Source organism: Adiantum capillus-veneris, chromosome 16 (assembly GCF_014529385.1).
Source record: "Adiantum capillus-veneris isolate H3 chromosome 16, ASM1452938v2, whole genome shotgun sequence".
NCBI lineage: Eukaryota > Viridiplantae > Streptophyta > Polypodiopsida > Polypodiales > Pteridaceae > Adiantum > Adiantum capillus-veneris.
This window is the reverse complement of record NC_140946.1, coordinates 132,167,528-132,239,616: the sequence shown is the minus strand read 5'-3', so window position 1 is coordinate 132,239,616 and position 72,089 is coordinate 132,167,528. Positions and strand designations below refer to the sequence as shown.

At 44.6% G+C, this 72,089-nt stretch overlaps 1 protein-coding gene and 1 pseudogene across 1 annotated transcript; both read left to right on the top strand.

Moving 5' to 3' along the window:
* Window positions 1–30,896: 30,896 nt before the first annotated feature.
* On the top strand, window positions 30,897–33,193 carry LOC147439890 (uncharacterized; annotated as a pseudogene).
* A 2,380-nt stretch (window positions 33,194–35,573) lies between these two features.
* Window positions 35,574–68,908, top strand: LOC147439889 (uncharacterized). The gene is made up of 7 exons (XM_086485611.1): window positions 35,574–38,526; window positions 39,128–39,363; window positions 39,446–40,436; window positions 40,552–41,608; window positions 41,726–42,902; window positions 43,221–43,351; window positions 65,966–68,908. Exons 1-7 carry the CDS (start codon window positions 35,991–35,993, stop codon window positions 68,745–68,747), a joined length of 8,910 nt encoding a protein of 2,969 aa, XP_086341737.1. The 5' UTR covers window positions 35,574–35,990; the 3' UTR covers window positions 68,748–68,908.
* Window positions 68,909–72,089: the final 3,181 nt, after the last annotated feature.

Here is a 72,089-nt window from a genome sequence, read left to right as displayed (position 1 = left end):
AACAAAACCTTAGACACTCCAGAATCAGCACCCTAATGCATTTCAGTCTCCATCATGCTATGTTGTCTATTGACAAAAGTCTGCACAACAACCAACATCTTCATGGCCATCCACTCTCATTAGCAACAATTGTAGCTGACTTTGAACTTTCTCTAAAATCTAGATGCTTTGCCACATGCTACACAGTTGGATCCAACTTCCTTTTCTTGGACAAACTAGACACTTTCCCCAACCTGGCAGGTGTTTGTGTGATTGGTTCAACCTTGGGAAAAGAAATATCACAATCCTTCAAAGATTCCACCAACTCTGGAGTACCCATACACTTTAAATCTTCCTCATGTGTATAGCCTACCTACACAAGACTCCTGTATGCATCTTATTTTTCTAGAAAGGAAGAACAAGTCGCCTACGGAGATGGCACGATGTATGGTCAAGAGTCAAGCTTTGCCACATTTGTCTTGGCTTGAGGCCATCATGTATGCCACTTATATACTCAACAGGTGTCCTACAAAAGCTTTGCAATCTATGACTCCCTATGAAGCATGGCATGAAAGGAAGCCATCTTTGATCAGATGCACGTTTTTGGTTGTTTGGCTTATGCCTTGGTGCCACAAACACAATGAAGAAAATTGGATGATAAGGCTGTCAAATGATTTATTTTTTTATTATAGTATTGAGAGCAAAGGTTACAGGTTGTCCATCTACAAATGAAGCGTATCTTGGTTTCACGTGATGTTCTATTTATAGAAGATTTTGTTCAACCTTTGTTGTCATGAGCTAGAGACAATAAAGTAAGCTCACAAGACATTTATGAATTTTTTTTGCCTCTTTTTAGTGGTGGAAACTTAAATATAAATTCCCATGAGGCAAATGTACAGCATGTGGGGGTTTCTAAAAATGTTATAGGTCAACCAATTTTTGATGTAAATGTACATGATGTACTTGATGAGGAAAGGGCTGAGAATGAGTAGTCTAGAGGTATGCCAAAATGGTTGGTGCATACTTTGTGTGATAATAAATTGGTTGCACCTTTGTCTAGTCATACTCATTTGGGTTCTTGCCATGCATCTTATGCATCAGATTGTTACGCTTTGGTTGTTTCTAGCTTGTGTGATGTAGAGGAAGCTTTGTCTTTTGATGAAGCACAAAGTTCTGAAAATTGGATGGCTGCCATGCAATCTGAATATGATGCACTTATAGAAAATGACACATGGGATTTATGTGATTTACCTCCCGGCAAAAAGGCTATTGGTATGAAGCGGATTTACAAGTTGAAACGTAAGCCGGATGGTGAGATTGATCGTTCTAAGGCTCGACTTGTTGCAAAGGGCTATGCACAACGAAACAACATAGATTATAAAGAGACTTTTGCTCCCACTTGATGTATGAATACTGTGCATTTTTTGTGTGCATTGGAAACTCATTTTGGATGGGATGTACATCGATTAGACATTGTTACTGCTTTCTTGAATGGTGACATATTTGAGAGAGTTTATGTAATGCAACCTCACGGTTTTGTCAATAAAGGACCAGAGGATAAAGTGCAAAAGTAAGAAAGCTTTGTATGGGTTGAAACAGTCTCCCTGTGCTTGGTATGAGAAAGTTGACACTCATTTGGTTATAGTCCAACCAAAAGCACTTTGTATGTAAAGTGTGAGGGTGATCTACTTCTCATTGTCATTCTTTATGTTGATGATTTTCTGATCATTGGACCAAATGAGACACATATTGTTGGATTAAGGCTGATTTGAATGCTACTTTCAAGATGAAAGATTTGGGGTTGTTGCATCATTACTTGGGCATACAATTTAAGTAGTGTGGTGGTGGTATTGCCTTGCATCAGACACGCTACAAAGAGACATTGCTATGTAAGTTCGGACTTGAGGACTGCAAGCCTATTGCCACTCCCATGGAAACAGGTTTGAAGTTAAGTCTTCAGGATGCTGGTGATCCTACTGATGTCACTCTTTGTTGTGATAGCGGCTATGGAGCCATGGTGGTGCAGGTGGAGATGCAGCAGAAGGCGAGAGAGAGAGAGAGAGAGAGAGAGAGAGAGAGAGAGAGAGAGAGGTCAACAAAGCTTAAAATGCTACTAGTATAATTCTATTAATGAAAAGGTTCTTACATAGCTTTGGTAAGGTGATATCAACCACACCTTTTTCCTCATGCAAACTCAACTAATTTGATGGCCTATAGCTGTATGCTTTGAGTCCTGTTCTCACGGGCTAACCAACACGGGCTTGAACCCAACAATCCCCCCCTCAAGCCCGAACTGGACAAGCAACTCATGATACCTCGAGTTTTTGGTGTACTCGTCAACCGTGAGTTTTAGGTTTTCTCACAACCAAAGGATTTCTGGTGTATCCATAACCTGGTGCTAGATCAGTAACCCCCCCTTGAACAGATAGGGTGTAGGTCAAAAAAAGCTAGCTACCAAAAATGGAGTTTTTGGTTCACTGCCAAACCTTGGGTTTTATGGTGTACCCAGTAACCTCATGAGAATGCAACAAAAAAGGGCTGAGAACTGATAAAATTTGGGAGATCTTACCACTTATCTTTGTGGCAGTGTCTATAACCCGTACAATTTATTTATTAATAGGTTCTTACATAGCTTTGGTAAGGTGATATCAACCACACCTTTTTCCTCATGCAAACTCAACTAATTTGATGGCCTATAGTTGTATGCTTTGAGTCCTGTTCTCACGGGCTAACTGACACGGGCTTGAACCCAACACTCTTTACCAAACTTGTATTGGATGCCTTATTTATGTATGCAATACGTGGCCAAATATTCAGTTTGCAATCTCACAGGTCAATAAATTTATGCATAGCCTAGTGTCTAAGCATTGGCAAGTTGTCAAGTGGATCTTTCACTACTTGAGTGGCACTTTACATCTTAGGTTGTTTTATCCCAAGGGGGGATCATTGCCGCTATATTTAAATGCTTTTTGTGGACTTAGATTGGGCTAGTTGTTATGACATGCGAGTGTCCACGAGTGGTTTTTGTTTCATGCTTGACAGTTCATGCATATCATGGTTGAGCAAGAAACAACCTATTGTGGCCACTTCTAGTTGTGAAGTTGAGTACAGGGCAATCTTCACAACTATGGTTGAGTGTGTATGGCTCAGATGCCTTATGCATGATTTAGGTGTTGGATAGGACATTGCCAACATCATCTACACTGACAGTGAGAGAGCATTGGCAGTTGCGAGGAACCTAGTCTTTTATGCTCGCACAAAGCACATTGAGGTGCATTATAGAGACTCTCAGTAAGAGAGATCACCTTGGCTTATGTGCCAGCACATGAAAACCTTGCAAATCTTTTCACAAAGGCATTTGTCTCGTGAGAAGTTTGAAGCTTTCTGCAAAGTTTTACTCTTACTCCCCTTTGTGGAATGATCCTATCCTCAGGGCATTGCACTTTCCTAAACTCTATCTGCCTCACCGCATCACTCCTAGGGGGAATTTGTTACCATACATATGTGGTAGTGATGTGTGTGAACACACTTAGGACCATCAAGGCAATGTTTTTCTACCCGTTGTCGTGCCACTCCACTTCCATGATGGGAAAAAGGGCTAGGGGATGCAAGTTTAGCTTCTTTGAAGTCCATATGTTTATTGAGCAGTGATCAGGGCTTGATAATAGGCAAGGTTTGATGCTAAATGTATGCCAGATGCGGCTTTAAAGGACCAGAACCTATGTTTTTAATGCTAAAAGCGGGTATGTTTGAGGTGATTAAAAAAAATGGGATTTTATGGACTAGAACTGAAGTGCTCAAGGTGCTCTACAGGCCTCTCTTTACGGGTCGTCAATTGGAGCTACGGTGAAGAAGTTATGTCAGTTAGAAGTTGGGATTGATTACAGATCTGTACCGAATTGGGCAACTGTAGATGAGGGATCAGGCATGAAGTGAATGCATGTGCATCAAGTGCTCATTTTGTGGAGCACATTGGTCTTTTCAGATCTACAATCGGAGCTCTGGCTGCCAAGATATTGGCAGTTTAAGTTTCCACGGGGGTCAGTTACGTACCACTTTGGTCGCCTTGGTGAGTGTGCCGACTGGGAGTTTTTGGCTTTTGACCAGGTTCTGGAATGTGTTGCATGTAATAGGGCAATAAGCAGTCAAGGAGCATCTTATCTGGAATGTCATCTCATGCGGTGCATTGATAGCAAGGTATGATGGTAGAATTGTGCTAGGCATTACCGTGGTCGAGATATATACCTAAAGTGGTGATTGGTAGTGCTTGGTTGACAATAATGGAGCTCGACAACAATGTTTTGGTGGATATGTGAACCAAGTTGATAATTATGCCAAATAATTTCTTTAATAATTCCTTGCCAGATATTTATGTTAAAGGTGATGCAGGGAATGTCGAACATAGCTGTGGCAAAGAAGCTCTGGCTTTTTAACCGGATGCAAAAGGGAGGAAATTGTTTAAATGTTGTGCTTAGAAATTCCTTTGGTCGATGTGCATGCCAAATGTGGTGCCCTTTGGAAGGAGTGGCCGGCTGCCTATAAACTCAATGGCCTCCCAAAATAAGTCAATTAAAGGGTTTTAATGGGAAAACAAAAGGAAAAGGAGGAGGCATGGGTGTCGACCAGCGAGCACTGCAGGGTGAGAGGGGAGATGAGCTTGCGACGAGCGCTTCAGTGCTTGGACGGCAACGCTCATGATGACAAAGTCACTCAGCTCACCATGGCGCCCCAATTAGACATCAGTCCCGCAGCTTTTGGTGCTACTCGGTCCTTTAAGTTGCCACATCATCGGAGGTCTTCCCACCCCTTGTCGTCACATGGCGCCGTGACAACCAAAAAGGGGGGTGGCAGATTTAAAGAAAATGGAAAGGGGATTTGGGGGTCATCGAAGGGTAGAAGAGGAGGCAAGGGATTTGAAGAAAGGGGGAAGGAAAACTCTCTCTCTTTGGCTCTCTCTCTCTCCCGACTTAGCAATGGCACAAGCTTTTTCTCATGCTCGACTTTGGAGAAGGAGAGGAAGCAAGCGCTTTCCCTCCCTGTCATCTTAGCAAATCAAATGCATAAGCTTGATCTCTCTCTTTCTCTCTCGGCAAGCATAGGAGAAGAAGGGAAGCTCAATCTCTTTCTATCTCGACAAGCCTAGGAGAAGAAGTGAGAAGGGAGAGGCTCGATCGCTATCAAGCCTTCCCTTGATTCAGCTCGGCTACATTCACTCTTTGTCGACTTGGGAAGCGTTCTTGATATTGGTGCAAAGGAAGAGTAACTTTCTCAAGGGCTTGTAGGGAGTAGGAAGCAAGTAAAGAAGAAGAAGAGGAAGAAGGGATTGGTCGATCTCTCACTCTATCAAATAGGCTATGGACAATGGAAATCTTAGGCTCTCTTCCTATTTGACCTAAGCAGAGGTGCACCAGTTTTCAAGTAATAACGTACATTCTAAGTAGTTAAGCTTCAAGGTGTAACTAGAGTTGAATTTTACTTTCTTGGGCGGATTTTGGGAGGATTAAGTTCTCATCCACTCAGGAATTGATCTTGCAGTGTCGTTAATGGAAACTTTTGTAACCAATTTCACTTTGGGTTAACCATTACCAGCTTAAGGCTTTCATGTCATTTATTTTAAGTTATCAAAGTGTCATTGGAGCTTTTTGTGTGGTGTAGTGCATCTGGTCTATTTTTTTCCACAGCGAGTAGCCCGTGACTCACCTCACAAACCCATTATCCCCAACATCTTTGGTGAAACCGACGCAAATCTGAGCTGGGTGGGAATTTTTTTTAGAGAAAGATGACTACATATCAAGAGGCGGCGATGCAGCAGCAACAGACTGCACAATAGCAATTTAATTTGCATGAGTGGATATGGAAAGCTTGACAAGTAGTAACAAAGAAATTGCAGCAGTTGGAAGGTCGAGATGTTTCAAAAAATTTGCCAAGTTTATGAGAAATCTATGGAGGATAATGGGATTGATGATCATGAAGGAGTTGAAGGTTTTCACTTGATTGTTGTCATGCCAAAGCTTAGGGCTCGAATTGGGAAGATACAAACTACACAAGGACCAAACTGATAGAATTTTAAAAAGGCATTACAGGAGGAGTGTTTCCTTGAAGATTCTCAAAGGGTAACTAAGCAAAGTTTTATGAAGTGGATCCAATAGAAAAACAAGGACTTGCACGAGAACTGTTTTGAGAATTTGAAAAGAAATTTGAGCTGGTATCTATAGGAGCGCAGCGGTCATTGAAACCAGAATGGGTAGAGCTATTTGTCCAAGTCGTTGACCCACGATTTCAAAAGAGCTTGGTGCAGCTACTTGAGGATTCAACAGTTGAATTGGGCTTAACATCTGATTGAAAGCTCATTTCTAAAGCAATCAACATGATTGTAAAGTGGCAGATGAGGATGGATAAGTTGATTGTGGTTGATCCCATTGAAGGGGAGGAGGCAGGAGCACAGCGGAAGAGGAATACGCACACACACACTCACCACCATAGCCACACACACACACACACACACACAAGTTGGAGGGGGAGAGCCAACACGTACTGTGTGCCCCCTTCCTTTCTTCTCTATCTTATGCACTAAGGCACAATACACATTGTACTTAGTGTTAGTGGTTCACACTAGTGTATAGCTGTATACTTAGGGTTAGTAGCAGTTAGTGATGGGCGGTCGGCCACATGGCCATTAAACCTAACATTCTCCCACTTGATGGCCAATGTGGGAGACCATAAGAATGGAAGAGAACCACTCTTCACCCAATGCCCATCAACTCACAACAGTGCTAAAACTGATGGGTAGATAGACTTTTAGTGAGTGCATCCATTGTGTTCTCTGATGTAGGAATCTTCACTAAATCAAGGCTCTTGTTTGCTAGGAATTCACGACTGAAGTGATAACGCACATCAATGAGTTTCGTTCTAGAATGAAATATTGGATTATTAGCCAAGGCAATAACACTCCGACTGTCACAATAAAGAACTGGTGTATACTGCTCCAATCCAAGATCTTTCACTACGCGAGCAAGCCAAATAGCTTCTTTGCATGCCTCACTCAATGCAACATACTCTACCTCTGTGGTAGAAATGGATGTACATTTGAAGAACGGATCTCCAAAAAATAGTAGAACCAGCAAATGTGTAAATCCAACTTGTTGTTGATTTACGACTATTAGCACAACCTGCATAATCATTATCTACAAATTCATGAATGGATGACTCTCCACGACCATAGCGTAATTCTCTATCTGCAGTGCCACTCAAGAATCTGAGAATCGAGTTGACAACATCCCAATGCTTTTTACCAGGGTTAGACATAAATTTGCTTACAACTCCCATTGCATGTGTAATGTTAGGTCTTGTAGCCACCATGGCATACATGAGACTACCACAAGCTGAAGCATAAGGAACCTTAGCCATTGCAGCTTTTTCCTCAGCAGATTTGGGTCAATCGTTCTTGCTAAGTTTCAAATATGCAGGCAATGGAGTACTCAAAGCCTTCCCCTTCTGCATGTTGAAACGATCAAGAACCTTGTGCACATACTCTTTTTGAGAAAGATACAACAACCTCTTCTTACAGTCATGAGTAATGCGCATACCCAAAATGTGATTGGCTTCACCCAAATCTTTCATGCCAAATTGACTTTTTAGCTTGGTTTTCAAGTCAGCAATGTCCTTCTTGGAATGACCAGCAATAAGCATGTCATCTACATAAAGGATAAGCATAATAAGTTGTCCATTTGGTTGTTTTTTCACGTGAAGGCATGGATCCTCATTATTGTGCTTATAGCCTAGGGAACGCATAAATGCATCAAACTTTTAATACCATTGTCTGGATGATTGCTTCAAGCCATAGAGACTTTTCAGAAGCTTACAGACCAAATGTTCCTTGCCCTTTAGAACAAACCCTTCAGGTTGCTGCATATAAATCTCTTCCTCAAGATCACCATGTAAGAAAGTTGTAACGACATCAATTTGATCAAGCTCCATATCTTCAGTAGCAACCAAAGCAAGCAACATTCTCAGTGTGGTCATCTTGACCACTAGAGAAAAGATTTCCTAGAAATCGACACCATATTCTTGCTTGAAACCTTTGGCCACTAAACGAGATTTGTAATTGTCAATCTTCTTCTTGTAAACCCATTTACAAGGCAATGCTTTCCTACCTTTTGGCGATGGAACAAGTTCCCATGTTTTGTTCTTTGCAATATTGGACATCTCCCTCTTCATAGCATGTTCCCATTGAACCTTATCATTGGCTAGCATAGCCTCTTTGTAACAAGAAGGCTCACCTATTTGTCAGCAAAACAAAATCCACGCCTGGAACAAAACGTTCTGGCGGATGTGAGTCTGTTTGAGATCCCTACGGCTAATCAAAACTCGCACTAGCATGTGTAGTAATTGGCTCGAGAGTTGTCTAAACAGGAGGTGATACATCGGAAAACGTCACTTTCCGGAATTCAACCTCTTTCACTAGCTATCTATGCATCTTAGTCTCATTAAAGACAACATCACTGCTACGGATCACACTGATCGACTTTTCGAATCCCATAAACGATAACCAAATTGACCATCTACACCATAGCCAATAAAGATGCATTTCCTCGACTTAGGATCTAGCTTAGCACGCAACTCCTTGGGTACATGTGCATAAGCTTCACAGTCAAATGTGCAAAGTTTTTCATAAGACAATTTATGTCCTGACCATAACTCCAAAGGTACACGAAACTGTAATGAAGCATGTGGTGATCTATTAATCAAGTACATGGCTGTGTATGATGCTTTATCCCAAAACACTTGCGATAAATTAGCATGCGATAGCATAGACATAATTCGATCTTAGATGGTCCTATTAATTCATTCCGCAACACCATTTTGTGCAGGGGTATAAGGAGCTGTAAGCTCACCTTAATCCCCTACTTGAACAGAAGTATGTAAACTCTTTGGAGACATATTCTCCACGATTGTCTGAGCGCAATGCTTTCAACTTATGTTTAGACTGAGTTTCAACACTAGATAAGAACTTCTTGAAACAAGAAAAGGTCTCATCTTTGGACTTCATGGCAAAGACCCAAACATGCCGTGTTACATCGTTAATGAATGTAACATAATAGAACACATCACCATGGGATTTAGAATGCATAGGCCTACATAAATCATTGTGCACAAGCTCTAAGGGTTTTCTTTCTTTGTCAAAAGAATGTGTACGATGTGTCCGTGTTTGCTTTCCATATTGACAGTGCTCACAAAAGGGAAAATCAAAAAATGACAAAGACGGTAAGTAGCCCAAACGATAGAGTCTCTCCATTCCCTTCTTTGACATATGTCCTAACTGGATATGCACAAAGCAACAGTTGGCAGCTCGGTTACTAAAAGAACAGTGTTTTTATCAGATACATAAAGAGGATACAATGAACCAACTTTAGAACCATGGGCTATAATAAGATGACCCTTCGCAACACGCCAAGACCGTTGATGAAAAGTGACTTTGTAACCCAAGTCATCAAGACGTCCGACCAAAATCAAATTACATGTCAAGGCTAGAACATGATGCACATTATGGATGATAAACTTCACCCCATTTGCCATAACCATGGCAATATCACCTACGCCAACAATGTGACAAGAGTAACTGTCACAAAGTGTAACAGAGCCAATGATTTCCTCGTATGTAGTAAACCAATGCCTATGAGGTGTGACATGCAACAAAGCACCCAAATCAAGAACTCGTGTATGAGATACTTCACCACTAACAAGGAGTTCAACTGGCATAGAACTCTGTAATGATAGAGTTTCATGTGCGTCGTAAAAGACATCATTATTTTCAATCAACATATTAATGTCTTGCGCATCACTGTTTCCTCAACTATGTTTCAGTTCTTCAATCTTAACCGAAATCTTTGGTTTCTCCTCTTTATCATCATGATATTTGCCTTTACCTTTTCCCTTCTCTTTGTCACGCTTCCAAGCAAAACAATCCTTTTTTATGTGACCAAACTTACCACAATAATGGCATTGAACATTGCTGTGACCACGAGACTTTGATCTACCCTTTGATGCATCTCTATTGCCCTCTTTCTTGGTCTCACGTTGCGAAGAACAGCCCTTATGTTGCTTATCATCCCTTTGCACATAATGAGCTTCGCCATAATGTGAGCTAGTCATGGTCTTTCGACGCATCTCCTCTGACAAAAGTGCACTAGTAACATCATCGTACTTTAGCGTACCATTAGGAGCAAAGTTACTAACAATTGTGCAAAAGATATCCCAAGAGGGTGGCAACAAACAAAGCAAAAAGACATTTCATCATTAATGGTCATGTGTTGTGCACAAATTTGGGCAAAAAGAGAATCAAAATCATTGATATGGCTGGCAACACTAGTTGACTCTTTCATACAAAGGTTGAAAAGTTTTTGCATCAAGAAAACCTTATTACTAACCGCATCCTTTTCGTAAGTGTCGCATAATTTTTGCCATAAAGCATGAGCAGTCTCACATTCTAACACTGAAAAGTACACCGACTCTCCAATATACATGTCCTATGGCGAGGCCTCATAAGGGATGCTCCAACTACTTGTATCACCAAAGGTATCTGCACATTTGAGAATACCCCAGATCAATGAAAACCTCATGCTATCGACCCTCAACAACGTAGGTTATGCAGCAAAATGTATAGCCAAGTCTCAGAAATGGCTATCTTCCGGACCAAGTCTCAAAAATGGCCGAGACTGCCGTACTAGCCAAAAGATGGCTCCACAAAAGCGTACAATGGCAGTATCCACAAAGACGTACAAGTCTGTCACGAGACTCAAACAAGCATCAAAAGCATGTGCATGCAAATAAACATCCCTGTGGGGAGTCAAACCGCTCTCAAAAGAACTCAAACACTGTCAAAAGTGTCAACATATGCATGTACACATAAACAAATGCTCCCACTGGAACCAGAGTATCGCAAGCACTGAAACCTGTAGCCTATGAGTTGATGCCAATGCCGTAGCCGAAGTTGAGAATGAGGTCTAAAGCACAAAGAAAGCTAACTAAGCCAATGTATGTACCTGTACATGTACCTGTATTTGTAGTTGAATAAGACAATGCCGTCGAATTCCCACTCTATGTGTGTGTATGAGGCCACTCCGAAAGAGGTTACACACTCTGAATCAGCCGTGGGCTCTCGTAGATGGAAGAGACTGCAACAATGGTACATGTTACTGGCTATGGAAGCTCTGCAGCACAAACTACCAAAAGAGGGTTGAAAATTTGAGCTCCTGAACGGTAGCTTAAATGAGGTTTCTGATGGCTTGAATGGCTCCGAAAGGTAAAATTTTAGGACACCTATGAAAACGCTCTCGGAAAGCTGAATTTGCCAATGTTGAAATCGGAACCCTATTTGCTCTCTTAAAAGTGCACACGCGCGTGGAAACGATTTCGAGAATGAAATCGCTCTGATACCAGATGAAGGGGAGGAGCCGAGAGCACAACGGAAGAGGAATACACACTCACACACTCACCACCATAGCCACACACACAGGCTGGAGGGGGAGAGCCAACACGTTCTGTGTGCCCCCTTTCTTTCTTCTCTATCTTATGCACTAAGGCACAATACACATTGTACTTAGTGTTAGTGGCTCACACTAGTGTATAGCTGTACACTTAGGGTTAGCCGTTAGTGATGGACGGTCGACCACATGGCCATTAAACCTAACACCCTTGGAGACAACAGATGAGGGAATTAAGGAGAAGTCAGCCTTTGGGAAACAAAAATTAGAATAGCCAATTCTTGATGAACTGATCAACGGTATACAAAAATTAAATCTAAATTTGAAAGCAATTAAGCTTGAAGGGGTAAGCACCAAGGGTTCCACTTCAGAGCCCAGGCAACGACCTCCACGCAAGGATTGGGATGACGAATGCATGTGGTGTGATAGTAAAGACCGTGAACACAAAGTCTGTGAGGATTTTGATGAAGCTTACAAGAAAAATATGGTCTTTTGGAAAGATAAGAAGATTCATATCAAGGCAATAAGTGAGCAGCTCCACTTGATTTTTGGAAGGGGTGGTATGAAGAAGTTAGTGGAGGAGATACAACATAATGTTGCTATGGTAGAAGCAGCTACACATGGGTTGCAGGTATACAATAATGCAGACAATGAAGGTGCAAGACCTAAAGGTGATTTGTGACCTTATGCTTCGAGGACAACAGAAACAGGCAAGGTGACTCATGGAAAATTATGTCAGGTTGGGAATTGCATTCTCTTTTTGTATATGCATTTATTGCCAAGTCCCAAGCTAATGAATCCATAGTAGAAGAGCAGAAAAAAAGAGATGAAGATATTGTAAAAACATCAAAAAGAGCAACTAGATCTAGCAATAAGCAAGATGAGGGGCCTGCTCCCAAACCTACTCTTGAAGTGGTTATCGAAGAGGCATTGAAAGATAAGAAGTAAGGTAAGCCCAAGGGACCTTCCTATAAACTGAAATCTGACATTGAGTTGGCTACATATCTAAAGAAGGTTTTTGAAGAGCGCATTCTCAATAGCAAGGTGGAGCTCACGTTGGGTGACATCTTGGGAATTGTCAGGCGTGAGTTTCATGAGGAGATTATTGACATCATCAAAAGGAAACGATAGATACCAAGTGAGCATGGACTTAATGCAGTTAAAAGCCAAATGATCCACCACATTGAGTCAGTTTTGGATGCTTATGAAGAGGCATTTGAAGATGAAAAGTCAAAGGATGTGGTGGTTTCAAATCCAATTATATCTGAGGTAAGGCATGTCCATTTTAACGAGACTATGGAGATGAGTAAATTGTGTCTAGGAGTCACTTTTTTAGGACTCATTAGGCCAGAGCAACAACAGAAACCATCGTGAAGCTTGGGGACATTGAAGAGCCAGTCTTAGCACTTGTGGACCATGGGTCAGAAATCAATCTTATGGCAAAGAGCTTGCATCAAAAAGGGAAATGGCCTATTGATGTTGATCACAGTTGGCCGATTCGAGCTACCAATATGCTTCCAAGGGATCTTTGTGGTGCATGTGCAAACTATTGGGGATGTTTGTGATGCACATAACTTTTTTATACAGGAGCATTCATCCTATCCACTCATATTGGGACAACCTTACATTACGGTTGTGCACATGGAAACAAAGGTGTTAGATGATGGCTCGGCCTATGCAAGGATCCGGAGCAGGCATAATCTACTCGCTGATGAAAAGCTGTTTTTCCATCTTCGTGCCCTAAGAGTTGGGAGCACACTGTTTTGAAGTCGGACATAACTTCTTTGTTGGCAGATTGCTGATGCATTTGAAACTTAGGATCCAATACAAAAGCCGCACCATTGCCAAAGATACGCAAAGAGTTCAAAGAACACAGGTTTTCACAGGATTTTCTCGAGGTGCAACTATGGAGCGGGACTATGGTGGTACGGAGAAGGGAAATTTCTCACAAAGAGAGACTTTCTCTTCAGGGTTTTTGGGATTAACATCTGAGGGTTTGGTGTCATACATGAAGTTTAATGAGCTACCTAAATGGGAAAAACAATATGTTTCAAGTATTCAAAGTGAATTGCAGGGATGTGATGTGCTTGAACCGAATGATGTTATTTCAAGAATCTTTGAAGAGTTCTCTTATGTGGATACTATGTCAAATCTAGAGTAGATCAAGGAGAACAGGTTACAAAGTGGAACTGACATTGTTAAAGTGCATTCAATGGATATATATGAAGAATTGGATATATATGAAGCACTTACACATATAAAGGAGGATTTGGGTGAAGCACTTGAAGTCCAAGTAGAGACAAAATATAAATCTGTTGCAAAAAAGGTGAGGCCAGTGGCTACACCTTTTTCAGAAGGCAGTGATGGAGTGATGGAGAAAGCTTGGCAGCCTATGTTGAGAGATTCAAAGAACATTGGGCATAGTTCACTGAAGAGGCAGTGAAGCAACTGAAGATTGGAGAGGAGGATTTCCTTACTGAAGAGGAGATCAAATGCTTTCGAGAGATGCTTGGAAATCATGGTAAAGCCTTTGCTTTTGAGCCAAGTGAGATTGGATGTGCATACCCAAATATTGTTTCTCCTATGGTTATATTTACTGTTCCTCATATGTTGTGGAGTTTACGTCCTATCCCATTACCCAAAGCTCACCTCTTGAAGCTCATTGATTTTCTAAATGAGAAGATAAGGATGGCATTTTGGAACCATCATGCGCACCATACTCTAATCGGTGGTTCACTGTTCCGAAGAAAAATGGTACCCTAAGGTTCATTCAAGATATGCAACCAGTCAATTCCACAATGTAGGAACATGTCTAGTAGTGGATGAGTTTGTTGAATCCTTTGCAGGAAGATCTATCTACTCTATGGGTGATCTTTACTCAGGATATGATCAGTTTCAACTCGCTTTGGAAAGCAGGGATCTTACTACAATGTGTACATCTCTTGGGTTGGTAAGGATGTGCACTCTGCCACATGGTGCTACTAACTCTATATCCCACATGATGAATGGCATGAATAAGGTACTAAGGGATTTTATTCCTCGTGTTACTATGCCTTTCATTGATCATCTGCCGATCAAGGGATGTGAAGAAGGGTTCAAAGATGAGGTAAAAGATCAGAGGGGCTGCCGACAGTTTGTTTCCCAACATATTGCTGACTGTGATGCCATTTTATCCAGGCTCGAAGAAGTTAACTTGACACTTTCAGGTCAAAAATCAATTCTTGGTGCTAAAGAGGTTTTAATTGTGGGGCATATATGTGGCCAAGATGGAAGACAACTAAGTCCGACTAAAGTTGAAGCTTTATAGAAGATGAAAGAAACATGCACATCAGTTACTGAGGTTCAAAGATTTTTGGGTGCATGTGTATTTTATTGTATTTAGTTGCCACACTTTGCTCATGTTGCATAGGTGCTTTATCAATTGCCAAGGAAGGGTAAAAGGTTTGTATGGGAAGAAGCTCATACGATGGCCATCAGAAAATTGAAAACAATTCTTCTCAAGGCTCCTACCTTGAGAAAGGTTTGATTATAAGTGTGGAAGGCCAGTGATCTTAACCATTGACACTAGTCCGATAGGTATTGGGTGGGCTATAGGTCAAGATGATGAAGATAGTCACATGTATGCAATCCGATTTGGAGCAAAAGTGCTTAATGCTCGTCAAAGAGGTTACCCACAGGTTAAGAGAGAACTTTGGGGTGTTTCTACTTCCTTGAGGTCTGGCAAAGAATATTTCAAAATGTGCTTCACTTGTGGTAGAGACAGATTGTTTACCATTGATAGGGATGATTGCAAACTACACTACTCCGGACATTGCAATGTTGAGATGGATAGCCTTTATTAAGTCTCTTAATCCTGAGTTTTTTCACATTGCAGGTAGAGATATCCTTGTTGCAGATATGTTGTCAAGGGCCAGGTATGAAGATAAAGAGGAGATGCTTACCACCAGTGATGATGTGGGCTTAAAGTTCTACACCTCTTTTCATTTACATGCGAGATGTGGTACACATGTTTGTGTTTTCTGAAGAGCTATACGATGGAGAATTTCTTTTGATAGGTCGTTACCTCAACACTCTTACCAGGCAAGAGGGATGGAGTGATCAAGAGTACAAGAGGATTAGGAAAAAGGCCTTCAGCTACTTTTTAAAGGATGATCATCTGTGGAAGAAACCAAAGTGTTCAAGAGGGGTACCACAATGGGTTGTTTATGATAAAGCAACTCAAGAGCAGGTGATTAAAGAGTTTCATGAAAGCTTATGGGCTGGACACAAAGGGGTATGGGAAACTTTTGTCAAAATCAAGGACCGCTACTAGTGGAAGGGAATGTACAAAGATGTTTCTCAATTTGTGGAAACTTATTTAGGATGCCAACAGTACTCTAATGTATGGCATAGAGATGGATTGCATCCTACTTATCCGCTAGCTATGCATTACAAGTGGGTAGTGGATTTGATTATAATGTCGGTGGGGTTTTGGCAGATGAGGTATAATATTCTTGCTAGGAAGATCTCACAAACCAAGTTGAAGGGAGAGGTTTGCGTACAAAGGCTACAAATTCTATGTGTAAATTTTTGCTTGAAGATGTAATTTCTAGGTATGGTTGTGTTGGTAAAATCATTGTTGATAGAGGAGAGCTGGATGTAGATGAAGCTCGTGAGTTCTTTGCTTGTTTGGGCATCAAATTCGCTCTTACTATGGCATACAATCCATAAGGTAATAGGAAAAGTGAAAGAGGGCATCCACCTATTGTTAAGGCATTAGCAAAGGCATGACGAGGACATATTGGTGATTGGCCTAAGCTACTACCTTTTACTTTGTGGGCTGATCGCACTATGCATAGTTCAGCTACAGGTTATATGCCATTTGAATTGATGTATGGGTAGAAACCCATTATGCATGTCTTGGACTATAATGCCGTGGGAAGTAGATATGTCTACATAAGATTTGCTTGCTTTACGTATTCGCCAACTTGAGAGGCGTCAAGAAGATATTGAGAAGGCCAAAGAAAAGCTCAAGGAGGCAAGGCTGAAGAATAAAGTATCATTTGATGATAAGCATAGGCTATGGCCTTATGCTATCAAAGATGGAGATTGGGTACTTGTTTATGACAGTAGCTCGGAGAACTAATACTCTGCTATGCGAAAGATGGTCAAGCGGTGGTTTGGACCATATGTTGTACTACATGTTTATGACAATGCAACCTATAAATTATGTGAGCTTGATGGCACAAAGCTTAGAGTGCCTATTGCAGGGAAAAGGATCAAATTGTTAAAGAAACGAGAAGGTGAGTTTATTTTTGAGGATCAAATCTTAGATCGGCAACCAAGGGTTGATGATGATACGTATGCATCGGACAATGTGTCTGATGAAGCTTTCAATGATGTAAATCAAAAGGGAAGATGGTTGATTAAAAAAAGAGAGTTTATGGACTAGAATTGTGGTGCTCAAGGTGCTTTACGGGCCTATCCTTATGGCTCATCAATTCGAGCTACAATGAAGAAGTTATGCCAGTTAGAAGTTGGGATTGATTGCAGATATGTACCGGATTGGGCAACTATAGATGAGGGATCATGGATGAAGTGAATGCATGGGTATCAAGTGCTCGTTTTGTGGACTACGTTGGTCTTTTCAAATCTACAATCGAAGCTCTACCTGCCAAGATATCGGCAGTTTAAGTTTCCCTAGGGCCAATTCCGTACCAGTTTGGTCGCCTCGATGAGTGTGCCAAATGGGAGCTTTTGGCTTTTGACTAGGTTTTGGAATGTCGTGCAGGTAATAGGGCAATAATCCGTCAAGGAGTATCTTGTCCGGAATGTCATCTCATGCGGTGCATTGATAGCGAGGTAATGGAAAAATTGTGCTTGGCACTACCGTGGTCGAGATATATGCCTAAAGTGGTGATTGGCAGTGCTTGGTTGGCAATAATGGAGCTTGAGAGAAATATTTTGGAGGATATGTGAACCAAGCTGATAATTGTTCCAGATGATGTCTTTAATAATGCCTCGTCATATATTTATGCTAAAGGTGATGCGGGGAGGAATGTCGAACATAGTTGTGGCACAGAAGCTCTAGGTTTTTAACCGGATGCAAAAGGGAGGAAATTTTCCGAATGTTGTGCTTAGCAATGCCTTGGTCGATGTGCATGCCAAATGTGGTGCCCTTTGGAAGGAGTGGTGGACCGCCCATAAACTCAATGACCGCCCAAAATAAGTCAATTAAAGGATTTTAATGGGAAAACAAAAGGAAAATGGAAAAGGAGGAGACATGGACGTTGACCATTGAGTACTACAAGGTGAGAGGAGACATGAGCTTGCGGTAGGTGCTCCAGTGCTTGGACGGCGACGCGCACGATGACAAAGTCGTTCAGCTCGCCATGGCGCCCGAGTTCGGCATCAGTCCTGCAACTTTTAGTGCTACTCGACCCTTTAAGTTGCCACATCATCGGAGGGTCTTCCCACCCCTTATCACGACGCCGTGACAACCAAAAGGGGGGGTGGGAGATTTAAAGAAAAGGAAAATGGGATTATGGGGGGCATCAAAGGAGCGTAAGGTAGAAGAGGAGGCAAGGGATTTGAAGAAAGGGGGAAGGCAAACTCTCTCTTTTTGGCTCTCTCTCTCTCTCTCTCTCGACTTAGCAATGGCACGTGCTTTTTCTCATGCTCGGCTTCGGAGAAGGAGAGGAAGCAAGCGCTTTCCCTCCCTGTCATCTTAGCAAAGTAAAGGCATAAGCTCGATCTCTCTCTTTCTCTCTTGGCAAGCATAGGAGAAAAAGGGAAGCTCAATCTCTTTCTCTCTCGGCAAGCATAGGAGAAAAAGTTAGAAGGGAGGAGGCTGGATCGCTATCAAGCCTTCTCTTGATTCAGCTCGGCTACATTCACTCTTTGTTGACTTAGGAAGCGTTCTTGACATTGGTGCAAAGGAAGAGTAACTTTCTCAAGGGCTTGTAGGGAGCAGGAAGCAGGAAGCAAGTAAAGAACAAGAAGAGGAAGAAGGGATTGGTCGATCTCTCACTCTATCAAATAGGCTATGGGCAATGGAAATCTCAGGCTCTCTTCCTATTTGACCTAAGCAGAGGTGCAACATACATTATGAGCAGTTAAGGTTTCAAGGTGTAACTAGAGTTGAATTTTACTTTCTTGGGCAAATTTTGGGAGGATTAATCTCTCATCGCCTCGAGAATTGATCTTGCAGTGCCATTAACGGTAACTTTTGTAACCAATTTCACTTTGGGTTAACCATTACCAAATTAAGGCTTTCAGGGTGTTTATTTTAAGTTATGAAAGTGTCATTGGAGCCTTTTGTGTGGTGCGGTGCATTTGGTCTATTTTTTCTCCACAGCGAGCAGCCCAGTGGTGACCCTGCTCACCTTGCAAACCCATTATCCCCGACACCGTGCATTGTATATACACCCATGATTCTAGGGCTATCTTATCTTTCATCGTGCACAAAGTAATGCTACTCTCTATTGTGTGCCTTGAGCTTCCTTTGTCTTCTCCAAGTTGTGTGTGTTTCCTGCAACCCTATTTCCAACAAATGTTTTCTAAGGTGAAATTACAGTAACAAGAAAGTTTTGACTTTGTTTTTTTCCAAATTTATTTCATCTATGTCCATAAGAGAGAAGATATGGGGACAAATGATAGATATAAGTCTAAGTGTGTATAAGCATGTACATCATAGTGATTTTTTGCTTACTTTTTGCTATATTTTAGTTGAAAATGCATACAAATGGAGCAATCCACCAAAAATATGATTGCACATTCACAAATTTATGTTAGTTTGTATTTTTTGGTATGGATTTGGAGGTCTGATTTTGTTTTTTTATCTTTTTTATTAAAATTTTATACAAAAAAACCATCGTGGGGGGTAGAAAGCATCAAGTACAACACATAAAAGGTATACTCATTGTAAAGCGATGAAGTTCTTAGATTGTACTTTCATCGCCAAAAACATCGCGGGGGTTAGAAAACATCAAGTACAACACATAAGGTCCATGTTAGAAAGAAACCATAAGCGGTAGGGTAAAAGGGCCAATAAAAAACCGGGGCCCAATAATGAGACACAAGTTAGGGGCACAAATGACCCAATAATAGTCCAAAATATTTTCATTTCTGTAGCCATTTTTTTACGTGGCCCAAGAAAAGTAACAAGACCAATTCTGGCTTACAAAGGGTCCATCTGTGCATTTGTCCACGTACATCAAAGATAACAGTTGGACCACGACCACCTCTGTACACCTTTGTCAAATCGATAATGATAATTAGCTCTTAGACTCCTTCACGCCAAAATCTGCCGCTTGATGATCCACTACCTGCACATAAATGACCATTCTCAGCAATGATGCTTCATAATACACAGATACATCATACAATTCCACACCGACACACAGAGCGGAACTATTTCACAATCGTTAAGAGCTGCACTCTTTTTGCCCGTATATATAATCAAAACCATAAAAGGTTCAATAGGTAAGCACCAGCCAAGCCACCCACACTTGTATGACAAGGGGAACTAGAACCTAGGAGTCCACCTCCCAACCACCCACTATATAGCATGGCCCCTGGCCCTTTGCCCTAGTTAGACTCCCTTTCCACACTGCCTAGCTTGGCCTTGCCCTTGTCTAGTCTAGCCTTGCCCTTGTCCTGGCATTACTCCCCCCTTAAAAAGAGTTTTCGTCCTCGAAAACAAAAGTGGGGAACTTCTTCTTAAGAACACTAGTGTTTTCCCAAGTGGCATCCTTCATGGATCCAGCTATTTGGTTGATCGAAACACGGTTCAGCAGGAGGTTCAATGAAACCAAGAGTAACATCTTGATTTTTCACATTGTTGTCCATTTGCAACCATCTTGTGTTACCGATTCCTATCCAATCATAGTGTGTAGACTCCATTTAGAACACACATGAGTATGCAAAACGAGTTATCGCACAAAGATGTACCCTAAAGAGTACCTCTTTTCACTTTCCATGAAAGTAACTTGCTAACATGACTCATCAGCCAAGTGTAAGCCCTTGACTTGTTTTCCAAGTTCATCATCAGTAAACAACCCCACCCTAACGAGTGTTCAAGATTGAGAACCTGACTTATACATGAAGAGACTACCTAGTCGCAACATGCGTTAACTGATAGTAAGTAAATTCCAAGAAGAGCAATAAATGCTTATTAATTGGAATGCTTGGTGCTAATGTACGCACTTTGAATATCCTTTAGCCCAAGATTACACTTTGTAATCTATCTATCCCCTTGGATAACTGACAGTACTGAGGTGTGTTTCCCCCACGGTTTACATACAGTCTTCCGAGATGACTAGTAAACGGGAATCACAACATCATGTAATAGTGTTGAGGAAGCAACAATGTCTGGAATAACCATCGTGGTTAACTTGAAAAGTCCCCAAGCACCCAAACTGAGCCATAACCTCTATGGGTGATTGGTAGACTCTAAAGTAGTCTCATAGAGATATTGCACATAGAGTGCAAAGTGCTTCATAAGCTACAACTGGATGAATACGCATGCCGTTCCAAATCAGCTTTTGCTAAACACTAGGGCCCATAACACCTAGTGTGCATGCATTTAGCAAAAAACAGATCCGAACCTGTATATCCATGATCATCCTTGCCAATACTGATGGCGAATATGATGTGCGTAGCACACAGTAAATAGAATTGTGAATAGTTCCAAACAGAAACTAAATACTTTCAGTGGTGATCATTTTCAAGCCATGCTGAAATGTTTGAAACATAATAGAAAATGAAACATTAATCACTTTTAGGGACAACAATGAAATGTTTTCACTAACCACTTTTAGGGACAACAATGAAATGTTTTCATTAACCACTTAGAGCCTTGCTATATGTATAAACAACCATCTGTAATGTTGTTTATCAATACTTGTCCCTAAACAAGTCATTCTAAGTATTCGACAATTTTTGGCCATCGAAATCGCTCCTGATACGTCGTGTTGAAAATGGTCTAGAAAACATATTTGACCAACACCTAGGGACTTTGTCGTGACATATATTTGAAATAATGGGCGCCAGTGTCAGTCCAGAGACTCATATTCTCCACATGTGGAATATGTCTCATGTAAGGATGTTTAAAAAAGAACATCCTGCAAGTACAAGGTGTACTTGTGTGTGGAGGTAACTCTAAACACTCCGCAACAAGAGTGAATGGGACCCTCATTCCTTGCTCCACACTGGCTAAACCGAACTCCTTGAGTCCTTAGACCATGTTGTATCCCATGTGACAACATGTGCCAAATCGAATCCTACAAGTGGATTCATAACAGCATAATGTACATTGGACACTACGGCCCAAAATACTTTTTTCGACATGCCCTTGGCATGGCCGTGGGGATTGAACTGAAAGTTCAGTGATTCGTATTCAAATGCACAAGAGCACCTTGCCCACCTGTGGGAAAACAAGTAACATTGCACTGAAAACCCTGGGTGTTGCCTTTGCAATCCAAACCCGTTGGGTAGAATCTACGTAGTCAAACCGCTTGGTAAGACCCTTTGTAACAACTGCTCAACTAGCAAGTAACGGTAACCAACATAGTTAACCGTGTACAAAATGATGAGAAGCAACTGGAAAAGTTGAATTTTTCCGCTACCACATGATAGATCGCATAATTATTTCCTTGAAAGTATAACAGGAATAGATCAAACTATGATCCTCGATGCCTATGGGGTGATTTAGTAAGCACCGTTGGGTCGTACCCCAAAACTGTGATGCCATAGACACTCATAGTGCTATACAGAGAGCAAGAAATCCACACAAGTGAGATGCCTAGCTCGTATCAACAACCATGTTGTCTCAACTTTTGCTGCCTTTAGACTCCATGGTATAGATCAGCTGATGTGAGTTCAAAAGTATCAAAGACTCGATTCGAAAAACATGTAGTCGCACGAAAAACATGTAGTGAAAAAATGACACCCGAAACATCCGTCAAGACTCTAGCTTGTCCATTAATGTCGATGTGTACTCCACTGGGTAGATTTGTTCAATCTTAAGAACAATCACCCAAGGAATGCCAACAGTTGGGTCTTACCCAAGTTCTGACAATGGCTCGTAGCCAGCCTGTGTGTGGCTCATAGCTTTTATGGCAATTAGTGTTCAATCGATGAACCGATGAAGACTAATGTGGATGGCATCTTGGCCAAGTTCTAGCTGAGCATTAGAGCACCTTGACTCAAACGGACTCACAAGCAAAACATGTATCGAAGAGCTTCTTAGAAAGTTTTCCTTATTCTTCGAAAGAGAGAGAGAAAAGGAGAGAGAAGAAGAGCATGCTTGGCTGAGGAACTTTTCGTAAATTTCTAGAGTGGGTGTAAGCATTCCACAATTTTTCAGTATGACTCTTGTATCGAGAGAGGTAACCGAAAAACAGAAAACTCATTGCGACCCACCTACCATGCAGGGGTCGTGATTTAGGACTACTTAGCATTGGCACTTTGCCCGTAAAAGAAGTCCTTGATTTAGGTTCATGTTAGTGTTGTTGTGTGTTGATAGCAACCAACAATCATATTAAACAATACATCCTTAGTTTGTCCTTGACAGAGTTGTGAGTGTGATAGCGGAAGAGTAATGCATGAAGTGGTAGAATTGAATCCACCTCACTAGCATGCCTTGCATCCAGAATTGTAAGCCCTTGCGGAGAGTGATGGCCTCAACCGTGAGAACCAAAACCATAAGTGCCTTACATAGTTTAGACTGGTAGGGATTCTGTGAGCTGATATTCCCTATTTTTCCACTTACCCAAAGCCTTGCTTCCTATAAAATTGACAAAGCACTTTGCTTTGCACAATGACAGTAATTGCCAAGTAAGGTGTAAACAAGGAAAAACAAGAAAAACTTAAACTTGTCTAACCTAGTTGTTGCTGTAACCCGTTGGCCCGATATTCCGTGGAAGAAAACTCATTTAAAAATGGTGCATAGACATATTTGCTGCACGAGTGGGAGTTGTCGTATGTACAGATACGTCCCTTGTATCATATACGCTCGTCTGTCACGTAATGAAATAACCTGCAAGCATATTGTCAAGTCCGTTGTATGCTCATAGCATAGACCAAACGTGGGGAGTCACAATGCAAGATGCATAAATAGAAGCCTTGCTTCACATAAGTTCATGAAATGGATGAGACCAGAATGTAACCTGAGTGCTCATAGCTAACAACTACTCTTGGTGACACACATGTGTCCTAGTAGAAAAAGATTGACCTTGTCAAGATTTCATAAGGAAATGGCCTTGCCAAATTTTTCTACGGATTGAGAATCATAACATTGCTTGATGCTCATCTACAGCTGAGCTATCAAATGTCAGCTATTATCAAATACTGCTTGATCAAAACAACAAGTTAACATACCTATTGACTGCCCTTGGCGATGAAAGGCATAACATCCTATATTATGGGTGTTGACTTGGGTTTTAGCTCATAGCTATGGAATTTTCTTGTCTTTTACAAGCTATAGATGCTTGGGCGGGATCATGTCCCCAATACATATAGAGATATTGGTGGACGGAGCCTTGCTCCTTGGGTAAAACATGATTGATGTACCCCTTTTAGAATCGACCTTGTTGACATGGCCTATTTTACTTGTACTCCTAGGCAACCTTGCCTTGTTGGAGCACCATAACATTCCTGGTATGGGGTAGTGTTGTTGGAGACCTGCTTCTTAGTATGAATTGTGGTAACGACCAACTAAATCGGACGAAATGAACTTACCATGGTAGTCGCTCAGGCACTATGGCCAAGATTAAAATAATTACATGCTCATGCAATACCATCATATGCACAAAGCTATGAAAAGACAAGAAGGTGAATCTCAAACCTCATAATCCATCCGTGTGCAGATGCACCATGAAGTCTCTCCCATATACAAACATCCTTCGACATGTACCGATTTTCGTCCAAAAATCCTTGAATCCACGAACTTGTCGTGCAGGGTGCTCATTCAAAATTTTCCAACTTGCCATTCTCGATGAAGATTGTGATCGACCATCAGCAACTATGAAGACTTGTTGTGCATGTAGTCCTTGTTCATCGATGATGTGAACAACAACAACAATTGCATGATTGCGCAAAGCTCGAACTATGCATGGTTGTGGATTTTTTGTCGATTTTGTTGAGGTTGCTGAAATTCTGCAATGTGGTCCCTTGGCAATCTCGTCGCAGCATGGAAGAAGAGGATAGGGGACCGACCGTGGGCACCCCTCCTTAATCATGTTAGATCAATTGTGTTGCCACCGTGGGCGGCTAGTGTGAGAACACAACAAAAAAATTAAAAAAATTCCTGCGTAGTGATGGTGATTCTGCACCAGGCAAGAAGTGATCGCCATGTGAGCTATTTTCCAAATCAAAGGGCGCTACAGTGTCGAAAAGGTCCTAGCTTCGTGCTGCGAACCAAACGAGCCCGATCTGGTTCATTTTTGCTCCTGTCAAAACTCACCCTTTTTCTCGACTTAGGGTGGCTACCCACGATCTGTGGGCTTCGATGCTTAGAGGGAGAGAAATCCATGCCTTCTCCTCCGCCATGGCTCCACCTTCCCCTTCCTCTCACCTTGCTCTAATACCAGTGTAAGACAAGGGGAACTAGAACCTAGGAGTCCACCTCCCAACCACCCACTATATAGCATGGCCTCTGGCCCTTTGCCCTAGTTGGACTCCCTTTCTACACTGCCTAGCCCGACCTTGCCCTTGTCTAGTCCGGCCTTGCCGTGGTCCTGACAACACCACAGTCTCAATTTAGCACAAGCCAACCCACCCACACCACCTTCACAGAGTATAAACTTTATAGAGTATTCACTACAAAAAACAAGCGCCAGCAACCAGCTCGTAGATGAAGTTGTGACATATCAGAATAGGCACCTTTATAAGCTTGTTGAACATAGACACACCAACCCTTCTCATCTACATGCTAAACTATTCACCTTACGCTGCTACATATTTAAACGCAAACAACAGCCAAGCAATGCAAGCACTCGCATGATGACTTCAAGAGCCCCATGTGAATGCAAAGCCTGCTTGATAGAGAGGCATCCAGGGCTCGAGCGTCTTCTTTGTACTTTATGTTGGAATTAGGGTTGCAGAGAAACGCACACAGCTTGGAGAAGATGAAGGAAGCTCAAGTCACACAATAGAGAGTGTGTTACTTAGTGTGCAATGAAAAGATAGATAGCCCTAGAGTGATGGGCGTATATACAATGCTCGGGGGAAAAAACCTCCTAAAGAGGGAAAAAATGCCCCGACGGTCCTAGTGTGTTCACACACATCACTACCACATGTATATGGTAACAAATCCCCCCTGGAGTGATGCGGTGAACGAGAGCTAGCACATGAGTAAAGGGAAGTGCCATGTCCTAAGGACATGATCAGTCCACAAAGGGGAGTAAGCCCAAAGCTTTGCGGAAAGCTTCAAGCTTCTCACGAGACAATGCCTTTGTGAAAATATCTGCAAGGTTCTCCTGTGTTGGCACATAAGCCAAGCTGATCTCTCCTGCTGAGAGCCTCTCCCTGACATAGTGGTAATGCACCTCAATGTGCTTTGTTGCGAGCATGAAAAACTGGGTTCCTCGCAACTGCCAATGAACTATGACTGTCAATGTAGATAGTGTTGGCAGTGTCCTCTCCAACAGCCAAATCAGCCATAAGGCGTTTGAGCCATACACACTCAACCGTAGTTGTGAAGACTGCCCTGTACTCAGCCTCACAACTCGAAGTGGCCACAATAGGCTGCTTCTTGCTCAACCATGATATACATGAACTGCCAAGCATGAAACAAAAACCACTTGTGGACACTCGCGTGTCAAAACAACCAGCCCAATCTGAGTCCAAAAAAGCATGTAAGTCTGGCGGCAATGATCCCCCCTAGGGATAAAACAAGCCAAGATGTAAAGTGCCACTAAGGTAGCGGAGAATCCTCTTGACAGCCTGCCAATGCTTAGACCCTGGGCTATGCATAAATCTGCTGACCTGTGAGATTGCAAACTGAATATCCAGCCTCGTGCTGCATACATAAATGAGGCAGCCAACAACTGTTTGATAAAGAGTGACATCAGTAGGATCGCCAACATCATGTACACTCAACTTCAAACCTGTTTCCATGGGAGTGGCAATAGGTTTGCAATCCTCAAGTCCAAACTTACATAGCAATGTCTCTATGTAACTTTTCTGACACAAGGCAATCCCACCATCACACTGCTTAAATTGTATACCCAAGTAATGATGCAACAACCCCAAATATTTCATAGCATTCAAATCAGCCTTAAATTCAGTAATATGTCTCAGCAAATCATCGACATAAAGAACCACAATGAGAAGCACATCACCCTCACGCTTTACATACAATGTGCTTTTTTTGTTGGACTGTTACAAAAGCCTCATTTGACCAAATGAGTGTCAGCTTTCTCATACCAAGCACGAGGAGATTGCTTCAACCCATACAAAGCCTTCTTACATCTGCACACTTTGTCCTCTTGTCCTTTTATGAAAAAAACCGCGAGGCTGCATTACATAAACTTCCTCAAATATGTCACCATTCAAGAAAGCAGTAACAATGTCTGATTGATGTACATCCCAACCAAAATGAGCTGCCAATGCACAGTAGTCATACGACAAGTGGGAGCAAAAGTCTCTTCATAATCTATGCCTTTTTGCCGTGCATAACCCTTTGCAACAAGTCGAGCCTTATGGCGATCGATCTCACCATCCGGCTTGCATTTCAACTTGTAAACCCACTTCGTACCAATGGCCTTTTTGCCAGGAGGCAAATCACATAAAGTCCATGTGTCATTTTCTATAAGTGCATCATATTCTGATTGCATGGCAGCCATCCAATTTTCTGAATTCTGTGCTTCATCAAAAGACAGAGGCTCCTCAACATCATGTAAGCTAGACACAGCCAAAAGCATAACAATCTGATGCATAAGATGCATAGCGAGAGCCTAAACGAGTACGACTAGACAAAGGTGCATCCAATTTACTGTCACGCAAAGTGTGCACCAACCATTTTGGCATACCTCTAGCCTGCTCATTTTCAACCCTTTCCTCATCAAGCACATCATGTACATCTACATAAGTAATAGACTGATCTGTAACATTTTCAAAAACCCCCATAGGCTGTACATTTACCTCATTAGAACTTACATTCGTATTTCCACCACCGAAAAGAGGCAACAAAGTGTCATAAACGTCCTGTGAGCTTACATTACTATCTCTAGTACATGATAGCAAGGGCTGAACAGAATCTTCCACAAACACTACATCCCGTGAAACCAGAATACGTTTTGTTTGCGGATGATACAACCTGTAACCTTTGCTTTCAGCACTATAACCAACAAAATTACATTTGACAGCCTTATCATCCAATTTTCTGCGCTGTGTTTGTGGCACCAAAGCATATGCCAAACAGCCAAAAACATGCATGTGCTCAATAGAAGGCTTTCTATCATGCCATGCTTCATATGGAGTAAAAGACTACAAAGCTTTCGTAGGACACCTGTTTAGTACATAAGTGGCACACATGATGGCCTCAAGCCAAAAAGAATGCGGCAAAGCTTGACTTTTGCCATACATCGTGGCATTTCCGTAAGTGACCTGTTTTTCCTCTCAGCAACACCATTTTGTTGAGGTGTATAAGGCGCTGTACATTGGTGTTTTATCCCACGACTAGCCAGAAATGCATTGAATTCATGAGACATATACTCCCCCCCTCGATTAGAACGGAGGGTGCCCATAGTACATTTCGAGACATTTTTAGTCATAGCTTGAAGCACATAAAAACTTCGGACTTCGCTTTAAGCGGAACCCGTGCATGCCTGGAGTAATCATCAATGAAAGTCGCGAAGTACAGGTAATTGCCCAAGGAAGGAGTTTGCATGGCGGAGTTTGCATGGGCCCACAAACATCACTATGCACAAACTGCAACCTGCATGTGGCCCGAATTGAACCATCCTTTGGAAACTTAGAACGTTGCATCTTACCCTAAATACATCATTCACAAACATGCTTGACAGGTGCTTCAAGAGGCGGCAAAGAAGCAACCATATCAGATTTCTGCAAACGCAGCAAACTGGCAAAGTTTAAATGACTAAAACGTGCATGCCAAAGTTTTGCATTTGAAATAGCCCTTGAATCTGCAACTGCATTTGCAAAATTTCGTCCACAGTTGTCATACAAAGTGAGCTTATATAGCCCATGGCGCAAAAGCCCAGATGCAACAATTTTATCACCAAAACTGAGATCATGAACTGTACATCTGTCATCCACAAATTTGACTACAAGTCCAAGGCTAGCAAGTGCAGATACAGACAAAAGATTCTTCTTGATCCCAGGTACATAAAGTGCATCAACAAGTGTGAAAGAACTATCATTAGTAGCAATAAGCACAATCTTTCCAACTCCCTGAACTAGATAAGAGGCATTGTTGGCACAAGTGACAGAATTACCATGAGGGACAGACGAGAGAGAGGTGAACAATTCACGATGTGAGGTAATGTGCTTTGTAGCACCACTGTCGAATTACCACACATGTGAATCTGCAGCAACTGATAAGCATGCATCATGGACAACAGGATTGTAAGTGCACTCTGTGCTAAAAGCCCATTCTGCATCGACATCAGCATCACAGTCTCCTTTCACAGAAGACTCAACAATGGCTGCATTTGTAGTGGAACCAGCATTTGCAGTGGAACCACCCTCTTTCTTCTTAGCCTCTTTGGCCTTCAACTTAGGACACTGCTTGATCAAGTGATCATTAGCTTTATAATAATGGCAACACATCTTCTTTTTTCCCTTATCACCAAAATTGCCAGACGAAGTGCTGCCAGCAGAAGCATTAGGAACAGAAGTTTTGCCACTCACAGCAGAACCATAAGAAGTGGCTACATTGCTCTTACCACCCTTTCTTTGAGAAGCAATAAAAGCATGTTCAACTGCACGCTGTCTAGTCCTATTTTTTTTGGAAAGTGACTCTTGCAACAGCAATGTGCATAATGCATCAAACTTGCTTGACACTAACAAGGAAAGTGTCCATATCATCTTCCTCATGCATAATCTTCGACTCCAGCTCTTTACGTAGCAAAGCAATTTTAGCCTCATTACGGCTTGCATAAAGACCAGCCAAAATATCCCAAGCCTGTTTTGCAGATTTTGCTGAACGGATGTGAGGAACAATGGTGCGCTTCATAGACAACGCAATCAATTCATGAGCATGCGCATCCTTTACATCCCAACGAGCTCGTTCTACCGTAGGCAAAACAACTCTAATAGCAACAATCCTTGCAGCAAGACCTGCAACATCCTCAACATCGCCTACATCCTCAGAACCAAGACGTACATCAATGCCCTGCACAATATACGCCCTTTGACACAAGAACATGTTGCATCATATAAGCCCACATAGGGTCATCCCCATCCAGCCTGTCCTTAGCAGCAAACATCTTGAAGACATCTGTGTTGTTGTCAGCCATGGTAAATGTTGCACCTGATGTGAAAACTGCTCGAAAATAGGAGAAATGGAGCGGGAACAACACGTGCTATATAGCACAAACCATAGAAGACTGTAAGGCACTTGTTATGCAGAAAACGGCACTGATAGAAATTCTGCACAAAATGATGAAATAGCATGTCAGCACTGCCTGTAGTGGAAACGGAGGACGAAATGAGCCCGAATCAGAAACCCGAGCATGCCAAGCTCTTCGAGATCTCCTGAAATATTTGTAGACCTGCGAACGCTCGCCAAAGCTCACTGAAATCGAAGAAAGTGAGCAGGCGTGTACTGGAGCAGCTGGCGACTAAGCCCGAGAGGACGCAACCTGCTCTCATACCAATTGTTGGTATTAGGGTTGCAGAGAAGCGCACACATCTTGGAGAAGACAAAGGAAGCTCAAGGCACACAATAGAGAGTGTGTTACTTAGTGTGCAATGGAAAGATAGATAGCCTTAGAGTGATGGGCGTATATACAATGCTCGGGGGAAAAAACCTCCTAAAGAGGGAAAAAATGCCGCGGCGGTCCTAGTGTGTTCACACACATCACTACCACATGTATATGGTAACACTTCACAAACTGGTGCACAAGAATGGTGGAAGAGTTTGTTGCTGCGGGAAGGTACATGTCCTGGCCATTTTCATGTGTAGGTTACCTTGCAACCAAGCACCATTCATTTCACCAAAACTCCCTTCATGTTCAACTACACACAAGAAGACAACCAAAAATCTCCATTTACCCTCTCCTAAACCTGCTTCCAAAAGAAAGTTTTTAGTGAAAGAATACTCCAAGCTATTGGAACTAGCTTTGGATTAAATCTTTGTGCTTTCCTCAAGAGTAATAACATTCTTCTGCCTTCTTCACTTCATGAGTTTATGAGGCACCTTATCAATTTTAATGTGTGTAATCAATCAGCCCTAACATCTTTTCTTGACATGCAGCAAAATCGAAAATGCCAAAAAGAAAGTAAGCAAACCATATACCAGCAAGGTCTAAAGACAGCCGACTACATGCATCCGATCTTCAACAACATTCCCACATCACATCCCCACAAGTGCAAGAAGAAAGTGCGATTCACGAATGAGAGTAGAGACAATGTCTCTCCACCAATCAGAGGCCAACATCAAAACTTCATCATCAACCATCAGCAAGACAACAACACCGACAGTACCATAAATTTCTCTCCACATCACCTAAAGCCACTAACAAGCCAACATCATCCGCAAGTAAAAACAAACCTCTTCTTAAACAAGCAAAGCCCAACTTTTCAAAAAGGACATCACCAAACACAAGGACTTCATTGACTACCCTCACAAAAGCTGTTCAAGACAGCGCATGCCACTTGCCAACTGAAGGTGAAGCAAAACTGCCAAAGACTCCTCATAAAGTCAAGAAACACACTGTTTTAAGATGGACAAAGCTGGATATGGCCAAGGCATTGCAAGTGCGTGAAGACGGCCTTTCATTAAGAAAATGCTCCTTGCAATTTGGAATTAGTAGATTTGCTATAACAAATTGGGAGGAAGGCATAACTCATAAAAAGAAAAAAGGTCCGCCAACTCAGCTAAGTAATGAGGAAGAAGATGTTTTGCTACAGCGGATTTTTTATAAATGTGAATCAGGACATGGAGTTTCTGTCTTTGATGTCAAACTCAAAGTTGCAGAAATATGTCAAACGAGGCATACAATGTTCTCAAATGGAATTCCATGCAAGAGCTGGTGGGAGGGATTTGGGCTCTAGGGACAAGGGCATGAAAGTTCTTGCGAGAAAAGGAGCAAAAGCAGTGTATGGAGTCACATGTGGTTATCGCGAGTGGATGATTGTACTATGCTGTGTTAATGCAACAGGTCAAGCTATTCGCTCCTACTACATTTTTAAAGGAAGTCGCATCACGAGTAATTACATTCGGCATTGTGAGCCAGGGACAACATTGGCCATGCAAAAAAAGACTTGGATGACGGGAGAAATTTTCCAAGCATGGTGGGAGCACTTCGACAATGCCATAACTCAAACCATCGGTAAGTCTAGTGGACATCTTCTAATCTTAGACAGGCATGGCGGTCATGTATCCCTAGATGTAGTAGAAAAAGCTGATGTTGCAGGAATCGACATCATCACCTTGCCGGCTCATACCTCACATAAGCTACAACCTCTAGATGTGAGCGTTTTCAAGTCATTGAAGGTGCAATTTAGAAAGGAAAGAGACATTTGGCAACAGAAAACTTCATCCAAGCAAGCAACAAAAGCAGAACTTGCAACTATTGTTGCTAGGGCTATAGAATCTTCTTTCATAGAATCCAACATCACTGATGGCTTTCGCACAACAGGTATATGGCCTTTAAATTTATCTGCAGTGCACTTTTAGGCATGCCAAGCAAGCACATCAACATAGTTGAAGATTCAACTACATAAATATTCAGAGAGGAGGATAACATCGAAAATTTGTCTCGAGTACTCAACACACCAATGCAACCAAACATAGAAGACGAAGCAATAATTGCTTTGAACAACATGGCAGCACAACTTGACGAAGACATATTGAGAGAACCTAGAGAGATAGCCACACCAATGACCTTCACACAACTATTACAAGAAGAAGACATGTCCATCTTTCAAGGGCCTTCACAAGAAAGATTGTATACAGCCAATGACGAGAATGCAGGTAATGTACGTCTATTGGATATAGACTATTCTTTTGGCAGCAATGATGCAAATTCTACACCTGCAACTCAATCTAGAATGCAAGGGCTTGAAGATGAAAATCAAAATCCCAATCACCCCTCTCCACCAAGGCAGGCAGATAATAGTCAGCATCTCATTGATCTTTTGTGAATACCAACCACGGAGGTATGCATAAGGCGAGTGCATCGCGAAGCCTTTGTTGACTACACACAGAGCCTAATGCTCGCTTCTACTCAGTAATGGAAAGTATGAAAGCTAAAACCACAAAGAAGGAAGAGATAACAAAGACAAAGGAGACAAAGCGCTTGGAGAAAGAGAGCAGAAAAAGATTCAGCAAAACAAAGAAGGATCGAGGCACAACAAGCAAGGCAATCATGCAAAGTCTGGGAGGCACAACAGCAAGCTTTTGAACAAAGACTACGTTCAATTCTATGGGAAGGTGGACCTACACATGACCTTACATAAGGCCATTGCATGTACCTAATCCATATCATGCATTGGCTCGGAGGCAAAGATTGGACAAAATGCGAGCACAACGACATAGTCAACCATCGATTGCTTTTTGATGCATCAACAACAAAGTTTTTTTGTCATAAAATAATCTAGAAACAAAGATTTTAGTAATTTTACACCAGTTTAATACTGTAACTACTGTTAGGAGTTTTGTAATGTCATCTCCTGGACTATACCATTTTGGTCTCCATGCTTTTGTCGACCTATGAGTCATGTATTCATCTTGACGGAATATATATGCAAAGTTTCATTGCCTTGGTTTAGCTTCATTGTAATGCACATTCTGGAACATACAAAAAACAAACAAACCATACATTGTTGAGTGAGTACGAAGCCTCACCCATATAAAAATGTTGCTCTTGAACCACACATTGCTAAGTGAGTATAAACCTCACCTATATACTTTGCTCTTGAAGGTCTCGTTGCCATGTTGTTGGTTGGTGAATCTGGGTTGTCTTCTTGCAAGTAGGGATCTACATGCCCCATATGCTGCTTCATCATCTACTAATGTTGCCCATTGCTGCTTCGTCATCTGCTAGCTGTTGCCCATTGCTGCTAAATAAGTGAGTATCAATATCCGTATCAGTCCCCTGGAGGAATTTGCAAGCAATGCCTACTGATGAATTAATTTACATCACATTACTTCACATTATTTCATGCATGTACTGCCCTCCATGCACTCACAGTTTAGCTCTCCAGAGATAGAGGTGGATGAAGTGAGTTACGATGGGAATGCTGTACAAAGTTGTGAAATCTCAGTCACCTCCATGGCAGCTTTGTCCTTATGTCATGCTGCGAACATGCACAAACAATTAAAAGAGTATTGACGAATGCACACAACCAAGCTGTAAAGGTATAAAGACCAGATTTTCCTTTAGGAGTCATATGTAGAACATTTTGCCTTACCTGAAGCTTTCAAGCTGGGGCATCTTTCAACATTGCAGAGCATAGCTAGAAGCAAGGGCATGCATTGGCCTAGTGAAATACACCTGCAGTAGAGGCAGTGAGTCGTTGGGAAGAATTTTGCTGGTGCTTGTTGTGCATGAAAACAGACTTGGTATGGGGTGCTTCCTTAGCAGAAGCTCATGATGTGAAGGTCTATATGCAAAAAAAAAGAGAATTAGAAGAATTGGTTGCTGATCCTAGTGTGTGAGGAACAGGGGTCGTACCCGATTGCCTCCTGCACCTGTAAACGTGAGAGTCGACGAAGTTGAAGCAGACAACATAGGCCTAGATGGGGCATTTACCCTCCTGTTTGTATTCTTTCCTCTTCTTTGCACTTCCCCCTGGCATTCCCACCATAGGGTCTGTCCCTAGCCCGCTCTCACACTGACTTCGCGGCAAAATGACCTCACAGGGGCAAGCCTTGGCCTCGTGGGATGCACCAGTGGAGGCGTACACTCTGCAGGGTGGATGGGTAAGCTAAGCATCATGTTTAATAGGGTCATCAGAGGTTACAAGCTAGATAAGAATCGGACGCGTGTCAGCTCAAGCGTGGCTCTAATAACACGCTAAGAGGTGCTTGAGTAGTAAGTGTTGGCTCCTGCAAGTGCTTACCTACCACACCTATATTGCAAAGAGGGTGGACAAGTGGAAGGGGATCCAAAGTCCTCTTTTTCACGCCCATTTTTATACAAAGGAATCTTTGTTTTTCACAAATAGCCCCCCTCCCATCACTGCAACACATTCACCTTATTTACTAGTGTACAGTGAGATGCAGGGATCCTGACCAATACCTTAAACACCCAAATTTGACCCCTAAACCAACCTCTCCCCTTAGGTGGCCCTAAGTTGGCCCCTTTACCATAGTACAAGACACCAAATCCAATACCTTAAACACCCAAATTTGACCCCTAAACCAACCTCTCCCCTTAGGTGGCCCTAAGTTGGCCCCTTTACCATAGTACAAGACACCAAATCCAATCAAATTTGAACCACACCCCCATGACCTACTAGTAGCCAAGTCCATGACACCACAACCAAGTTTTGGTCAAGTGCAATGATGACCAAGTTAAAAATTGCCTTGGTAACAAATGGGTCAAGTGCTTCAACAACTATGTCTAGGTAAGATGACTAGTCTTCAAAGCCTTGAAGAGCATGGGGAAAGGCTAGAGACAAGTAGACTTATATCTTCTTTGGCAGTGTAGGCAAGGCTAATTTGTAGCAATACGTTAAGTTAATGTGTAGGTTTCATGCATTGTTGCGACACGTCTCATGGTTTATGAAATGCACGTAAACATTCCCTATAACATCAAACCTATTTCTTTCGTAAGTCGCTAAAGTTTTTATGTGCGAGCAATGCCAGTATGGATGGGAGCGAGATGCAGGAATCGATGAAGCATGTGAACCGGGCCTATAACACCAAAACCTAATCTTGGTGGGCAGAACCATGGATAGAAGCTGCAACATTTGAAATTTTGTGAAAGAGGAGTGGGCGGCAAGAGGGCCACAATTAGAGAGCAAGCTTTTCCTTCGGCTTAATTTTCGTCTTGCTTGAGAGCCACCCGCTTCATCATCCCTTCTTTCATTCCTGCTCCTCCCTGTTGGACACGCGCACCCGTTCATACCCGCACACCCTCCTATACATACGTATACATACAGAGACAAACGCAGATACCAACAGAGTATTGCTTCTCGGTTCTACATTGTGCCGATTCGGCTGACACGGCGATCGTTTTCGTGACTTAGGGTTTCAGCAGACCCCCCATCGTTCCTGCAGCTCAAGCTCAGCTCTTCTACCCACGTGTAGCCAGTGTTCAGATTGACAGCTCTGCATTTGTTCCAGTCTCTTCAGTTCGACAGGTTTCTCATGCAGCCGAGCTTGCGACACTTGAGTGGGGAGAACGCATAATGCCTAAGCGAATGGCTTCCATAAAACCTTCATCAAAGACATCTAGCAGACGAGCTAGCAAGAGCTACTCAGCTGCCGCAGGTAACTGTAATGCCATACACCTCTCAATACCTTTTCCCAGTTCCAGCTCATCTGCGTTGCCATCTATCTCTATTCCCCAGAGTACCCACCCAATGGATTCTCTGGACAACTCTGCGCGATTTTCTCCCCCCAATTCGTCTTCGGCATCATCCTCTTCTTCGACATCATCTTGCTCTTTTGCATCCTTATCCGTCACTTGTTTGGAGGTAGAGACTCCAGATGGTTCATGCAGCAGCTCCTACCGCCAAGTCCCTCAAAATGACGTGCTTTATGAATATGTCAAGGGCCTCCAGGAAGCTAACAAGGCACTGGACATGGATGTGGCAGAGCGAGTAATGCAAGAGCTTGCGGAGTCAATGACATCGCCTCTTGCTGCGGCTATGGTTGTTTCCTCAGGTGGCGCACATCTCATTGCATCTGCTGTGAAGCAGTTTAAAGCCCATGGCTCACAGAAAGTTAGTATAAGCAAATGTAAAGCTTCTAAGGCTGCTTCAGCTTCTAAACCTGCAGCTGGAGACAAGGTAGAAGTTAAAGTGCCTCTTCAAGAGACAGCTCAATCCCTTTGTGCCTCAATTGTTACAGAACCACTCCATCAACAGAGTAACGGTGACAGTATCCATCTCATAACCATTAAGGATGCAAAGAAAGATGATGTGCAGCATCCACAAGTGGTTCCTACTTGCAATGAAGCCCGGCGCAAGCGACAGCGTACATCTGATGAGCTTTTGGAGTTTGACGATCACAAAGGGGATTGCCACTGCAAAGGAAGCTCTGAAATGTATGCTGTAAACTCAACTCCAGGTGAAACCAGGGCTGAGATGAACTTGCCGGTTGGTGCATATCTTTGGAGAAGTGCCTCTGAGTTTCCATCCTTGTGCTCGAGCATTCAGTGGGATGTCAATGACTGCACAGGATCTTCAAAGGGTGAGGCAAAATGCTCTAAGTGGGTTGAGCTAGTGAAGAATAAGACAAACCATCCTAAAATGAGTGAGTTAGATTGTTTGAATGTCCTTGAGAAAGAAGCCAGAGGTGCCAAAGGTGAGGAGATATCTTTGGTGCATGCTGGAAGCAGTCAGATCGGTTCTGATGATGTTCTAATAAGCCTAAGTAAAAAATTTGGCGAGGTTAGTAGGACATTGCTAGAAGCCATGGTGGATGAGGTATGTGACTCTCGCTCAAGTTCATGCAGAAGTGCAGAGCTAGAGGCTAGTATTATGAGCAGGTTACAAGGAATGGTGACTGCTTCTGTTCAATCTCTTCCACTTGGATCAACCACTCAGTGCAAAGTTTTGTTTACAAAGCAAAGGGACCTTGCTAATCATTCAAATCGAAGTGCCAAAGTATGGTGTTCCACAGCTAGGGAAAAGACTAAGGGAAAGTCATTTTCAGACGTGAAGGTACGCAAGTCATCTGGACTGGATGAAGCTAATGAACATCTAAAAGGCCAAAAAATTCAAAGCAGCTACAGTGAAACAGCCTGTATCATGTCCCCGCCAGCAGATCTTCACCCTTGCTCTAGGCAACACCAGAGTTCTGATAGAGATAGCAAAGAAAAGCAGGAAAATTTGAGAGTGTTGGAAAGTCGTGTAAGTTTCAACAAAGGTGTTGATTCCAAAGAGGAAGGGATGATGAGAGATGATTTCAATTCATGCAAGGTTACCACTGATGGATCTTTGCAGGAAGCCAGACAGGTTGCTTTTCCAAGTGTATTGAACCTGGCGAAAGAAGCGGGGTTGCCTGATGTAGTGGCTACTGCATGCCATGCACTGGACAAACTGATCAATGCTGCACTTCAAGGGAAAGGTGCCGCAAACAATGGAGTAACAGCATCTCAACTTTCAGGTCGAAGGCGTGGCAAAGTTATGCCTGCTGAATTATATGTTGCACTTACAGAGGCGTTAGTAGAGATTGTACAAGTGCTCAAAGACCAAGTGGATCTGTTGTGCTGGTGCTTAGATTGCTTGGGAAGCATTCTACCCCCAACAACTTTGAATCGACCTACACATGATGGTTTTGCAAGCTCAGCTTGTTCTGCTTTTGACTCTTTCCTTTCAAGCAAGGAGCTTCTACATGCTAATGGATGCAAAGGTAGAAAGGCAGACTCTGGGGCTGCTGGCAGGCAGACTTCTTGTGAGCAGAGCGATTCTCAGACAGTGAAGGCATCTGGCAGTGCTAGTGCTGGCTGTGTGGAGATGTCCTTCAGATCAATGCCCAAGTCAGTTTCTGGCGCTTCAAGCTCAGATGCAGCACTCTTAACTGGTGATAACTCCAGCACAGGTGTAATTGGGTCGTCTCTCTGCAGCAGCATTTCTTCAGGGTCTGCTGCGAGTTCTCTATCAGCATTGGCAGCTGTTGCATACACAGCCACTGTTCCAATGCTCGCAGAAAAGGCTGTCAAAGCAATTTTGAGTGCCATACAGCCATGTGATATCGAGCCTCAGTCGACTCAAGCTGGTATGTACACTCGTCACCTGTAAATGTATCTGGAGTATAAGGGCGGCCTAAGCCCTCTTGTCTATGGTTAGGTAGTGATCACTTTTTGATTCTTACTTTTAATTATGGAAGGGATAAAATCCTGGTCTGTTACTTCCCTTCTCTCTCGCTGGAGGAAATAATGCAAGTTGTCATGCAATTATGTGGTGAATTAAATAAGGAGCTATTCATATTATCGAGCTGAGATCTGAGAATGTGGGCTATTGGATGGAAATAGCAAACCAATTTTCATATTGCATTATTGCCTGTTGGAACTGTGCTGTGTGCTTGGCCATTTCACAAGCTCTCCACGGTAATACTGTTTCTGCTTTTGACAGGCTCTTAGGGGCTTGTGTTGGTCTGTATGTAGAGTACTGTCAAGAGTTCTCTGATAGGGTTTTGAGTGTGTGCAGTGGTGTTTATAACTCAGGGCATCAGGTCAAGCTTTAAGTGCTAATGTGTTTTTGTACTTATCAAAAGGTACATGCTGTGAAGTTGAATTGTGTTCTACGTATCATGATTTTGTTTTATTATTTGACTAATCACTTCAAGAATTTGACTTGTGATATTCTTCTGTTGGCAGCTTTACATGCACTCTCTGCTCATCTATCCTCTACAAACTCGAAGTACGTTTGTGATGATGTCATAACTTTTATCATCGCTGCAATGAGAGAGTTCAAATATGATGCTGATATGCAGACAGAAAGTTGCATTACTCTGTCTGCTCTAAATAGGGCCATCAGCGCAGCGACAGGTCACTGTGCCTGGTCAACGATTTTGGACAACATGAATACCCATCACACTAATGTAGTTGTGCAAGTAAGTTCTAGGCTTTATTTAATTTAAGTAGCTGTTTTCTTTATTTGCTTTTCACAGCTTTAAACAGAAGTGAACATGACAGAGAGCAGGATGCAGTGCTCTACATGTTCTTTGCACAAGAGCTGGATTGGGTGTTCTTGAGTGGGGTAGTGGGAAGCGGCCAGAGAGAGCTGGTAAGGATTCTGATCGGGAAGCAGGGGTTGAAGTCCTTGTTTCTGCTATGCTGTCCTTTCCAGATGATGTTCGTATACAGTGGCATGGGTGCAGTGCCCTTTGGACACTGGTGGATAGTGCAGGAACTCGGAGTGTTGTAACCATGGTTGACAGTGGGGCATTACGTGCTGTTACACGGGCAATGCGCGTGTGCAGGACTAATGAAATCATGCAACAAGAGGGATGCAATATGATCGGCACCATGGCCAGGTTGTTGGTTGAGGGTGGCTATGGGTTTGGGTCTCAACCTATAGTGCAGGCATCTGAGCTTCGAACATCACACAAAGTTGACAGGCATGGTGATGGTAACAAGTGTTCCAAGGATATCTACAGACATGGAGATGAGCACAAGACTTTGCACAAAACAAAGGTGCATGAAGTGACTCAGCAGGGGGAAAGGTTTTTAGGTTTGTCTGAGCAATGGTGGGAAGCTCTTAAGGTAGTTGTTTCTGCGATGCGATCATTTAAAAAATCAAAGTCTGTTCAAAGCAATGGTACTTTTGCTTTGGGATGCATTCTGAAAGGTGCAATGGAAAGCATCCATACGGGATCAACGCCTTCCAGTGTTCCGAGTTTCGATTTATCCGTTCACCGTGATGAATGGTCACAGAAGAAATTGGTGTCTTCATCGCGAGCATGCAGAGAACAACTTGGATATAGACGTAGCGAATCCACTAAGTTTGAGAGGGGTGCTTTAGAGGATATCGAACAGCTGAATGAAGCAGTGGAAGTCACAATGGTTGCGATGCCCGAGTTTCCCAAAGTAGAGACAATACAAGTTTGGGGATGTGCTGTGCTCCAGCAAGTTTTCATAGCATATGTAAATTATTCAAAGCACATCATGCTTCTTTCATCTGCTGGTATGCCTTGTGTTTATGGCTCATCTTTGTTTTAATCTTGATAAATTTTTTTATAAGTTTGTGCAATGCATCTCTTTTACATTTTCAAACGTGGCTGATTTTCTCTCTGTTTCAGGCAGTGCTTCATGTGGCTCATCACAAGGTGGAGGTTTGCGTAAAGTTGTGAAACAGGCTGCATTTTGCAGTGACAACTTGTCACATTCCAGTGCGCTAGCTAATCTTGTACTTTCCCAGGCCACTTCCACCATGTTTATGATATCGGGGATGATGGCATTATCATACAATGGACCTGCTGGTAATAGCGATCAGCAGGGAATTGAGAAACCATCGGTGTTTTGTGACTCAAGGGTGTTGACAAAGTCAGGGACAGGCAAGTCTATGGGGTTGAGACCTCAAAGCGCTCAAACAAACCAAGCTTTGACATCTGTCCGCCAGAGCTGGTGTGCTGCTTTGGGTGCCATTGGTGATGTGTTCGGCCATTTGACACAAAGCACTGAAGTCTCTGTAGGTAAAAACTTGCCTAAGATTGCAAATGGATTTGATATTAAGGCAGCCTCCACAGGAGCCACTGAGTCGTCAAGCAAGGAAATTCCTTTTGTCAGTGGGAAGGTTGCTCCAATGACTGCCATTAAAAGACTTGAAACTGAGCACTTTGACAGGAAAGTAGGTGTACCAGCAGGGGACTGTTCCCCCCCGAGTTACATTCTACCAAACTCTCAGGGTGTTAAATCAAAATGCTTTACTCCTGGAGCAAATAGTCTGGTCAATCTCCCAAGCTGTAAGCCTGTGCGGGTTGAGGACAACTTTTCAAAGAGCAAGCCTGGGAAGAGGAGCTCGAGGGCCTTGACCAAGTCAGATGCTACTGAGCAGGTGTTTTCACAATCTGAGTGGGGTGCAAAGGGTGACTTTTGCCAGCAGCAAGTGATTGAGGATATTAAAGCTTGGCAAGAAGCAACCGAATCCCTTGCCAAAATCGCTGAGATGGTTGGTTTCCCTATGTCTGTGAAGAATGCTATTTTAGCTATAAGAACCATCCTTTACAAGCTTGAAGATGCCGAAACCGTCATTTGGGCCTGCCATGCACTTGTGGGCCTCTATTTAACATGGGAAAATGTTCACTTGTTTAAACCAGGCTTAGAATGTGACCGGGAGGAGTTCAAAGCAAAGATATGGTAAGTTCTGGTCAGGTGTTGATAGCTTTATTGGCCCTGTATTGCATCAAACAAAGTTTGAGTAGGTATATGTTTTCTTTGAGATTTAATCTGTTAGGTATGTTCTGTTTTGGGCAGGGGAGAAGGAGATGTTGGTGTAAGACAACTAGTATATCTAGTATCCCATTGGACGAAACAAAACAGAATGGATGTTGTGACTCTTGCCTTACAGGCCTTGTACAGGGCTTGTGTTTTCGCAGCCACAGTTCGTGAAATTGAGGAAGTTTTCACCCCCTCAGACTGTGGTATAGAAGCTGTACTTGACGCAATACTTAAAGTTCTAGGCTCAGGAGGTAGCTTGTTCCAAAGGAAAAAAGTTGTGCAGCAGGCGTGCTGCGTGCTAACAGAGGTCTGTGGTTACAGTATTCCTGCACAAATTGCATTTGCGGCTGCAGGTGGAGCAGATATAATTCTTGCTGCCATGGAGAGATTTGATGAGGATAACGAGGTTTTATTCAATGGTTTGCATGCACTAGGCCTAGATTCCAGATCCCAGGTGGATTTTAATGTTTTGTGGAATGCTGCACTGCACAGAAACAATCTGGGTAATGGAGGTAAAAAGGGAAGCAAGAAAAAGGGAGCAGCGTATTCTTTTGTGAGCTTTTCTCATGTCTTTAAGGAGGGAACTTCAGTCTCTATTCCGACTCGTGTGCCAACAGATGGAAAAGCAATTGTGGAAGAGGTGTCGTATGAGTCTGAATACAGGGGGTTTCGAATCTCATCGCAGCTTGAGCGATTAATTTTTGATGAGAATTCACAAATGGGACGCTTTGTTACGTGGTTAATTGTGGGTCCAGGATGTGGTGGTCCGAGCTTCTGTGCTGATGTATTGAGAAGATTGAACTTATTGTCACCAAAGCAGTCTGAAATGCAGTCGCACGTCTGCTTAGTAATTGGTCACATGTCTCTTCGGAACATTAAGTGGTGTCAAGATTTTCTTGAATCCGGGGGCCTGGAAGCTGTCCTTGCATGTTTGGAAGGTATTTGTCCCTCTCGAGCAAAAAGAGTTCTGAGCTTACCCGTGTGCGTAGATGGGGTCAAGGAGACACTCCAGTTTGATTTACCTCAACATGACACGAGGTCTGCAGTTGGCAGGACAAAGCTGGTTTCAAGGTCAAAGCATAGCGATAGTAGCGAACGCGGTGTGGCATGTGTTGAAAACAGTCATCTTCACTATGCAGCATGCATTGCTCTTACAGGAATCATGAGGGATCAAAAGGCCATAAATCCCTTGTCTGTCAATGTTGTGATTAAGGTATTTTCTAGCAAGCCCTTTTCTCTTTACTGTTTTGCAGGGTCTATGATAATTGAATGTGTGTGTTTAGGAACACATCATCATCTGGTATAACAATAGTCTAGTTATCTATGTTAGCTCCATGGTTTTCTTCTACCCCACCAGTGGTTGTATGTTTTTATATCAGATAAGGGTAAGGAATCTTCTGATATTGCACGCTCTTTTTCATCATTGTGTTTTTCAAGCATAGTAATATGTTTGAATTGTAAGCTAGTTTGCATGTGAATGAATGTCCTAAACAATAGACTTATGCCACCAGTCTTTTTTGATTGTGTATAGGCTCTTGTATTGGCATTGCATCACTATGGTGGCCTGTCGCATTTAGATCTGTACATTGCAAGGGTCCAGGGCGTGCAGGCTGAGGTTTGTGCTGCAGCAAGATTAGCCCTTGCAAGGCTTGGTGTTTCATGGTAAGCTGTTCATATATCACATTTTATATTTGGAATTCAAGACCAATTTTATTCCAGTCGCTTCGTGATTGAAATTTTTGTCCATTTGCTCATAATGATTTGTCAATATGTGTTAATAATTGTTGTGAAGTAGGCAATTTTGCTATTTGCAGATAAGACACCCATGCCATGCTAAATAAAATACAAAGCGACATGAAAATAGAGAAACAAAACCCCCCACCCCCCCTTTTTTCCCTCCTTCGGGCCATGTTCTTTGTAACTTTATTTTTTGGCAAAAATCAACCAAGAGCATTTTATTCCTACTGCAGGGATCAAAAGCATTTTACTTTGAGGATTTTAACCTGATCTGAGGGTATGGCAATCTTTCAAGTTCTTCCTCGATTTCATTCCGGAATATTTAAAGCACAAGCCGAAGCCTTCTATTGCTACTGCTCTCACATTGGAGAGGAAACATTTAAAACATGAAAAACGGCAGATCAAATCCACAAGATAATATCACATGACTCGAATCATGGATGTAGAATCGTCTCAGCTGCGGCAGAAACTCGACAGAGCGCTCTCTTCTTCGTTGGGGTGCCTGCAAAAGTGATGCCAGAGACTCTAAAGATGAAGAGCCAGGTTGCTTTTTCTTGCAAGGATAGAGAGGGCAGTCAAGGTGCCCATTGAGAGGGAGATCATAGGAAGATAAGGGCCCCTTTTTGGGTGCCAGAGCTAGAGAACTGAAATGACATCTTAACGTCTTCAAGAGGCCAAAATGACCTATGAGACCAAATTGTTACAAACTAGTGAATCTGATACCATGTTTGGGTACAAAAAAGAGATGCTAAAATGAATCTAGGAGTGCTACTAGCTGGAATTTGTGTGGGGTGTGTGTGATCACTGATACAATGCGTGCCCAGTACAAGAGGGTGCTGTCACAAACGGAAGCGTATACTTAATACTTTAGAGCTAATTTCACTTTTTCACAAGAGATTCTGCACAAGATATTTATGAGAAAATGATGTAGAGAAGGACACAGCACCAAGGACTAGAAGATGGGCTGGTCCCCCCCCCCCCCCCCCCCCCCTTGAGGGAGATTTGTCTTATTATTATTTTTAAATGGTTACAAGCACATAAACCCGAAACAATGTACATGGCTCGTATCCGGGATACTATTCTTATGCATAAAAATTCATAAATTTGTAAGCCTATTGGCTGAAATTCATCATACCTGTGGACGTGAACGCTTCGTACTGTATCTTTTTGCACAGGAGAAGTTTCTGCTGTTATCTATTTGTGTAGGGGGTACCCTCACGGCTGAAAATTGCTTCTAGACATTGTCAGAATGTTAAAATTCTGTGCGGACAACCAATCCCATGCATGTCTGAGTGCGTCTGAAACCGGCTCGTAGGGCGGTAGACTTCAGCTTTCACTTGAATCTTTAAACTGTTTAACTTTACTTGAACTTTACGACACAAAGGAACTTCACGTATAAACCTGTGATTGGAATTCAACACTTCAAAACAAAACACGGCTTGGCAGCTAGAGCCCTCCCAAGCAGACAATGACACTTGTTGGCCCCAAAGTCTGGGGCCCCTTTCGATATTTTTTTATTTTATCACACTTGAGAAAAACCTGGAAACTTCTTCAAGCTGTCCCACTTTTATCAGGCTGAAATTCCCCTACTCTAACTTGATTTCGACAGCATAACCACAATAGAAGTCTTAACGACAAAATCCGAAGTAAACATTGACTTTCCACTGACAGGTGCAACGGAAGTGTTGATTTAGCTCGGATCTAGTACTACGCTTAAACACAAGGGACGCTTTATGTCACTTGAAACAATTGAATTAAATTGAATGAAAGAGACACGAGAGAGAGAGAGAGAGAGAGAGAGAGAGAGAGAGAGAGAGAGAGAGAGAGAGAGAGAGAGAGAGAGAGAGAGAGAGAGAGAGAGAGAGAGAGAGAGAGAGAGAGAGAGAGAGAGAGAGATGAAATGAAATGTTATATTAACGTCTTCAAAAGGCCATAATGACCTTTGAGACCCGAAAGTTACAAAGTGGTGGATTTGATACAAAGTCAGAGTAACAAAATAACAAAATAACCTAACAACAGTACAAAACAAAGATATATACTATGGGGTCCTAAGTTGATCGATGTGAACCAAGCAAAAGACTAAGCAAAAAATGGGCGGCTTGTTGGGATAGCTGAGAGAGAGAGAGAGAGAGAGAGAGAGAGAGAGAGAGAGAGAGAGAGAGAGAGAGAGAGAGAGAGAGAGAGAGAGAGAGAGAGAGAGAGAGAGAGAGAGAGAGAGAGAGAGAGAGAGAGAGAGAGAGAGAAATAGAAATGTTATATTAACGTCTGCAAAAGGCCATAGTGACCTATGAGACCAGAAAGTTACAAGGTGGTGGATCTGATACAAAGTCAGAGTAACGAAAATAACCTAACAACAGAACAAAACAAAGATATATACTATGGGATCTTAGGTTGGTCGATGTGAGCTAAGCAAAAGACTAAGCAAAAATGAGCGGTTTATTACAAAAAATCTAGCATCGGTCGTTGGCGAATCTCATCAATTTCCTCCATGGTTAGTAGTCTGACCGGGCGTCGTGCATGCCTGGCCAGTGTGCTCCGAATCTTTTGACGTAGCCTCCGTCGGTGCTGTGTAGTCCTTCGCAGTTGTGGGCGCTTGGATTTCCCTAGTTCAATCGCTTGGTCGATCAATGTGCCGCTGGTGTGAGACGAAGGGGAGCTCTGCTATGGGAGTGGCTCTTGCGGTTGTCCTGTGTCTGCTCTGAAGAAGTCTGTGATCCGTCTTTGAGACTGGCTAGCCCTGCCTTTCATCAGGCTCTCTCTGTGTCTGCGCAGCTCGAGCAAGAACAAACCTAGGCATCTCTGATCTTCGTATCCCATTATTCTTGCGAGTGGTCCAAAACCCTCTCTGAACAGGCAATGGAAGCGGGCTTGTATCTCGTAGTAGACAAGACAACGGCATGTATAATGCAGCTCTGTCTCCGGTTCCGTGTCACACAAGGGGCATGTCCTCGCCTCTGCTGGTACTCTGCTGTATCTCCCAGTTTCAATCCGCAACTGGTGAGCCGATGTGCGTAGTTGGCCAATAGCACATCGTATCCCATGAGACAAGTGGGTATCCATGTATCTTGGTCTCGTCACAAAACCATCTTCCGTAAGTTGGAGAAGGTGGTCTCTGTAGAAAGCCATCTTCGTGCCCAATTCTTGTGCTGGTTGTATCCATGTCCTCCTGGTGTCTAGCTGGGTCAGGTCTTGGCGGATGAGCTTGGTGATCTCCGATCGTGTAAGAATGAGAGATGGTGCATCCAATGAGTACTGGAATGGTGGCAGCCTGTCTATGCTGAACCCATGCGTCTGAAACCATGATGTCATCTCCCCATACCAGCATGTTGTATCTCCTTGTATGGCTAATTGTCGAGAGGACTCAAGTGCTATGCGAGCATATCTGTCTCTAGGAAGTTCCCATGTGCGGTTTATGAAGGAGACCGATCTGGTGAGCGCCTCCACCACTAGTGGGGGGGCCACTAGCTGTGCGCGGATAATGGCCTGTGGTATTGATGGCTTGGCTCTAATGAGCCGCGAGATCATAGAGACGAGAGGTTTCTCCATGTTCCCCCATCTGTCTGTGCGACCCGACCTCCCGTGGTGATCCAAAGAGGGCCCCCATATCTCGGCCGCATAGAGCAATGCTGAGGCCACCAAGGTGTCAAAGAGCCAGAGCTTCGTCCGGGGCTCCTGAAACTGAATCTGCGAACACATCCTCTCCAATCTACCCAGTGCTGCGTGGGCTCTAGTCAGTCTGGTCTCTGCTGCTCTTCTGAGTGAGAATGTGGGTCCGCTGAAAACCACTCCAAGGTAAGTGTAAGCGTCTGTGTACTCCACAGTCTCCTGGCCGTACGTGAATGTAGGTGTTGACCTTCTGATCCACTGTGGGGTTGTATTAAACACCATAACCTTGGTTTTACCAAGGTTGACAGACAAACCACTTTCGTGGGCAAACGTATGCAGAGTATCCAGTTGATGTTGCATTCCCTCTGGGGATTCGGAGATCAACACAATATCATCAGCATATAACAGAAGTGGAATCCATGTCCCTGCCAGCTGTGCACCTTTATCCCCATCGCTGTCAATGTAGTCAGAAACCTCATCCACATACATACTGAAGAGAGTAGGAGAGAGCGGGCAACCTTGCTTCACCCCAATAGTGGAGTGAACCGGTGGAGAAAGTCCCTCCGGGGTGCGTACATGCCCTACTACGGATCTGTACAATGCCATGATCCCCCAAATGAGCTCTGTGGGTACTCCCATTTCCTGTAATCTACGCATCAATCTAGCTCTGGGTACTGTGTCAAAAGCTTTGCGGAAGTCCACAAAGCTACAATAGATCCGTCTCTCCTGAGATCTGCCTTCCTCGATGATGGCCCTGAGTGTGAAGATATGGTCAAGAGTAGAGAAGTCTCTCCTGAACCTTGCTTGCCCAGTTGCACGCATTCCTTCCCTCTCTGCCCATGTACTCAGCTGTTGCTCAAGAATGGATGCATACAACCGTGCCAGTGTGTGCCCAATCATAATAGTGCGATAATTCCCAGGCTCCATGGGGTCTCCTGCCTTGAAGATAGCTACGATCGTAGATAGGCTCCAAGTGTCCGGTAGGCCCTCACACATGGCATGGTTAAACATAACTGCTAGAAGCTCTGCTAGTAGGTCTTTGGCATGCATGAAATGCTCAGCGACTAAGCCATCATGATCATATGCTCTCCGAGTCCTCATCTTGTCAATGGCTTTTTTCACCATCTCAGCGGTGAAAAAAGCATAGTTACATGGGACGGCGGGTCTGGGTCGGGAACGGGGTCGGGACGGCAAAAGTCAGGAAACGGGGAGGGGGGTCGAAACGGCAAAAAAAAAAGAGAGTTTTTTTGGCATTTTTTGACCTACACACATGCCACACACATAGAGCATCACTTTGACCATAAATTTACACTAAATAGACCAAAGAACACGAGTCATATAGGCTGAAATGTGCTAATAAAACATCGATGATCGATGGATACAAAATGAGAAGTGCATGCCACAAGGGCTGAAGAGTCAAAAAGCCTAAAGGACTTAGGACAAGCTTGAGGCCTCAAGGATAACAAAAAGTACAAAGGGCTATGTAGTAGGTAGAGTCGTAGACTCAAGAGTCTAGACTCGAGAGTCGAGTGATCAATGATCATCAAACTCAAGAAGTGCTCGCCTGCTGAATCTCCACATCGTCGTCGTAGTCGAGGTCGTCAGCAACGTATGAGGGCTCCGGCTCGGGAGGCTCGCATTGAGGCTCGAAATTCTCCTCTAGCTCCTCCAAAAGAGTATCGGCCATATATGGATTCTCTTGTGCCATCTCCCACTCAGTGAAAGGATCTGCCTTGTGTGTGATGCTCTTAGCAAGCATGCGCAAGTTAGCGCTCACAAACACCAAATCATTGGCCCTCTGAACGCCAAGGCGATTCCTCTTCTTAGAGGCAATGTGGCTGTACACACTCCATAGTTGCTCCAAGCAACTAGTGGTACATGCTTGGCTAAGGACACGAACAGCCAAGCGCTGCAAATGTGGGCCATCTCCTCCATAGTCCTCCCACCACAAAACCGAGCCAATCTTGTTGCGATCAAGCTGTGCATCTACACATCCATAGGAGCCCTTCTTTTGCCTGTAGTTGAGTAGCTCGTCTCTAATCTTGCGCCTAATGTCACTGCTAGGCTCAAGGCGCTCCAATGCAAGCCGCCATCCTTTGCTCACCTCCTTGTCGGTCTCTTGACGCCTTCCTTGAAACTCAGGGTCAAGCACATAGGCTGCCGCATGAAGTGGAGAGTAGTATCCATTCCACCTTGACTCACACAAGCCATGAATCTCCGCATACTGAACAGGGTTAGGCACAAGCTTCTCAAGTGCCTCTATCATCCGATCCATGGCTTCGTAGACTTTGCCAATGCATGGCTGCAAGCCATCCACCACTCGAAGTAGGTGTAGAATAGGCTTGACCATGGCGTCAAGAGTCTTCACCTCCTCCCACCAAGCGGCGTCGTCGGCCCATTCTCGACATTTCAATCCTATTGTTGATGTAGACTCCGGCATGGCCTGGAACTCATCACTGAGAAAGAGGCCCCTTAAGGCTCCGCCACATGTAGACAAGCGGCCTAGCATAAGCCAATTAAATGCAAATCTTGTCTCTGAATATTTGAGCAAAGACAACTGGCTCCTCTTTGAGAATTCATGGCGCACTTTTTGATGGTTGAGCACAAAGGAGACAATTCGAGAGGCGTCACCAATGGTGGGTGAAATCCATGACAAGTTCCCTATGTCCTTGAGGAGGTTATTGAGGCAATGCGCCATGCAAAATGTGACATGGATGCTGGGATACATGCCCTCAATGATAGCTCCGGCTGCCCTATTTGACGCCTCTCCATCTGCAACCATACAAAGGACATTCTCCGGGCCGGTGATCTCTATGGTGCTTGTCCACTCCGCAGCAAGCATCTTGGCGGCCTTGCCACTATCGGATGCATCATGTGACTCCACAAAGTACATCTCCCCCCGAGAGTAGGCCACCACCCCGTGGATGGACCGCTTGCGGGTGTCGCTCCATCCATCTACAAGAAGAGAGATGCCATTGGTCTCCCACAAATCCTTTGTTGCTTGGGCCGCTTGCTCCATGGCAAGCTTCTCTTTGTCAAGAAGGGTGGTGCGAAGCCTCTCCGATGAAGGTGGCACATAAGAGGAACCATATTCCCCTATTTTCGTAACCATGGTTCGAAAGTATGGAGACCTATCCACACAAAATAGAGCATGTTGCGTTAGTATGGAGAGTCGAGAAATTATAACCCATTATGAATACAAAATGGAAGATTGCAATGTGCATATGCCAAGGGAAACTCACCGCGAAGCATGGAAGGCAATGTGGTCGTGGAAGAAGAATCGGGCAACCGACCTATCTACCTCTTCCTTCAATTTAGGATTCCAATTTTCGTTGAGAGTGGTTTGGCGATGCGGAAGGGAAGAAGACGGTGTAGATCCATGGCTCTTGAAGGTTCGAGAGATGTCGTCAAGGTTGGCTTCCCTTTGCTCTCGCGGTGTCGCCGTGGCGGAGGGATCAACGGCAACAAAACGGCCCCTCTTGGCCGCTTCCGCAACCTCATACACCGTGAGTTTCTCAAGAAGATCCAACCTCTTCTCGCGAGCTACATGAGGGCAAAACTTCACCTCGTGACCGGGTTCATGAAGAAGATGGGCTCGCACTTTGTTTGAACCACCCGTTCTCTTGTATGGACATAGCTTGCACGTCCATGGTCTTGCACCGCCACCTTTGCCACGCGAGCTAAAGTCGACTTCATCCCACCACGACCACGTTTGCATGGCGGGCTTCCTTCGAGAAGAAGCGGCTTGAGAAGTGGAGTTGGCTTGAGATGACATGATGGTGGAGAGACTCGAGAGAGTAGAGCTTAGAAGTTAGAAGGGTTAGAGGAGAGCTTGTGTGGAGAGAGAGTAAAGGAGAGCTTCAAAGTGGGTAGAAGAGGGAGAGGAGAGCTTCAAAGTTCAAACTTGAGCCTTGAGCTTGAGGGAAATGGAATGAGCTTGAGCCTTGAGCTTGAGGGAAATGGAATGAGCATTGAGCATTGAGACTATGAGTATTAAGAGGCCCAAGGGAGCCTTTTATAGCCTCCCAAGGGCCAAGGCTTAAAAAATATGGCAGTTGTGGCTGCATAGAGCCGTTGCAAACGGTAAAAAACGGTCACTTTTTTGAATCCGACCCCGGCCGACCCGTGCCGTCCCCGTCCGGTCCGTCCGACCCCGGTCCGGCCCCGGCCGTCCCCGGTCCGTCCCCCCTGCGACCCGCCCGTCCGGCCCGTTTTCCGTCCGTCCCTCGGCGTTCCCAGCCGTTCCCGGCCCGGTTACGGCCGTTCCCCGGCCCTAGGGCCCGTCCCCCCCGTCCCCTGTAACTATGGAAAAAAGCACATGTGTGTGGGCATGGGTCGGGGGGGTTGGGGAGGGGCGGTTGTCCAGGTACTGTGTACAAGGTTGATGCGTACTGACCCCAGGTCTCTGTGGAGGAAATTGCAGGGGGGGGGGGGGGGGGGGGGGGGGGGGGGGACTACTCATGAAAGAGCCGCCATGCCTCCCGTGAGTCCTGACTCAAGAATAGCTGATATAGATCCTGCTCGAGTCGAGCCAAGAAAGCTCTCTTTTTCCGTCGTACTAGGCGTCGGAAGTCAATCTGTGACTGTTTGTGAGTGACATCCCCCAATAGCACCTCCCTCTGAAGTTTGGCTCTAGTCTGGCGGCACTCCTCATCGTACCAGCTGTTCTGGGGCATGCTTCCTGAGCGGCGGCTCTGCTCGGGCTAGGTTTGTGGGTATGCTTTTGCTTCTGCTGCCTCATGCAATGTCTGTGTCAGTATAGTAGTTAGCTCCTCCAAAGGTCGCCGCGGGTCCTCAGTGCATAGGCGTCTATAGATCCCGTCCATGTATACAGAATTCGTCTCCCGTGTGAATGTGTAGCGAGTAGGGGTTGCTACCCGTGGCCTGTGTGCTACATTGAATTGGAAAGAGATGGTCATCGATACCAGAGCATGATCTACTGCTACCCCGACCGGTCTGGGCCCAACTGTGAGATCTTGGATACTAGCGATGAGATTTGGCTGTGCCATGACATAGTTCACTGTGCTGGCTCCATGCCTGTGTGAGAAGCATGTAAAACCTCCCGTAGCAGGAAATCTCTGTAGGCCGTTCATGATGGCCAATCCATGTGCAGTGCCCATGTCTATCAGGTGTCGCCCATACTCAGTGTATTCCACATCGTGTGATAGTCTGGACAGGCCCATCTCCATGACATCTATCTCTCTTAGCATCTCCTCTGAAGTATCATAAAACACTGCCTGGTGATGGGCAGTCCTAGCATTGAAGTCCCCTAGTATGATAATGTCACCATCTCTAGAGAACTCCCATATGTCATCATCTAGAATAGAGAAAGGGGACTGTCCTTTGGGTGATGCATACACTGATGTACTCGGGGGAAAGTAGCAAATAGCTAGGTAGAGATATCTGCCTGTCTCTGCTTTCAATCTCACCCACATGTACCTAGCCTGTTCATCCGTGCGGGCTATATGTATCAGTGGCTGCAGATCCTCTCTAAATAACACTGCCACTCCCCCCGAGCCCCGTCCTCTGTTCTCTGAGCGTGTCTCCTGTTTGTAAGCTGTCTCCCACCTGTATCCACTGATGTGAGGCATGGGTTGCCCAGGGGCCTGGTGTGTCTCAGAGTAAAAGATGATGTCTCTTCCAGTAAAGCTATCCTCAAAAGCACCTACATCAAGACGCATAGATCCATTACAGTTCCAGGCAGCCACTTTGAGTGTGGTCCCATAAGTCTCGCACTCTCATGTGGAGCGTCGCTCTAGTATTACCACTTTTCCATCTCGGTAAAAGGCAATCTTGCCTTTTCCCCTTGCCGCTCTAATTTCCGGCATTACTTCCTGCATATGGGCGATCTGTGAGAGGGTGAGATCATCCCCGAGAAAGATGCCAGTCTCTTTAAGAGTTGGTTTTTTCTTCAAGAAGGACTTCTTCGCTTCCATGGAGGGAAAATGGAGGATGAGTGCTCTTTCTTTTGAGGTTTCTCCACTGCTTCTATTTTTCTTTATGTTGCCCACTCTCCATGCCCTTGTGTGCGTCGGCTCATGCACCCCCATCAAGGCTGTGAGTTCTTTTACTTCTTCGTCCACATTGCCTTTGTCTTTAAGACCGCAAATTCTCACATGTAAAGCGCGCATCCGTCTCCTTTGTTCCTCCTCCAGTGTTTGATTAATGATAGTGGGTGTGGATGTGGACGTTAACTCCTTGCCTTTTCCTTTCTTGGCCACCTTGATCCATTTCTCGGCTTCATCAACCTTTTGTTGAGTTTTGGTAAGAACATCCACCCAAGAAGTCGTCATTTCTTTGTGTTGCTCTTCTCCCTCTTTGATTGCCCGTACTTGCTCCTTGATTGTGTTGATTTCTTCGATTACTGAGGGTTGCAGTTCGCCCTCTTCCAGTGTGTTTCGTGATCGGGCTTCGGCGAGATCTTTCTTGAGCGACGCAATCTTTGCCTCTTGAGTCGTCACTCGGTCTTCCAACGTACTTATCTTGCTCTCTTGGATCAGCATGCGTCCTTCGAGTATGTTTATTGTGCCCCAGAGCTTGCGATTCATTTTGGTAGTGGCCTCTGTCATTTCCTCTTTGCACTTTTGTATGGCATCCTCTAGGGGGTCGGCTTTATCTTTCAGCTTCCTCATGCTTGATTGCCGTCCGTCACGGGGTCCCTAAGCGTACGTGTGCACCCACACTAGCAGCGGGCGCAGTGGCTGGGCGAGTGGGGGAGTGATAGAGTGCAAACAAGAGAGAGGGAGAGGGGGGAAGAAGGGGGGGGGGTAGGGGGTATCAAAAAGAAAAGGGAAATAAAATGATATATTAACGTATTCAAAACGCCAAATTAACCTATGAGACTAAGCCGATACAACATAGTGTGCTTGATACCATGTTCGGGGGGGAAAAAAAAAATAAAAATAAAATAATTATTAAAGACTTCCTACGTGTAGAAGAAGAGGGGGGGACATCCTACGTGTAAAAGAGGGGGGGGGGGGGGGGGGGGGGTTTGCGTGGTCAGCGTCCACAGCCGGTTCCTACTACTACTACTAGAGCACCTCAGCAGCCTACGGGTGCTCCCAGAGCTTCAATCCTCCATGTTCCCCCCTCTGCTTCAGTTCCTACTGAGACTGCATGGCAAACAGTGGGTCGTAACCATTCTTTCCGTCCTCGTCAGCAACCCACACTACATGCAGCCCCCAGTGTTAACTCTCCTGCTCCCTCTCAAGTTTCCGCCACTCCCTTACCCCCTGCTTCTCCTCGCCATTCTTCTTCTTCAGCCCAGGATCACTTACCTCTGCTACCAGCTCCTCCTTCACTTGCCATTCCCCTGCCCGTTCCTTCCCCTCTTCCCGAGGTTCCTATTCCCATGCAGATGGATCACTCATCGCTACTACCTCTCCCTTTTCCTCCTCTCCCTCTCGCCCTTACTTCCCCCCCTCCACCTTCTGGTCCACCCCCTCCCTCAGCCGCTCATACTTACGTCCCACGCAGTTTTCTCAGCTCTTGCCCTCTTTCCTGGGGCACTCATCGGGCTGAAATGTGCGGTGACTCAGAAGGACCATTGCGGGTGCAGCTCTACCTTATGCATCACAAGCTAGGTTGTGTTCCCTCTTTAATAGGCAGTCGCTCTCAGCCTACCCATTCCTTTTTCCTTCCATTCCATGCAGCTCAGGAATGGTCCGAGGATCAGGTTCTGCATTTTGTGCATGCACAAACTATGGCTCAGCTTCATTTATGGTTGTCTACTTCCGCTCCGGATGTATTGTCTCCACACTTCCCTTCATGTATTGGTGCTATGGAATGGAGTGATGTTTATGCTTGCTATTCATTGCCTATGATCATTCATGTATCCTCAGAGGTGGTGCTTCCTATGTCCTTGCGCATTTGGTGTGTCAAAGCTGCAGCATCGGTAATGCAATGTAAACAAGCTGAGGTCCGTAGTTGGTGCAATGAGACACCATATTTTAGAGAGGGCTTGCGGGTTGCTTTCCTCCCGCCCGAAGCTCACCCCTTGGATGGCCCAGCTGCCTCCAAGAAGATGCGCAGTTAGTCAGATGCTTTACCAATTCTTTCATGCAGACTATGGATTTACATGTAGTTTCTTGGAATGCTAATGGTTTACATACTTCTCGGGTAAGAGGTTCACGTAAGCTTTTACTTCGCAGAGATTTACACGCTCATGTAGTAGGCACTGTTGATATATTACTAGTACAGGAGCATAAGATTGCCACTCCCTTTGGTAATCTCATGCCCTCGGGCGCTCACACTTTTTGGGAGCCTGCTCTGGGCATTCATGGACAAAGTTGCGGTGTATGCATTTCAGTGGGGCCACGTTACTTGACATCAGTTCAGCAGCATGGCACCCTTGTCGCATGCAGAGCAATCTATGTTTCTATCCGGATTCGGGACTCTATCATTGGTTTTATGTCAGTCTATGCACCCACTACTCCTCGGGAGAGAGCTACTTTTTGGTCCTCCTTGGTTGCTGCTCTACCTGTTGTAGACTCTTGGGTTGTTGGAGGCGACTTCAACAACGTCGAGAGCGACTTTGACTGGCGATGGATCACTCCTCCAATTCTATCATCCATTTCTCCCGATGAGCAGCTAGCTTGGGATCGATTTCTTCTAGCTATTCAAGTTGTTGACGCTTGGCACATACCTTCTTTTGGTCACCACCCTACTACACTTCATTACTCGTGGGGGTTTTAGAGATAGCAGGGAAGTTTATCAGATTGACTTGATCGTTTTTACATTGGCCCTTGGGCAGCAGCTCTAGGTGGATTTACTACTATTTGGCGAGGGACCAGCCTCTCAGATCATTTACCCATCTCATTGTTTATCTCTTTCACTAAATCCTCTGCACAAAGACGAGGATGCCGCATCCCTGACAATGTTCTCACCACTGAAGTTTTGCAGCAGCAGATTCGTGACTTGTGGTCCACGAGTGCTTCTTATTGTGGTCCCCCTGGAGAGTTCCTTGCCCATTGCATTACTCAGTCTAGTATTTACTGCCGTGATCAAACTGCTACTATTCATCGTCAGTTGAGAGTACGCGAGTCTTATCTCCACATTCCTCTTGGTTCCACACAGCGCTTGCTTGAGGAGTGGCCTCAGGATGCTTATCTCGCTGCTAGACAGACAAAGCTCACTGAGGAAATTCGTCGCGTACAGGAGGCTAGGTCTGAGTTCACTCATCATGCTTCAGTATCTCATTGGATAGCTAAAGCTGATCGAATGAATAAAGACTTCTTCGCTGCGCATAAAGAGCGCCCTCTTGGCACCACCCTTCGGACTTTGTGCGATGCTCAGGGAACACTTCATATGCATCCTGATGTTATTCTTGATATGTCTGCAGATTATTTTGAGGCATTGTTCATTGCTGATGTATGCATTACTGAGGTTTTACTTGCCCGTGAGCAGATCTGGCATCACACCCGACGACGTTGTACAGACACTATGACAGAGATCTTGTTGGCTCCATTCACACTTGCAGAGCTTTATGCTGCTATCGAGAGTCTAGATCCATCTTCCTGTCCAGGCGAGGATGGCCTCACTAGAGCTTTCTTTTTGACCTATTGGGATGTATTGCATATACCACTGCTTCGTGGTTGTCAGGATATCTTTGCATCAGGATATATGCATCCGGATCTTTGTTCAGGTCTCATATCTCTTATTACGAAAGGGGGTGACACCACTCAGCTCCGCCAGTGGAGACCTATTACCCTACTCCCTTCGGTCTATAAGATATTAGCGTTACTGATCAGCCATCGCTTGTGATTGTTCTTACCAGATATTATTCATACTTCTCAGACAGGCTTTGTCATGGATCGATGCATACTGGATAATATCTTCACTTTTTATGAGGCAGTAGAGTGGGCCAGATCATCTTCTGAACCTCTCGCTTTTTTCATCCTTGACTTCGAGAAAGCATACGATCGTGTTGAGTGGGAGTTTCTCGAAGGATCATTAGCCAGGATGGGTTTCCCTTCGAGATGGATCTCAGGAATTTCCGCCCTCTTCAGGACTGCCAGCAGTGCTATTACTATTGGTGGTCGTGTCAGTCGCAGTTTTGAGCTCTCTCGATCTGTCCGTCAGGGATTTTCTTTAGCAGCATATCTGTATGTGTTTGTAGGAGAGACTATGTCCGACTTTCTTCGTGCTCAGAGTCATGCATTTCGTGGCTTGACCATGCCAGTACCTTCAGCTCCGAACCTTATTGATCAGGAGTTTGCTGATGACACTATGCTGATGTTGCGCTATTTGCTAGCAGCTCTTGATGCCATGCGGGAGGCCCTGGAGGTTTTTTGCATTGCCAGTGGTGCACGCATTAACTGGCATAAATCCTATGGGTTATTGGTTGGCAGTGATGACATACCTACTTGGGGGGTAACTGATGGTTTCACATGGCTGCAGCCGGGTCAGACACGCAGATATCCGGGCTTTCAGGTGGGATTTGACGTTTCCTCACAGCAGCAGTTTGCACCCGTACTACAGTCTATTCGTAGGAAGCTATGTCATTGGTCTTCACGTCATTTGTCGTTGGCTGGCCGTACATTGGTCACCAACCAGGTCATTCTGGCTATAGTATGGTATACGGCCTCCTGTTCTGGTGTGATAGCTCAGCTCCCCAGACTCGTGCGGAACTTTTTATGGAGTGGCACAGATGGGACTACTGATACTCGTGCTCGAGTTCGCTGGTCCACGATTATTCGTCCTAGGTCAGCGGGCGGCCTTGGCATTATTGATCCAGAATTACAAAGCCGCGCCCTTCTTACCAAGCTTATTGTTCGGGGTCTTTTTCCCGGCCAAGAACCTTGGAAGATGCTTCTTCAGGCCGCTCTTTCCACAGCGACTCCACGCCTCGGCACTAGAGATGGCCATACTTGGCAAACAGGATATCGTTTTCTCTTTACGGATGCCCCCTTGTGCACCAGCACTCTCTCACCCTTCATCCGATCGCTCCTTCAGATTCGGGTATCCATGCAACGAGCTATCATACGCTCACCTCCCTCATGCTGTGAAGAGATTGAGCGCCAGCCTCTCATTTGGAATGATGCAGTTCTTGATTCTTCGGTTAATCCACCCCGTCAACTTGGAGAGAGGACTCACATTGATTGGGCTGCTTGGGACACTGGCCCTGCTGCCTCTATGCGGTTGTTTCATGAGACACGTATTCTAGATGCAGATTTTGTGGCAGAACATTATGACATTGGTCGCGGGGTAACAGACAGACTGCTTGAGATTGACTCCGCCATTCCTTCACAGTGGGACGCAGTCATGCGAGGCACGGTTCAGATGCCTCCACATTGTGGCTGGGAAGGTCTCTTTGCTCAGAGCACTCTCTTATTAGTTCGTTTTGACACCATGCTGTTCACAGTTGAGACTGACTACTCTCCGGGGATGCATGCTAGATTGACATATGCTACCACCTCTCCGCACCTTGTCTACCGTGGCGCTCGATGGGAGGCCATACGAGTAGTTGGCTCCCGTGGGAAGCGTCGTTGTGTTGACCCCCGTTTCGATTCCGCTGATGCTGCACTTTGGAGGCTTTGGGTGTGGGAGGGTCGTGCCCTATCTCAGCTTTATTGGGACCCAGGAGAGTGGCATTGGCCTCACTCTAACCCCACTGGTGCACATGTATCATTCTTTGAGTACACTGTCAGAATTGGAAGATTCGCATTGATGAGACAGCACCTAGAGCAGCCCACTCGTATGCGTTTCTGGTTACATGCAGGTCTCTCCCATGCCTATCTACAGCAGTTTTGGTCAGCCATCTGGGATTTACATGTGGCTCGTCGTATTTCTTTTTTCATGTGGATGATTGCACATGCAGGACTTCCAGTTGGGACTTGGCTAGCTTCTATGGGTCACGATCCGTTACGTACTTGCTGTCCTTTGCGACTACTTGAGTCACCTGCACACTGTCTTTGATCATGCTCATCTTCTCATGTAGTGTGGCTAGCAGTTTGCTCTTTACTTAGCAGAGCTGGTGTTCAACATGGATTTCTCACTTGGGGATCTGTCTCCTGGTTGATGCCGATGCCCGGACCGCATCTTTTCTACGAGGGCTCAGACACAGATCCAACTCTTATGCTGTCCAAAACCCTCTCTGAATAGACAGTGAAAGCGGCCTCGTATCTCATAGTATACTGGGCAGTGATACATGTAATGTAGTTTTGTCTGGGGCTCTATCTGGCACACCTGACAAATCTTGGACTCAACGGGTACTCCTCTAATATTTGCTTGTCTCGATCTCTAGCTGATGTGCATATCTGACCAATAGCACATCCTATCTTGTGGGATAGTTGAGTTTCCATGTATCTTGGTGTGATCATAAAACCATCCTCCGTAAGTTGGAGAACATGCTCTCTATAGAAAGCCATCTTCGTATTTAACTCATGTGTAGGTTGTATCCATGTCCTCTTCGTATCCAACTAAATCAAGTCCTGTCTCATGAGCCTGGTAATCTCTGCCCTAGTGCGGGCGATGGAGGGTGCATCCACAAAGTACTGAAATGGGGGTAGCCGATCCATACTAAAGCTGTCACCAGCGTGTGACTACTATCTATCCTTTTTGTTGATTTCTTTCTTATTATCTATTTACTTTCACTTTTTGGAAACACCCCTCGGGAAATCTAACTGCCCTGCATTGCATAGCTAGTGTGGAACTGTCCACAGGGAGTCCAGGCCTGAGGGCAAGAGAGCACTAAGGTTGGACAAGGACTATGGGCCAAGTGGGGTCATTGACTAGCCAAAGTGGAATCCTTTGCTACAGAGGCTACATTTCAGTTTTGGATGTGGCCGTAGTGTACAAAGAGGGTCGGATGACCTAGAAAGATACAATGGCAGCATCTCCTAAAATTTAGGGAACTGCTATTTTGGGACCTGAAAATGTGTTGACGTCATTACCTCCGGAATGACAAGGGGAACATTTTCTTACTCTGCCGTGAAGTCAACTGGGCAACCGGTTGGGATATTTTTAGGCGGCAATCCCGAAACGGGAAAATGCTTGTAAATGTGCCAAGTGGCACATTCTGGTGCAGTTTCTAATGCAAGAGAGAGTTGGTGCTGAATTTTAAGCTGGGAGAGCCTCATTTTCAGTTTTTGTCACAGGTTAAGAGCTGTGGAGTGCTTGCTTTCCCTCTTATGCACAGTGCGGTGCCAGGAGTGATGCCCTGCACGCTACGCATTGCCCTCTCTCTCCCCTTTGGCAGTATGTTATGCCCCTCTAGTGGGCTCTTCATTTGACCAATGTACAGTTGTGTGGGTTCATGCGCGATTGCCGAGGCAAGAGCCTCTTGCACAGGTACTGGATTAGCTAGCGGCTAATCCCCCCGCAGGTACATGTGAATTCGGAGAGGTTTCACGCCAGAAATCTCGTCCGATTCAGAAATCTCGTCCGATTCAAAGGGCAAGTAGCCCTACAGGTGCGGGAGCTCGAGGACTTGCTACGGATGCGACCGGCATGCGATACGGAGCCCGAAACAGTAAATTACAGCCTGCTGTGTATTTTTGCAGGTTTAGGGTTTTGGCCCTAAACAGACCCTAATACCCCTAGGAGGTTCGGGGACGCAAGGGGACCGCTGTACAGGTGATCTGGCGCATTTTCAGGGCTGAAAACAGAGAATTCAGCGTGCTGCAGATTCTCGCCAGGTTTTGCAAAGTGCCCGTATGCGTCGGGAAAGTCATTTAATGCGTGGGAATATTGACCGTGAAGGGTTCTAGTATAGTTATGTTGTCGAAATCGGGCTGGAACAGTGGAAATTCTGCCGAGTTTGTGCGGGGCAGCTTGTAGGGAACCACAACGTTTATTCCCTCTTTTGAACAATAAAGAAATACCGAAAGGTGCGCCTAAGTTAGGAGCCAATCTGGTGTCCGTCTACTCATACAGGTGCAATCTAGCAGTCTGTATCCCTCTCCCCTTTGTTGTGTCTTGAAAGTACAGGTAAAATAGACGACTAATAATGGGTGAAAGCTAAATCAAGGTTTGAAGTAAAGTCTACCGCCCTTTTTGGATTGAACAGGCCGGTTTCAAAAGCCATGTAGCTGAAACCAAGATGCCATCTCTGCATATCAACATGATCTATCTCTCTGCAATGCTAGCTGTCACGAAGACTCTAGTGCTAATCGAGCATATGTCTCTAGGGAGAGCCTAGGTGCTATGCATAAATGAAACTGATCGAGTGAGTGCCTCCACTACCAATGGAGAAGCAGCGAGCTCTGTCCTAACAATGTCATGGTACTAAGGCCTTGGCCCTAATCATCCAAGAAATCATAGACACCAAGGGCCTCTCCATACATCTCTATCCACCAGTACTGCCAGCTCTGCTATGATGATCAACTGAGGGGCCCCATATCTCCACTCCATACAGCATGGCCGAAGTGACCAGAGTGTGAAAGAGCCAAAGCTTTGTTTGAGGTTCGTGGAACCGAACCTGCGATCATATCCTCTCAAGGCTCCCCAATCTGCATAGGCTCTGGTCAAGCTCGTATCTACTGCACGCCTTAGGGAAAATATTGGACCATTGAAAACCGCCCCAAGATAAGTATATGCATTTGCATACTCTACAATCTCTCGAACATATGTAAAAGGAGGGGGGGGGGGGGGCGGACCTCCTTACCCATTGCGTCGTAGTGTTAAAAGCATAGTTACCCGGAACACGGAACGGGAACGGCGATGGGCCTCTCTGCGGAATGGGGGAATGGCAAGGGGTTTGAAATGGGAATGGCACGGAACGAGAGGCATAAAAACCACCCAAATAATGAATTTTTTAGCGTTATGTGTTTGAATATTGTGATGTGTGGCGCCGTAGTCATATAGGGAGAGAGCTTGATCCTTGAGGGTTTGAGAGTGAGAGCCTGAGAGAGAGGCTTGACTCCTTGAGAGCTTAAGAGAGTGGGTTCATTTCTTGAGACCAAGGGATAGAGAGCTTGAGGGCAAGCCCAAGGGAGAGAGCTTCATAACAGGGGGGAGAGAGAGAGCCTTGAGGCTTGTTGCAATTGTGAAGGAAAGGGGTGAGGAGGGAGCATTTTATAAGGGTTGCCAAAAAACAAATCCCCCTAGAATCTGCCCCTTTGTGACCATTGGAGCTTGGGGAAATATGCCCATTTTCTGCCATTCCGGCCGTTCCACCCCGTTTCGTCCCGTTCCGGTCCACACGTTCTGGTACCAGCTTGTCATACGGAACGCGTTGCCGTTCCGGGACGTTCCCTGCAACCTCAACCGGCCGGAATGCCGTTCTGACTTTCTAGACCTTTGGGAACGCATTCCCTGGTAACTATGGTTAAAAGATCATTACTTTGGTCTTACCAAGGTTCACAGACAATCCACTGTCTTGTGCAAATACATGCAATGCATCCAAATGACTTGCATCCCTTGTGGAGAATCTGAGATCAGCACAATAACATTAGCATATAATAGCAACGGAATCTACTTCCCTGCAAGCTTAGCACCTCTATTGTAAGGTGCTGCGGAATGAATGTTGTTCTTTCTCAAGATGAGTGTTCCATATTTTGCTCAAGGTTCCTTTTAGTTCTTATGTAAGCGAGAGCCTTCCGTTCTTAATGAGAGTGCTATGATCACGAACAAAGTGAGTGGACACTGTGCGTGCAAGTGTATGAGACTGAGATAGAGAGAGAAGAGAGATACGACACTAGAGACGTAAAACCCTCCTCCGAAGGCCCCACTCTCGTTGGCTAGAGTGGTCTACGATTGATTGCACAAACTGGTACAAAGTGTATGCATGTGAATGATGCAATTCGAGGCTATGTCGGTGATGACGAGACCGACCTAAGGGCTAAAATCTGCAATTTTTTATTTGCTGTCCAAAATTCGCTGCTGGCTGAATTCTGCTATGGTAGAAAATGCTATGAAAAATGCTGATTTTGCTGAACTTTTAAGGCTGAAAATCTGCTGCTGTGTCGGGGTCGGAATGGCTATGAAAAGAGGGCTGAAATTCACCTGCTGCAATGGCCCAAAGGCTGAAATCTGAGGCTGCTCTTGCTAGGACCAAAAACACTAGGCATGGGGGATCTGTTGGCGATGGCAAGGGCTGAAAACGCTGATGTTTGTAGATTGCCGGCGGTGAGGCTAATGCTGAAAACGCAAGGCAGAGAGGGAGAGAGAGCCTAGGCGATTTGATGAGAAAAACACTAGACTTGCTTACTTGATGAAAAAGGCCAAGCCTCCTTCTTGATGGAAATCGCCCAAGTGGTTGGGGGGTCTTGCTGAGAGGGAACCTGTCGCCGAAGCCTGTTGTTCTCCTTGCTCATCTGCCATTTAGTGCTAAGCTTGGTTTGCTTATATATTACCTACTTTCCAACAAAAGTCACTTAAAAATAATAAGTGAAAAATGTCAAAAATAGGTAAAATATGCTAAATCACTGGAAAATTCCCATGAAGGATTCTGATGGATTTTGATGGGAATGCTCATGATCATGCTGTGTGCAACGAGAGGATATGCATCTACATTAAGTGACTGGGCATGCACGGTCTACGAATAGACTCACAAAAGTGCCAGATCACTTCTAATCTAGACTGACTGGACTAACGGAACCCTTGTTATGGTGTAGCTTGTCCACGGACACATAGGGTTGGATGTGTCACGTGACATCTATCACCCTCTGTCTGTACATAATCTGAAAACTCATCTACATATATTCGAAAGGGAGTCGGAGATAGGGGACATCCTTGCTTCACCCCAATAGTGGAGTGAACCATGTCGGACATGCCCTCAGTAGTGCGTACATGCCCTACCACTGTCGTGTATAAAGCCCCAAATCGGCTCTGTGGGCACTCTCGTGTCCTGCAATCTGCGTAAGAGTCTGACTCGTGGCACTGTATCAAAGGCGTTTCGGAATCCACTCAGCCACAATAAATCCTCCTGCCATGGTGTCTACCCTCCTCAATAATGGCTCTGAGTGTCAAAATCTTGTCAAGAGTGGAGAAACCTCTCTTGAACCCTGCCTGTCATGCTGCTCGTATGCCCTCTCTCTCTGCCCATCTACTCAACTCATGCTCAAGAATTGATGCATTGAGCCTAGCCAAAGTGTGACCAACCATGATGGTGCGGTAATTCCCGGGAAGCATAAGATCTCCAGGCTTGAAGATAGGCACAATCGTAGACATACTCCAAGTTTCAAGAAAACCTAATACTTGGCTCTATCAAACATCATGGCAAGAGGCTCTGCAAGCATAAATTTGGTATGGATGAAGTGCTGTGCTACTAGACCATCATGATCCTGTGCTTTTCTTGTCTTCATCCTGTCAATGGCTTTTCTTACCCTCTTAGCACTAAAGAAAGTACATGTCTCTGGGTATGCTTTTGGAGGGTCAGGGCTCATGCAAAGACTGCCCCGATGTTGTATAGAGAGACGTAGCATATTCCCCCCATGTCTCTGTGGAAGTGATGGTTGGCGGTGGAGAGTGCTCATGGAAAAGCCTCCATGCCTCACTTGAGTCCTGACTCATAAACAATTGATACAAATCACGCTCTAATTGAGATAGGTAAGCCCTCTTCTGTGGTGTCACTAGGCGGCGAAAGATAATCCGTGTCTGTCTATGTGTAGTAGTACCCATGAGCACCTCTCTCTGTAATCTCATCCTCGTCTCTCTACACTCCTCATCATACCAACTGTTCTAAGGCATGCTCCCAGATTGTCTGCGTGTAGGCTGGCTGTGGGGATATGCCTCTGATGCTGCATCATGGAGCGTCTCTGTCAGAATCTGCGTGAGCTCGTCTAGTGGCTGTCCTGGCTCTTGGGTGCATAGCTGCTTGTATATCTCATCAATGTACACGTGATCCGTCTCCCTGGTGAAGATATATCGAGTATGTGTGGAGACCTCTCCCAATGGAGCTGTGTTGAACTAGAACGATAGAGTGAAAGACAAGATAGCATGATCAACTGCTACCCCAACCGGCCTAGTTCCCACCATGAAATCCTGAAAGGAAGGAGTAAGTCTTGGCGGAGCCATAACATAATCCACTGTACTAGCGCCATGCCGATGTGGAAAGCATGTAAAACCACCTGATGCAGGGAATCTCTGTAGGCTATTCAAAATGGCCAATCCATGTGCAGTCCCCTTATCAATCAAGCATCTGCCATACTTAGTGTGCTCCTCATCCTATGATAATCTAGACATGCCCATTTCTGTAACATCAAGCCCCCGCATCAACTCCTCTGAGGTATCATAGAATTCTGTCTGGTGATGACAATAATGCCGGAACCATATCCGAATAACCCATGCCCAAAAAAGGCCACAAGTGGCACTCCGGACTGCACAACACCTAGATTCTAGAGAAGCCTCAGAAGGCCGGGCACAACCACAAAGCAACACTCACAATATCTAGACGGGAAAACTCAAAAGATGACCTGCAAAACTCTTAACAGATCACGCACGTTTTTCCCAAGGAGTGTTTCACATGAAATTTCTCAGCATTTGGTATGAATCCTGCCGCTTTGTCTTTTTTCCCTCATGACATAGAGTTGTGTAAAGTACAGTAAAACCTTGCTGTGCCGGCGCCTGCCTGTATGGGGCTGAAGGGCAGTTTTGAGGTAGCAACTTGCGTGGTCAGTCAATCTGGATTGCCATTGGCATTGTCTGAGGCGGCTTGTCTGGTAGCCCAAGCAAGCGCTGCACGCAAGTGACTGTGAGTAGTGTGCTCATATGCATAGGCTTTGTGCATGAAAAGGCTTCATTTTGACTCCAGGCCTGGATGGACACCATGGTCTGTTTGTTCAGCTGCTTCAGCTTGTACTTATCGGGCAAGCTGTGTAGACGTTAAACCTCAAGTGCTTCTTGGTTATGCCGATTGTTCTATTTATGTATCTTACATATTATCTTCAAGTTTTGGAAAAATATGACTGTGCTGATCATTTTGTAAAAGTTGGGCTCTTTGTCATAGTTGTCTATTAGCTCTTTGACTTGTTTGAATGGGTTTCATTGCAGGGTCGGTGACAGCCGAAGCAAGCAACTTGCACATGAGGCTGCGGAGGTGGGTGATTTGATATCGCTTGAGGCCTTGAGTAAAAAACATGTGGATATCATGGCTTTGGATGGCTCGGGTCGCGCACCTTTTTGGTATGCTGAGCAGTCTGGTCAATTCAAAGTTGTGGAGTACCTTAAAGAACAAGAACAGTCAGTGGGGAAAAGAAGGGCTAGGGAGAAGTCAAAGAGCAAAGGTAGACGGTCTGCATCAAAGGGTGATCCTCAATCAGTCAATGTAAGAAGTGCAGTTCAAGATTTTTGTAGTTCAGATGCTTCACGAGAACAGTTGGAGCTGCCACAAACAGCGGCAGTTGAAGATCCTGACATTAGATTGCAGGTCCTTCAAGAAAGGAATTCTCGTCTGACTCTTTCTGGGACAGCTGACCAGTCAGCGAAGGAGACGCTAAACACGACACATGCGAAAGAAAATTTTAATGTTGATGCAGACTGCTCTATGCCATGTGTCGTGGGGCAAGATACTGAGATTAGTAGGGGTGCCCTAAAGAAAGAGCACGATTCTTTGCTCCCTCCTACTAAGGAAATCAATCCCTTGGAAGCTGAAAGGAAGGTTACACGCAGGAAGAAAACTAGAGGAAAGAAAAGTCAAGCAAATCAACAATTTTCTGGGCAAGACATAGCAGCAAAAAGTGGCATGCAAAGCCCTCTTACAGTTTCTGAAAATGTAGTAGATGACTCCCAAGTCCATGCTGTTGAGCAAGTGCTTGTTGTCTTAAAAAAAGAGAGCTGCAATGAGGTTGTTTCTGAGTCACTTGCTGACTCTGATGAAATCAGGATAGATAAGAGCACTTGCGAGGGCTCCCCAAACCTTACTGTGTTGAGTGCAGGTGAGAAGAGTCCAGGGGATATAGCTACCTGTGAAAATCATGACCAGTCAAAACATGCCAACAAACTTCTGCAGGATGCCTTGGTTTCTGGTGTTGTGGAGAATTTAGAGGCGGCTATACGAACCTGCACTGCTCCCGAGTCTGGTGCAGATGATACATTGTTGAAAAAGGTTCGAGCAGCATTGGCCAAACGGTTGAAACGAGTAGAAAAGTCTGCTCAACTGGAAAAAGAGCTATCAGCTGCTGTGCAGGAAGGGAGCAGCTCCCGTTTGCTTGCAGCAATTGTGGCTATTGAGAATGTGCCGAGGTTTGCTGCAGCATCCTCAGAAAAAATTACTGAAGCCAGGAGTGTCTTGCTTGAAATTCAAAAGAAAGAAATTTTGGCTGTGAAGGAAGAGGCGTTAAAGAAAGTTATGTCTGGCTCAGATATAGAAGCTGCTTCAATGCCCTTAGAATGTGAGAAAGATACAGGAGATGCTGCTGGAGAACCTCGTCTGGTGAAAGCTGGAAAAGTCAGGGGCAATAAATGTACTGAGAGTGTCTTAGGTTCTAAGACAGAGCCTTCTGAAGCTCAGATCAAGGAAAACAGAAAGGGGTGGCAAAAAATTGACATTGAAGGACACTCGAACACTACATTCAAAAGAGAAGACAATGATGTGCATAGGTCGCTCATTGAAGGCGACTTGGTTAACAGTGGATGCCAAAAAGAAAGAGGGGAAGGACAAACCCTTAAAGTTTTATTGCAACCCCTAATGAAAGTTCAGGATTCGTCTGTGTTTACAGGGTCAAAAAGTGGGAGAGTTTTGCCAGATGCAGTATTACGCTTATCAGGAAATACTCACGCCACAGAAGAGAGACCTCCACTGCTCCCTACTCCTCCAGCTTATACAGCTACTCCTTTGCTCAGTGACCATGTTGCAAGATCTGTAATTCAACCACCACGCCACAGAGATCAGCCTGCACTCTTGTTGGAGCGCACCCCAATCACACCGCAGCTGTTTCACACAGCTAAGGGTGCACCATATGGACACAGCTACCGAGAGGTTCTTGAAGGAAAGGATGATGTCTCTGAGGGGTGTAGCTCTTTAAAAGATTTTGGCTCTGAGATTAATGAGCTTGGTCCTTCTCATATCTCTCAGCTGTTTCCTCCCTGTTCTTCTCCTCAATTGTTCTCAGCTAACAGCGACCCTCTTTGCTATAACTCCTGGTCATCTGGATACTCTGAGCAGGGAGGTTCTGTGTTTAAGCCAGGACCTTCACTCACTAATATAGAATCTACTCACTTATCAGGGGACTTTGTGCCCTCTTCCACAACCCTTTTCAGCTCTGCATATGGAGAGAGTGATCAGTTTTTGAGTGGCAGTGGATTTGCAGGCTCACATTTCTCTGTGGCTCTTCCATCTCATCATAGGCCAGTACATTTACAAGCCTCGGAGAGTAATGGTAGTTCGCTTCCTGCTTTTGTACAGCAGGCATTATCATGTACATGTGATGATGATGATGATGGTCAGGTGAAGTCGGTTAACAGTGCATCGTGGATGAATTCTTCTGCTCTCTGTTTTCCGGAAGAATTGCAAGGAAACTCAAATGCTGTGAAGCACTATGAGTCTTTTGGTTCGCACCCTGAGCCATTATTATTCAAGGAAAAGACAAGGCAGTTACGTTTTCTCAATCAGGACTTTCAACACTTGTCTCAAGTGCATTTGCAGCAGTCAGGCATCCTCGACACGTCTTTGGGGGTTTCGTGTAGCGTATGCCTTGATAACCCCAAAGATGCCACTCTTATATCCTGTGGGCACCAATTGTGTAAAGGATGTGCAGAACAGATGCATAGGTTGCACCATCATTGTCCTGTATGTAATCGAATGATTGAAACAGTTCTGTCTCTCTGCTCTTAAGCCTCTGGCAGCCGTCTTTAAATCACGAGCAGTTTAGGGTCCCTTTGTACAGTGGATAATCAATTTTTGCGCTAGAGGTTGCTTGAGTCTAAAGATTTCACAAATGGCAGTTTTTGTTAAAATTTGCCAGTAATAGAAATGATTGTTCTTGCTGGTAGTCTTCTTGATTCTATTTAGATTTTTCTGCACTAGACTTGTCTAAATACGTGTCTGAATTGTCAGCTTTAGAGGGAATTCCTACAGGAACATCAGCAAGTGTGTATTCAGTTTCTCAGGGTTACATTTGTTTTCCATCTCGATAGCTGTTTTTCCCGTCTTTTCCATGCAGTTCAGAGGAGGGTTGATGTTTTCAGTGTTGATATATATTATATTACGCAAGAGCGGGTGCTGAAAGGTTGGTCTGGATTTGGTAGAAAGCCTTCTGTTTAGAAAAGTGTGTGAGTGTGTGTACATACATTGCATAAAAAAAGTGTGTATACATACATTCGTGTGTGATTTGTGGCAAACACATTTTTAAAAAATAAAAAGAAAGAAAGAACGAGACTCGAAAGGTTTACATTGTAGTTTATTGTCTGTAGCACCATAGCTGTATGTATATTACGCTCTTGGCATGGAAATCTTTGGTTTGTACACCCCACCACCCCCCCCCCCCCCCCCCCCCCCCCCCCCCCCCCCCCCCCCCCCCCCCCCCCGGGCGCCCCTCCTCTCCCCAAGAAAAAGATCCTTCTATTAGTTACTGAAAACTGCCCATGGGGCTACAACCACCTCTGCTAGAGAGGGCTACAACAAACATAAGGGGGAGACTCTCCCTATGAAAAACAACATATGTACAACGAGGCTAAATCAAGAGATGGGAGGAGGGAAAAGCCACACAGGTGAATGGTAGTTCCATCTCAACACACCTTGGACCGTGGTGAAGAAAGGCCAAGGGTGCGAGAGTTGAAGGAAAGCCTCTCTACGCTCCCGCATGCGGTTGGAGCTGCCCTGGAGTCTCTCGAATTGTTCTCTGAGAGTGTGGATCAGCTCTAGCCAAAGATCTCGAATAGTCTCTGTTGGTGGTACAAGGCGAGCCTCAAAGATGCGGAAGTAGGGGGCCCGCCAGATGAACCAGAGTGTCAGGCCGTAGATGAGCTCCCAACTCACCTCTCTCACTGCACCACTCCTGTGGACTAAGCTCTGTAGCAGGCTTGAGTGGAGGTCGACCCCCTTGCATCGCTATCACCTTGTTGGTGGAGGATAACTCAAACTGAAGTGTCGGGCCCGTGAGAGTGGACAAAGCAGCTGCCGTGCCCTGGAAAGAGCTGGCATCAGCCGAAGGACACGAAGCCAAACCTACTGTGCCAAAGGACAGTCCCAAAGACAATGGTGTTGACTCTCCACAGGATGGTCACAAGCTGCGCATGTTGCAAGGAAACTCAAATGCTGTGAAGCAGTATGAGTCTTTTGGTTCGCACCCTGGGCCATTATTATTCAAGGAAAATACAAGGCAGTTATGTTTTCTCAATCAGGACTTTCAACACTTGTCTCAAGTGCATTTGCAGCAGTCAGGCATCCTCGACATGTCTTTGAGGGTTTCGTGTAGCGTATGCCTTGATAACCCCAAAGATGCCACTCTTATATCTTGTGGGCACCAATTGTGTTAAGGATGTGCAGAACAGATGCATAGGTTGCACCATCCTTGTCCTGTATGTAATCGAATGATTGAAACAGTTCTGTCTCTCTGCTCTTAAGCCTCTGGCAGCTGTCTTTACATCACGAGCAGTTTAGGGTAGCAATTCCTGTCGACAACGTGCGTAGGAGTGCCTAGGATGCCTAGTGTACCAAGGTGTGCCCAGCAGCTAGCAACATGCACCAAGACTAGTGCAAAGGTGCCATCATGTAGAGATGCTAGCATGATCATGATGAGTGATGTTGATGGGACAACACACTCACACTTGAGGCATTTTATACTTGTATGCATAGATAGAAGTGAACCAGAGTGAAGAGAGAGTGAAAGTCATGGGACTAAGGCAACTGTATTACCATTGTATTGAGTGGTGTTGAACTGGGAAACACACTGAAGGTAGCACTCTATCATCACTCATTAGTCTTGGATTTCGGAAGTAGCATTAAAAAAAAAATGAACCCCAAAAGGGCCTTGTAAGGATCCCTAATTTTAAAGGATTAAGACTAAAAATGTGTGATTTAAGGGACAAGGCTATTGAATGAGGGTATTCTCATAGGCTCTTTTTAAGGTTGTCAAGGCTTTTTGTACGCTGAAATAGAGGTTAGGGAGGGAGGATAGATACATTCTCTCTACCCAAAAAAGTGGTGGTCCTTATGACAATAACTACCCTCTCCCCCTTTCTTTTGCCACATCATCAAGGGCGTCCATAACTCCAGCCCAAAAAATCAACTTTTTCAAAAAAACTCAAATAGGTCTCACTTCTCCCCGACCTATATGTATACCCAAAAATCAAAATTTTCTCTCAAAACATCATTGCTAGACCTGCAAAATGTCAAACTTCTTATCTTTTTTTATTTCTCTCAAAAATCACTCCCCTCTGTCTCAGTCCTCTCCCTCTCTCGTCTCTCTCCTACTGTTGTCAACGTACACTATTCCTCCTTCCCTCTCCTTGTTGCACGTCCACTCCATAGCTTTGTTGCTGCTCTCATCCCCATAGCTCTCCACTCCGTAGCTCTCCATCCCATAACTTTCCACTCCATATCTCTGCTCTGTAGCTCTCCATCCTATAACTCTCCACTCCATAGCTCACCTCGCTACTACGTGGCTTTTGTGCGGCTCTTCATCCCATAGCTCTCTTGCTTGAGGCCAACTTTACTCCCCTTGCCATGGAGCTAAATGACATTACAAACCTCCCATCCACCACAACAAGATCGTCAAGTTCAAAAACGGTGTCTCTACGTGTTCGACTGCCAAAGGACTTTGCACCCTCAAAGCGTCATTACTTGCAAAGTGGACAACTACGCTGTGGTGTAGGTCACACCAATGTGAACCTTTAGGTGCATGATTGCATCTACCCTAATCATCCAGCCATCAATGTGTATCCAACATTCAATAGCCTTGCTTCATTCTTACAATATGTAGGTAGAGGGAAGCAAGGTCTTCTTGGATAATGCAAGCAATTGTCAACTATTGGAGCTGATAGCGCACAATTCTATTTGCATCAATGTCAACTTCTTTCCCATACTAATAGTGGATTGCACGAAAGGATCGTTCATGCACAGGAGGAAGAGGAAACTCTTAAGCTACAGGTGGAAGAAAAGGATGCTAAGATTGCGAAGATTGAAGATAAGATCTTGCATCTTAAAAAGACGCCTTAGGTGCAAGGGAATATAAGA

Excerpts from the sequence above, each read along its gene's own strand:
- LOC147439889 (XM_086485611.1), top strand. The coding sequence starts at position 35,991 with ATGCCTAAGCGAATGGCTTCCATAAAACCTTCATCAAAGACATCTAGC. Across the intron at positions 38,527-39,127 it reads GCCTCAGTCGACTCAAGCTG|CTTTACATGCACTCTCTGCT; the intron begins GTATGTACACTC and ends TTCTGTTGGCAG. Across the intron at positions 42,903-43,220 it reads CTGTCAATGTTGTGATTAAG|GCTCTTGTATTGGCATTGCA; the intron begins GTATTTTCTAGC and ends GATTGTGTATAG.